This window comes from Conger conger, chromosome 4 (assembly GCF_963514075.1).
Source record: "Conger conger chromosome 4, fConCon1.1, whole genome shotgun sequence".
Lineage (NCBI taxonomy): Eukaryota > Metazoa > Chordata > Actinopteri > Anguilliformes > Congridae > Conger > Conger conger.
Window position 1 is genome coordinate 75,943,775 of NC_083763.1, and position 72,089 is coordinate 76,015,863.

At 44.8% G+C, this 72,089-nt stretch overlaps 2 long non-coding RNA genes across 3 annotated transcripts; both read left to right on the plus strand.

Moving 5' to 3' along the window:
- Nucleotides 1-24,030: 24,030 nt before the first annotated feature.
- On the plus strand, nucleotides 24,031-25,205 carry LOC133127457 (uncharacterized). 2 transcript variants are annotated; one of them, XR_009708627.1, is made up of 4 exons: nucleotides 24,031-24,286; nucleotides 24,531-24,709; nucleotides 24,933-24,974; nucleotides 25,177-25,205. It is a non-coding gene; the product is annotated as an uncharacterized LOC133127457 (long non-coding RNA). The 2 variants fall into 2 exon arrangements; XR_009708628.1 differs by having other exon boundaries at nucleotides 24,558-24,709.
- Nucleotides 25,206-29,546: 4,341 nt separating this feature from the next.
- LOC133125774 (uncharacterized) lies at nucleotides 29,547-30,685 on the plus strand. Its single transcript, XR_009708453.1, has 3 exons — nucleotides 29,547-29,672; nucleotides 29,816-29,890; nucleotides 30,384-30,685. It is a non-coding gene; the product is annotated as an uncharacterized LOC133125774 (long non-coding RNA).
- The last annotated feature ends 41,404 nt before the right edge of the window (nucleotides 30,686-72,089 follow it).

Genomic DNA, 72,089 nt, shown 5'->3' on the forward strand with positions numbered 1-72,089 from the left:
TCAAGTCCGACATCTTTGCTTTGATATTTTTGCATTGAAGCAGTGTGAGTTTGAACATTCAAGGAAATTTCATATCTGTGATGTACTATAAAACAGAATGACACATACCGGAACATTCCTAATGCAATTACATATTGAATAATGGTAGGTAGAAGCTGTTGATTCTGAGCTTTGGGTTTTGCTTTTAAAGGAGAGGGCTCTCCGTGTATTAATTATGTAAATTAATGAGAGACAGTTTGGTATGAACTCAGGCCCTCTAAAAGCCATGACCCCTTTTCATCATGAGTGAACTCAAGAGGTACTACACCCGGGCGAATGGACCAACTGTGACAGGAGCAAGTCAGTATAGTTATGAGTATGTACAGTATACAGTCCCCTCCAAAGGTATTGAAACTGAAAGGTCAATTCCTTTGTTTTTGCTATACACTGAAGACAATTCAGTTTGAGGTCAACTGATGAGAGATCTGAATTTCAGCTTTTATTTCCTGGTATTTGTTTGTAGATTTCTTAAAGAACTTTTGTTAGAAAAGATAAACCAGTTTGCAAAAGCAAGTCATTTTGAAGCTTAGAAAAGAGGGGAAATCATTGGGGATAGCTTGTACAACAACTTGGAATGTCCTGAAAGAGAAAGAAACCGCTGGCAAACTGAGCAACTGACATCAAGCAGGTCAAGCAAGCAAAGCAACAGCGGCTGATGACAGAAACATTGCGAGAGCTGTGAATAAAAACCCCAAAACATCAATCAGTGACATCACAAGGGTGAAAGTATCTCAATCAACTGTTAAAAGACCTCGACAGCAGCAATATAGAAGCTATACCACAAGATTGGAAGGCGAGATCACAATTTGCAAAGAACAGTACAGAGATGAGCCACAAAAGTTCTGAAACAAAGTTCCCCCAGGACACCATCCGCGAACTCATCAGGAGCATGCCCAGATATTGTCAGGAGTGCGTACAGACACACGGGGGCCTGTACGCACTACTGAGTCACATTATGAGCTCCACGTCCATGGGTGGCCTGTAGCGTAGTGGTTAAGGTAAATGACTGGGACATGCAAGGTCGGAGGTTCTAATCCCAGTGTAGCCACAATAAAATCTGCACAGCCGTTGGGCCCTTGAGCAAGGCCCTTAACCCTGCATTGTTCCAGTGGGGGATTGTCTCCTGCTTAGTCTAATTAACTGTTTGTCACTCTGGATAAGAGCGTCTGCCAAATGCCAATAATGTAATGTAAAAGTCCAGGATTTTTAAGAAAGATGTGATCAAATGTAACTAATGTAGACTAGGAGTAAGTTCTTGATTGCAGGACTGTGAATGAAAAGTAGAGCAGGTTCAAATGGGTTATACTTGACGCACAGTATAAATTAGGTCCAGAAATGTGAGTTCAGAAAACACAGTGGATGTGTACGGCTATACATAATAGTTTTTTGAAAAAATAATGAACTGTATCAGATACACTGTTCAAAAAAATGAAGGGAACACTTAAGGGACACATCAGATCTTGATGAACGATTTATTTAAGTTGAAAATCTTTACTGATGTACATTGTATAATTTTTTTTAGATCAAAATGACATAACGGTCAAAGGAAACCAAAATCATCAACCCATTGAGGGCTGGATTCAAAATCACACTGAAAATCTAAGTAAAAAATTTAAATCACAGGCTGATCAAAGTTTTTTATCACAGCAACTCATAATGTGACTCAGTAGTGTGTATGGCCCCCGTGTGCCTGTACGCACTCCTGACAGCGTCTGGGTATGCTCCTGATGAGTCGGCAGATGGTGTCCTGGGGGATCTCCTCCCAGACCTGGATCAGAGCATCATTGAGCTCCTGGACAGGTCTGAGCGACCCTCCAAGGATATGCCTCCCCAGACCATCACTGACCCACCGCCAAACCGGTCATGCTGGATGATGTTACAGGCAGCATACCGTTCACCACGGTGTCTCCAGACTCAGTGTGTGACACGTGCTCAGTGTGAACCTGCTCTCATCTGTGAAGAGGACAGGGCGCCAATGGTGGACCTGCCAATTCTGGTGGTCTCTCGCGAATGCCATTCGAGCTGCACGGTGTTGGGCTGTGAACACAGGTCCCACTCGAGGACGTCGGGCCCTCATGCCACCCTCATGGAGTCTGTTTCTGGCAGTTTGAGCAGAAACATGCACACCAGTAGCCTGCTGGAGGTCATTTTGTAGGGCTCTGGCAGCGCTCCTCCTGTTCCTTCTCGCACAAAGGAGCAGATACCGGTCCTGCTGCCCTTCTACGGCCCTGTCCAGCTCTCCTGTGTAAGGCCGGTCTCCTGGTATCTCCTCCATGCTCTTGAGACTGTTCTGGGAAACACAGCAAACCTTTTTGCGACCGCACGTATGGATGTGCCATCCTGGAGGCGCTGGACTACCTGTGCAACCTGATTGGTCTGCAGGTACCGCCTCATGCTTCCAGTAGTGACAAGGACACTAGCAGAACACAAAACTAGAGAAGAATCAGTCAGGAAGGATAAGCAGAGAACAATTGTTTGTGGCCACCACATGCAAAACCATTACCTTTTTGGGTGTTGGCCTGTTGTCACTTACATTTGCACCAAAGCAGGTGAAATTGATTCACAATCACTTGCTTCCTAAATGGACAGATTGATATCCCTGAAGTTTAACTGACTTGGTGTCACACTGTGATGATTAAGTGTTGCCTTAATTTTTTGAGCAGTGTATCTAAAAAGTACAGCACTGAAAATAATAAAGCTGAATATTGTAATATGTGTACTAAGGTTAAAAAAGAACTAAGGTTAGCCAAAAGGCAATTTACTTCTAGATAGAATATACTTCTATCTAATTTCTAAAGCGAATGCTTTTCAAGACTAAAAGCAATTCAGTCCTCCACAACTCTCTGTCTCTATACCTCTATACCTCTATACCGGCTTAGTGCATGTATCAAACTGAAACACCAAAGCTCAATATTAACAATGTCCTGAATAAATATTTGATAAATGACATAAACGAAAGACAAATAAGGCAGCAGGCCCAGATGGCATATTCCCAATGTACTCAAAGAGTTACGTGAGGGAATTATTAAACCACTGGCAAGTATTCCTCCACAGTCTTTAGAAACTGGAGAAATACCGGATGACTGGAAACAAGGTAATATAATACCAATATGTAAGAAAGGGGACTGTACTGTTCTAGGAAACTACAGGCCTGTCAGTCTAACTTGTATCATATTTAACATACTTGAATCTATCAAAAGGGTAGGTCATGCCAGGCAGACATTTTGGAATTATTTGATGCCCCCGGGAGGAAGCAGGATACGGGGCGATGTGGTCATTCCGGTTTTCACTGGTAATTATTTGAATACATAAAGAGAGCTCAAACTAAACAGTCTCACCTAATGCAACTGGCCATTCAGCCCATCTAGAACATAAGAACACAAGAACACATAATGATGAGAACAGGCCATTCAGCCCATCTAGAACATACAAACACAAGAACACATAATAATGAGAACAGGCTATTCAGCCCATCTAGAACACAAGAACACAAGAACACATAATGATGAGAACAGGCCATTCAGCCCATCTAGAACATAAGAACACAAGAACACTCCTTTGACCTCTCTCTGCAGCACTCTCCCCCAACTCACAAGGCTGGAAACCTTCTTGACCTGATCTTTCTGAGGAACTGCTCCTCTTCTAACCCCACTGTTACCCCTTTACACAAGTCCGATCACCACTTCATTTCCTTCTCCATCCCCTTAGCTGCTCTACCTCCCTCCCCTTCTCTCACCCCCACTGCTTCTGTCCGATGTAACCTCTGCTCTCTATCACCCTCCTCCCTTGCCCCCAGAGTCATCGCTTCCCTCCCTCCTCTTGAATCCTTCTCCAAACTACCCACTGATTCCGCATCTTCCGTGCTGCTTTCCTCTCTCCTCAGCCCTTGACTCTCTCTGTCCTCTTGTCTCCCGGCCTGCTCGATCCTCTCCACCCAGCCCATGGGTTTCTGACCTTCTACGTTCCTCCAGGCCAAGCCTATGTACAGCTGAGAGGAAGTTGAGGAAATCAAAAGACCCGTCGGACCTGTCTTCCTACCAGTCTCTCCTGGCGGAATTCTCCTCCGCTATCACCACTGCCATAAGAAATTACTACCAAACAAAAATCCAGAACTCCACTTCTAACCCTCGTCAACTATTCTCCATTTTCTCCTCTCTCCTCAGCACACCTCCCCCACCATCTCAGTCCTTGCTCACTGCTGATGACTTTGCGGTATTTTTTGACGAGAAGGTTGCAGATATCCGCAGCACCTTCGCGACCACCACCACTTCTATGCCTGCCTCCATTTCTGTGTCTGCCCCCTGTTTCTCCTCTTTCTGTCCCCTTACAGATGCTGATGTGTCTCACCTCCTGCTCTCCCACCGCCCTACTACTTGTGCCCTGGACCCCATCCCCTCAAACCTCTTTCAGGCAATCACGCCTGACATCCTCCCGTTTGTCACCTCTCTTGTTAACTCCTCTCTGTCCTCTGGCTGCTTTCTCTCATCATTCATTCACCTCGCTCCTAAAGAAACCCACTCTTGACCCCTCCTGCATTCAAAACTACCGTCCGGTATCTCTCCTTCCTTTTCTATCCAAATCCATTGAACGAGCTGCCTCCAACCAACTCTCTTCCTTCCTCTCTCAGAATAACCTGCTGGACCCCCACCAGTCCGGCTTCAGACCTGGCCACTCGACGGAGACTGCACTCCTCTCTGTCAACGAGTCCCTTCAGGCTGCACGAGCAACCTCTCTCTCATCTGTCTTGATCCTTCTTGACCTCTCTGCGGCGTTTGACACAGTCAACCACTCCATCCTCTTAGTCTCCCTGGCATCTACAGGGATCTGTGGCACAGCCTTAGAGTGGATCCAATCTTATCTCTCTGGCCGGTCCTCCCAGGTGTCCTGGGCTGGAGGAGTGTCAACCCCTCGCCCCCTTGTTACAGGAGTCCCCCAGGGCTCAGTCCTCGGACCCCTCCTCTTCTCCATCTACACGAGATCCCTTGGCCCCGTTATCTATGCTCATGGCATCTCCTATCATTGTTATGCCGATGACACCCAACTCTTTCTCTCCTTCCCCCCATCAGACACACAGGTCTCTACCCGTATCTCCGCCTGCCTGAGAGACATCCAGAGCTGGATGGGCAACCACCATCTAAACAGAACAGAAGCGGACCTAAGCAACAAAAATAGGGAAGGTCTACGGGAACCAACCAACTCAAAGGAAACAATATTGGTCCCTATACTTCTATCTAATTTCTAAAGTGAATGCTTTTCAAGACTAAAAGCAATTCAGTCCTCCAACAACTCTCTGTCTGTTTGTCTGTCTGTCTGTCTGTCTGTCTACCTCTATACCTCTATACCGGCTTAGTGCATGTATCAAACTGAAACACCAAAGCTCAGAGCAGTGCCAGGAAGAGCTCTCCATGCAGCTGACTGCAATCGGCCATGATTACATCCGCATTCCACATCCGGGAGGTAATTTCTTCTGCTGAACGTGGCCGGCAGGCCCTCTCGAGGTCTAGAGAGGAAAATACTGGAATTTCCAGGAGTAGACAGTGAAAACCATGACAGAAGTGCTGAATAAAAATAAAGATATTGCTGAGGCCTTAAATGGCTACTTTGTGCAGAGTTTTACCTGGGAGGAGGTTACTAGTAGGCCAGAAGGCATATTCAATATTAACAATGTCCTGAAAAAATATTTGATAAATGACATAAACGAAAGACAAATAAGGCAGCAGGCCCAGATGGCATATTCCCAATGTACTCAAAGAGTTATGTGAGGGAATTATTAAAACACTGGCAAGTATTTTTCGGGGTAGGTCATGCCAGGCAGACATTTTGGAATTCTTTGATGCCCCGGGAGGAAGCAGAATACGGGGCGATGTGGTCATTCCGGTTTTCACTGGTAATTATTTGAATACATAAAGAGAGATCAAACTAAACAGTCTCACCTAATGCAACAGGCCATTCAGCCCATCTAGAACATTTTTATATGCATGTTTTACTAGTTATGGATTTGATGCTTTTAACCTGTGGAAAAAGATATGCACTTATGGGTCGCTTTGGATTAAAAGTGTCTGCCAAATGACTAAAATGCAAAAATGTAACATAAGAATACATAATGAGAAGAACAGGCTACAGGCAATTCAGCCCATCTGGAACGTAAGAACATGGCAATCCTGTGGCACGTTTAGCAATGCAATGCATGGTGGAGGTGTCACAGCAATCCGAGGACCACGCCTACCGTTTAAGATGACACAAACCTTCGAAACGTAGTCCGGTTATATGCCTACTTAACCAGTGGTTATGGCCCTCAGATTAGCCTGCTTCCTGCCTGCAAACCAAGCTAAGATGACATAAATACATAATTAGAATTGGCCATTCAGGTGATCACCTCCTGGTAGAGCCCCACAATTCTTCGCAGCTACACAAATATCTATCCTCAGTTCAAATTCAGCTGAACTCTCATTCTAGCTGTCTTCCCCTTCAGTTTGAATTCAGCTGAGCGCACAGTTCATACTCTGAAGTGCTGGTGCTGATATCCTTATTTTTTTCAATCGTATTTTAATATTTTTCCATCTCATCAGATTTTTCTCCTCGCTGTAACGTGAGGTTGGTGGTTCAATGCCCCAAATAGCCACAGTGCGATCTGTGCAGCTGTTTCGCCCTTAACCTATTTTAGTGACACATTTCTGCCTCTAGGCCAGCTGTGTCCCCAACGTTTGAATACATTTGGGGCTGAGTCAAAGTCACATTACTGTAATGTTTATCAGTCTGCAGCCTCGTAATACCATTAAGGACACTGAAGTCATGAGTTCAGCCTCAACACCACTCCAGCTGCAGCTGTGGGCAGAGCCAGGGAGTCCCTCCCACTCTCTGTCACGCAGTTTTCCGTCTATTTCAGGGAAACTAGTCTGTCTGTGTCAGTCTGAGCAGTGAAATTGCTGAAGGTAGAGGTTTACTGGATCAGGACCAGTTGAGCTGTTCGATCTGTCTGGATCTACTGAAGGATCCAGTGGCTATTCCCCGTGGACACAGTTACTGTAGTCTCAGCAGTGGCAGAGTGGACTGAGAAACAGGTAAGAACTGGACTTCCGCTTTACCTAACCTCCAGAACAAAATGGCCAGAGAGTTGAAATCACCTGTTCTGACAGATTTACTGTCTTCAGGAGGTTTTTTTGTTCAAACTCGTCCTACCTTATTGAAATGTCCTATCGCAAAGTTATAGAAATTAGAAGTTTTCACTTTTTAGCCTACTTAATTATTCGAATGTAATGCGTTCAGAACATTGAACTGTAATATAACACTGTGACTTCTCTCTGCAAAGAGTGTATACGTCTGCTACAGTAAGTCACATAACTTTAGGTGATCACAAACGGTTAGTGTACAATTAAAACGTTGGCTAAATGTTTTCAGATGTTATGAAGAATGTGTGGGACATTTGTAACTTCATAAATCATTAAAATCTCAAATCTAAATTCCTGACTGAATGCAGGCCTTTAAAGAGGAGAGAGAGAGAGAGAGAAAACCTCTAAATGGACCGGCTTCAGCAGCAGAATAAGTGTAATAATAATAAAATAAGTGTAATAATTACCAAATAAAGTGCTCACTGTCTATATTCTCCTATATTATTTCTATATTATCTAATATACACTCTGGGTGTTAGGTACTTATTAAGCCTTTTTGTCCTTTTAGGATGGATGTCCTGTTTTTGTCCTGATTTGGATCAGTTTCGAGGTAAGGTTATCAACTTTGTCTTAGAGATTGTTAACCTGTTGCTTGTTAGCCCTCACTGTGGTCTGTACACTGTCAAATCTATCTTTTTCTTGTGTGTTGTAATTGGTGTTTAATGGCAGCCATAATGGTGGTGTCCAGATCCTCTTTTGACAGTCTAATCATGCTATCACATTCTCTTTTGTGTCACCTAATGCAACAGGCTTGTCAGCCCATCTACAACATTTTTATATGCGTGTTTTACTAGTTAAGGATTTGATGCTTTTAACCTGTGGAAAAACATATACACTTATGAGTCGCTTTGGATTAACATCCTTTGGGGTGACATGGCTCAGGCAGTAAGAGCAGTCGTCTGGCAGTCGGAGGGTTTGCCGGTTCGATTGCCCGCCCGGGCTGTGTCGAAGTGTCCCTAACCAAGACACCTAACCCCCAAATGCTCCTGACGAGCTGGTCGGGGCCTTGCATGGCAGCCAATCGCAGTTGGTGTGTGAGTGTGTGTATGAATGGGTGAATGAGAAGCATCAATTGTACAGTGCTTTGGATAAAGGTGCTATATAAATTCCAACCATTTACCATTCATTTACCATTCACAAAGTTTGGTTCCTGGGGCACGTGTGAGGTTCCAGTGACCTTCCCTATGTAAGCCATCAGTTGAGAGAGACTTGTCTTCGCTCATCCCTGGGACTCAAGTTTGTGTAATCACCTGTGTCTTGTTAAACCCCACCCTACGTCTTGCCGGTGTTTGTATTTTAGTTATGCCTTCTGTGTTGTCCAGTGCTCAGTCTTAAGTTTGCTTTCGCTTTGTGTGTGTTTTGTGAGTATCATGCTTGGATTTTTTAAAGTACCTTTTTGACCTTGGTGCCTGGTGTTTTAGATTCCCTTTTCCTGCCTGTACCTTTGCTGAAGTTTATAGACTGATCCTGGTTACAACCTTTAGCCTGTTTGCTTGACTACCCCTTAAGTAAAGTATTGCTTTCGCCTACATCCTTTGTGTCTCTGCACCTGTTTTTTTAAATCTCCCCGTGGCCCAGGGGTAATAATTACCACCTACACAGCACCAGTACAGCCTGTGTTTGAATCCCGGCCTTGGATTCTTAACACGCGGAGGGAGACGATGATGTCGAAGAGGAATGGAGAACGTGGTTTTTTGGGACGCTCTCTCCTTTCCTCCACTTGCCCCCTCCCTTCCTTTCCTCTCATACTTCTGGGTAGGAGATGAGTGGGAGTGGGGGAGCGGATGAGAGAAGGTGGGAGTAAAAAGTAACGGGCCGCACCATCCTATTTCTTTTTCCCTGACGATCCTCCCTTTCCTCTCTGCAGGCTTGCTAATACAGACACCTGCCACGCTCGCCTATCCTGATTAAAGAGGGAGAAATACATTTTATCAGGAAACAGACACACAATGGGAGGCAGGTAGGCTAAATGACAGATACTTCATATTTCATAAATCTTTAAATGTTGTTGAACATAGGTGCCATTCTGAACATCATAACTGAACAGGGCTAAATCATAGTCGTAAAAAGGGTTTATTTAGCTGCTTTCAGACAATACCATGCAGCTCAAACTGCTTTTCAAGTGAAAACAAGCTACAATCGTGAAGTGTGTCTCAGCCTTTAACACTGGTATCTTTCAATGCAGGTTTTCTTGGATTAAATCTGTGGAGGAAGACAGAACTTATGTGGCCAATGCCTCCGGCAGCACTCTGGATGTGTATTACTGCCCAGACCGGATGACTGTGGAGGGGATGGAGATTTGCGCTGGGGCGAAACTTAGCAGCTCCTATTTGCAGCCCCCGGCACTTTCAGTGTCCGTGGGAACCAAGACGGTCATGAAACGCGATAAAAGCGTCCGTTACCTACGCATCCCACCCGACAAGCACGGCCAGATCCTGGCTGAAGGAGATATCTATGTCACCGTGTACGTGGAGCAAAATGGCAGCAGTGATGAGCGCCTTAACATCTCCCAGAATTTTTACATCCCCAGTGACCGGTCCTTCATCGTCACAGCAGACCATAACATCATGTTACAGAAGTATGGAGCCAACATTTGGGAGGATGAGGGTGGCGTTAACCACAGAAAATAAGAGACTATCGACAGCCCTTCAAACAATTGAATAATTTAGAGAAATTGAAAAGAATGCACATAACACATTAGGCCTACTTAACGGGATACAGTCTTGGTTTAATTTAAGAATGGTTTAAATCAGTGGCGGCAGCCATTTAGGATGGGACCTGGTGCAAGATTTTTTTATGGGCCCTTCCTCTGACGAAAAATGCCAACCAAGATGCAGGCACGCGCACACACAAACACATATAACCTATGCACGCACGCATACACACACACACATACACACACAGCACCATTAGACGGATATCATTCATTAATTCATTATCCTAACCCGCTTATCCTGAACAGGGTCGCAGGAGGGCTGGAGCCTATCCCAGCATGCATTGGGCGAAAGGCAGGAATACACCCTGGACAGGTCGCCAGTCCATCACAGGGCACACACACCATTCACTCACACACTCACACCTACGGGCAATTTAGACTCTCCAATCAGGGGCCAGTCGCGTGTAGGTGTAGAGCCCTACAATGGTCACTACAGCTCGAATCCACCCTTTGGCAAACCATGACATAAATAATGGCAACTATTTCCTTGTAGAATTGTCCCATAATCATGTTTGTTGTGTCATTAGATTTGATCTCCAGCTCCATTTCACTATGGATAGGAAATTCTTTCTGCCATCATTCTACTTAATAGTTATCTCACATTACAATTAAGGTATTTGGCTTTGTCCCCAACTGTTCACAATATGGTATATGCAATTTGTTTTAAATACATTGTTTTTAATGGCTGTTATTGTAAATGTTTTTTTACTTTTTTATTGTATTGTTTACTGCTGCTTGACAGTATCAGACAACACTGCATCAGACAAAACGTATATAATTTAATCTCTTCTAATCCTGACAAACTTTACATTCAAATGAATAATAACAAGCTGGAAATAAAATGCAAGGCAGGCAGCGGGTTGGATGTTGGGTAAAAGTTTTGGCAACTGTCTGAAGGAGAACAATATTTACAACTTGCCTACTATCCATGCACACAGATACAGACAACCATTGCCAAAATATCCACTCACTGAGAACTTTATTAGGAACACCTGTACACCAACGTCGTCATGCGATTACCTAATCAGCCACTGGTGGCAGCAGTGCAATGCATAAAATCATGCAGATATGGGTCAGGAGCTTCAGTTAATGTTCATATCAATTATCAAAATAAAAAATGATCTTAGTGATTTTGACTGTGGCATGATTGTTGGTGCCAGACGGGCAGGTATGAATATTTCTGTAACTGCTGATCTCCTAGGATTTTCATCCACAACAGTCTCTTGAGTTTACTCAGAATGGTGTGAAAGACAAAAAACAGGGGGGAGTTAGAGGGGGGGCGCTGGGAGGCCGGGGCACACCGCTGCCCCAGCTGCTCCTGGTACTCCCACCGTCCTGCAGGAGAGCTCAACAGCGCCGCCCTGCAGCTCCTGCACAAAACTGCGTCCTGCTCCTCTCCGTTTACTGTGAGTGTGTAATACACACATTCAAACACACACACGCGCAAACACACACACACACACACATACACACTCACTACACACACACACACATGCACACATAGACACACACATACACACTCACTACACACACACATACACACACACACATACACATGCACACATAGACACACATATACACACTCACACACACGAACACATGATCACATAAACACACACACTCTCACACACACACACACACACTCACACACACACATACACACACTCTCACACACTCACACAGACACATACACACACATATACACACACTCTCACACACACACATACACACACACACAAACACAAACACCAACACTCTCACTCATACGCACGCTAACACACACAGGCACACACACAAGCACACATGCACTAGCATACACACACACGCCAACACTCTCACACACTCACATACACAAACTCTCACACACACACACACACACACACATACACACACTCTCACACACTCACATACACACTCACATACACACACTCTCACACACACACACATACACACACTCTCACACGCACACACTCTCTCTCTCACATACACACACACACACACACACACTCATACTCCACTTATCGGATCCTGTTCTTCACCCTGCCATGCCCCGCCCCTCGGCAGTTCTCATTGGACGAGCTGGAGGGGATGATGCGATGCGTGCGCAGGTTCCGCTGCGTCCTGGAGGAGACGGGGCGTCAGCTGCAGGGGGAGGAGTCTCAGGTGTACAGCCACCTCTCCGACCTGGACAGGTACAGGGCACGTCTCAACCCTGTGTCCCCCATACACACCCCACACACGCCCACCCACCCCACACACCCCACACACCCCACACAGAACCACACACCCCACACAGACCCACATGACCCCACACAGCCCCATACACCCCACACAGGCTTTTAACCTGTAGAAAAACCAATCCACTTATGAGTCCCTTTGGATTAAAAGTGTCTGCCAAATTACTAAAATGCAAAAATGTAACATAAGAATACATAATGAGAAGAACAGGCTACAGGAATTCAGCCCATCTAGAAAGTAAGAACATGGCATACTGTGGCACGTTTAGCAATGCACGCTGGCTGCTTTCTGATGGTGGAGGTTTCACAGCAATCCGAGGACCACGCCTACCGTTTAAGAAGGCACAAACCTGGACTACTTCGAAACGTAGTCCAGTTATGTGCCTACTTAACCAGTGGTTATGGCCCTCAGATTAGCCTGCTTCCTGCCTGCAAACCAAGCTAAGATGCCACGAATACATAATTAGAACTGGCCATTCAGAACTGGTCACCTTCCGGAGAGGTGGTCACCTCCTGGTAGAGCCCCACAATTCTTCGCAGCTACACAAATATCTATCCTCATTTCAAATTCAGCTGAACTTCCATTCTAGCTGTCTCCCCCTTCAGTTTGAATTCAGCTGAACACACAGTTCATACTCTGAAGTGCTGGTGCTGATATCCTTATTTTTTTCAATCGTATTTTAATATTTTTCCCCGATTTTTTCCATCTCATCAGATTTTTCTCCTCGCTGTAACGTGAGGTTGGTGGTTCAATGCCCCAAATAGCCACAGTGCGATCTGTGCAGCTGTTTCGCCCTTAACCTATTTTAGTGACACATTTCTGCCTCTAGGCCAGCTGTGTCGCCAACGTTTGAATACATTTGGGGCTGAGTCAAAGTCACATTACTGTAATGTTTATCAGTCTGCAGTTTCGTAATACCATTAAGGACACTGAAGTCATGAGTTCAGCCTCAACACCACTCCAGCTGCAACTGTGGGCAGAGCCAGGGAGTCCCTCCCACTCTCTGTCACGCAGTTTCAGAGAAAACGCCGTCTATTTCAGGGAAACTAGCCTGTCTGTGTCAGTGTGAGCAGTGAAATGGCTGAAGGCAGAGGTTTACTGGATCAGGACTAGTTGAGCTGTTCGATCTGTCTGGATCTACTGAAGACACAGTTAATGCAGTCTCAGCAACAGCAGAGTGGACTGAGAAACAGGTAAGAATTGAACTTCTGCTTTCCCTAACTTCCAGAACAAAATTGCCAGAGAGTTGAAATCACCTGTTCTGACAGATTTACTGGCTTCAGGAGGTTTTCTTTTGTTCAAATTTGTCCTACCTTATTGAAATGTCCTATCACAAAGTTACAGAAGTTAGAAGTTTTCACTTCTTAGCCTACTTAATTATTCAAATGTAATGCGTTCAGAACATTGAACTGTATTATAACACTGTGACATCTCTCTGCAAAGAGTGTATACGTCTGCTACAGTAAGTCACATAACTTTAGGTGATCACAAACGGTTAGTGTACAATTAAAACGTTGGCTAAATGTTTTCAGATGTTATGAAGAATGTGTGGGACATTTGTAACTTCAAAAATCATTAAAATCTCAAATCTAAATTCATGACTGAATGCAGGCCATTAAAAAAAACCTCTAAATGGACCGGCTTCAGCAGCAGAAAAATAAGTGTAATAATTACCTAATAAAGTGCTCACTGTGTATATTCTCCTATATTATCTAATATACACTCACTGGGCGTAAGGTACTTAAGACTTTTTTTCCTTTTAAGTTGGATTTCTTGTTTCTGTCCTGATTTGGATCAGTTTCGAGGTAAGGTTATCAACTTTGTCTTAGAGATTGTGTTTTGGATTCCATTTTCTGTCTGTCGACTCTGTGCCTTTGCTGACGTTTATGGACCGATCCTGGTTATGACCTTTTGTCTGTTTGCCTGACTACCCCATAAGTAAAGTATTGCTTTTGCCTACATCCTTTGTGTCTCTGTGTAGCATGGTTAGCTCAGCTAGTTCACCAGTAAGCACGGATGGTGCAGTGAAAAGCAAAGGCTGGTAGCAGGTTATTGCGACAATACTCCCCGATGACGTAACCCTCAAATTCAAAAGAACGTTGTTGCCCTTGGCTAGAGGCGAGCTCGTCTTTAGCTGACTGGTAACGCGTTCGTTCAACAAATAATTTGGACAAGTGAGAAGGCCGGGGTTCAAATCCCACCTCGGACTCAGGCAATTTCTCACCTGTTACATCTGCATTGGATCCACTCCTGTTTTTAAAAATCTCCCCGTGGCCCAGGGGTAATAATTACCACCTACACAGTACAGCCAGTGTTTTAATCCTGGCCTTGGATTCTTAACACGCGGAGGGAGACGATGATGTCGAAGAGGAATGGAGGATGTGGTTTTTGGGACGCTCTCTCCTTTCCTCCACTTGCCCCCTCCCTTCCTTTCCTCTCTTCTGGGTAGGAGATGAGTGGGAGTGGGGGAGCGGATGGAAGAAGGAGGGAGTAAAAAATAACGGGGCGCACCCATCCTATTTCTTTTTCCCTTACGATCCTCCCTTTCCTCTCTGCAGGCTTGCTAATACAGACACCTGCCACGCTCGCCTATCCTGATTAAAGAGGGAAGAATACATTTCATCAGGAAACAGACACACAATGGGAACCAGGTAGGCTAAATGACAGGTATACTTCATAAGCCTTTAAATGTTGTTGAACATAGGTGCCATTCTGAACATTGCAGCTATGAAAATTATTATAGAAAATAACTGATTAGTTATTTGGTCATATCATAACTGAACAGGGCTAAATCATAGTATTAAATCATAGCTGTTTTCAGACAATACCATGCAGCTCAAACTGCTTTACAAGTGAAAACAAGCTACAATCGTGAAGTGTGTCTCAGGCTTTAACACTGGTATCTTTCAATGCAGGTTTTCTTGCATTAAATCTGTGGATCAAGACAGAACTTATGTGGCCAATGCCACTGGCAGCATTGTGGGTGTGTACTACTGCCCAGACCGGCTGACTCTGGAGGAGATGGAGATCGCCGTTGGGACGACACTTGGCAGCTCCAATTTGCAGCCCCCGGCACTTTCAGTGTCCCTGCAAACCAAGACGGTCATGAAACGCGATAAATGCGTCCGTTACCTACGCATCCCACCCAACAAGCACGGCCAGATCCTGTCTGAAGGAGCCATCTTCGTCACCGTGTACGTGGAGCAAAATGGCAGCGGTGATGAGCGCCTTAACATCTCCCAGAACTTTTTAATCCCTGGTAACAGGTCCTTCATCGTCACCAAAGACCAGCACATCATGTTACAGTTGTTTGGAGGCAACATTTGGGTGGATGAGGGTGGCAATGACCACGGCACATAAGAGACTATTGACAGCCCATCAAACAATTGAATAATTTAGAGAAATTGAAAAGAATGCACATAACACATTAGGCCTACTTATCGGGGTTGGTTTAATTTATGGTTTAATTCAGTGGCGGCAGCCATTTAGGATGGGACCTGGTGCAAGATTTTTTTATGGGCCCTTCCTCTGACAAAAAGTGCCAACCAAGATGCAGGCACGCGCACGCATACACACATACACACACAGCACCATTAGACAGATATCATTCATTCATTCATTATCCTAACCCGCTTATCCTGAACAGGGTCGCAGGGGGGCTGGAGCCTATCCCAGCATACATTGGGCGAAAGGCAAGAATACACCCTGGACAGGTCACCAGTCCATCGCAGGGCACACCATTCACTCACACACTCATACCTATGGGCAATTTAGACTCTCCAATTTCCTTGTAGAATTGTCCCATAATCATGTTTGTTGTGTCATTAGATTTGATCTCCAGCTCCATTTCACTATGGATAGGAAATCCTTTCTGCTATCATTCTACTTAATAGTTATCTCACATTACAGTTAAGGTATTTGGCTTTGTCCCCAACTGTTCACAATATGGTATATGCAATTTGTTTTAAGTTTTTTTAATGGCTGTTATTGTAACTTTTTTTATTGTATTGTTTACTGCTGCTTGTGTCGTGAGCCACGGACCCCTTGCCGAGCTCAGACCTCACGTTCCCACGAGCAGTACCTCACCATGAGGTGTCTCGGGGACGAACTCAAGTACTCCGAACGTCCTGGAGCCCTGGTAAGTTCTACTGAACTTCCAGCCCAGTCTCAAAGTGAAGGGTGTGATGCAAATCTGGTATACGATGTCCTGTATTCAATGTATTCCTCTAAAAGAATCTTTATCACATATGATTATAGTAAGATATACTTTATTATAATCAATCAAAATAATAGAGTTATACAGATTACAGGATATATATCATCTTTCAGTTTGCTGATCACATGCAAGTTACATATACCCCTTTAGCTCTTTCTAATTTACCTTTCCACCATGATGTTAAAATTCAAGATACACCCCTCAAATACCCATCCTCTTTGGCCTTAGCCTTATCCTATAGCTCCCCCTTCTGGACGTTTAAAAGAAACTATTCCTAGAATATTATATTTATCTAAACTATAAAAAAATTTCTACCTTATATAGTACCTTAATGAGAAATAAGACATAAAAATAAAAGGAAACTTATAAAGTTGAACTTCTATGTACTACTTTTCTTACTTATACAAGTAATATAGATTATAATTACCACTCAAGCTTGATTATAGTTGTTCTGCGTTGCTCTTTCTTCAACAGCTCGTAGATATCTTGTGAAGCAAAATTCTAAGATGCTATCCTAAGGTCTAAAAGCTTATTCCTTATATATCCTTTTTCCGTATAAGAGTGTACCTTTTTTGATAAGAAATGTCCCAATATATCGAGTGGGAAGACATTTATCTCTTATGCAACTTTTTAATGACCATATTAATCACTTCTGTTTGTCCCACTGTCATTTTCTCATACCTCAAAATAAATTTCCCCAATACTTTATCTCATGTGCCCCTCCGGTTGGGAATTTCCACCATCTCAATATACGAGTGGAAAAACACTAGCTTTTTAAATATTTTTTTAATGAACCTATTCATCACTGGTGTCTGTTTCAATTTCATAGTCTCTCCTTGACTTCCTCCACACCTTGACCTCATGCAAGCCAGAAGTTAGTGCCTGCCACCATCTCAATACACTCTTCAGGTGCCCCTTTTTGTGGCGCCTTAAGGGATCTACAAAAGAAATCCAGCTAATAGCTGAGTGTAATTCATCATTGAACTCCTCCACTGTTAGTCCTTTGAATCTATCCGATAAATTATTTGTGCTATAATCAGGAAGGCCCTTGAAGCCTCTTAAACTTCTTTCGGTATTGACATCCCTTCCATTTTCCTTATCTCTCCTACATTTTTCCATCTCTTCATACTCTTTGATCTCCCAATTATCTTTATTGTTTTCCTCATCCTGTTGCTTTAACCAGGCCTTGTGCTCCTCCCCTGTAGGAGCAAGCCCACACGTGTCAACTAAGTATGTTATCACATCTACCGTTTCTTTGAACGCCAAACTCCCTGGGTCACCAATTACCCGTTCAGCATGTTGAGCATCTTCCACGGTCATGCTAGAACACATTCTACGCACGGCCTCAGTCAGACCTTTAGCCTTGCTCTCTAAAACCCTAAATCTAAGTCCTCTGACTTCAGACTCCTCAGTGTCCATAAACGGTTGTACATTTATCTTGAACCACATATTTTTCCTCTTACGGGCGTTCTTGCTACCACCTCGATGGCGTGTGCGAGGGGTTAACAATGCATTCCTTCCTAACCCATCTCCTGTCAATCTCTCATCAGGCGGGCCTAGGGCCGGGTCCTCGACACTTGACAGTATCAGACAGCACTGCTTCAGCACACTTTTCACACATCCACTCAGTCACACAACTGACTTTCATACTACACATTTTTGTTACTTGGTTATTTCAAATAAATTTGAGCCAGGTCGTGACAGATAATAAAGTATATAATTTAATCTCTTCTAAGGCATGCAGCGGGTTGGATGTTAGGTAAAAGTTATGGCAACTGTCTGAAGGAGAACAATATTTACAACGTGTCTACTATCCATGCACACAGATACAGACAGCAATTCCCAAAATATCCACTCACTGAGAACTTTATTAGGAACACCTGTACACCAACGTCGTCATGCGATTACCTAATCAGCCACTGGTGGCAGCAGTGCAATGCATAAAATCATGCAGATATGGGTCAGGAGCTTCAGTTAATGTTCATATCAATTATCAAAAGTGATTTGTGATTTCGACCATGGCATGATTGTTGGTGCCAGACGGGCAGGTACGAGTATTTCTGTAACTGCTGATCTCCTGGGATTTTCACGCACAACAAACAGTCTCTTGAGTTTACTCAGAATGGTGCGAAAAACAAAAAACATTCACTGATGGGCAGTTCTGCGGACGGAAATGGCTTGAGGATGAGCAAGGTAATGGAGAAGGGCCAGACTGGTCTAAGCTGACAGGAAGGTGACAGTAATTCAAATAACTATACATTACATCAGTGAATAGATCTCTGAACACACAATGCATCAAACCTCTAAGTGGATAGGCTACAGCAGCAGAAGACCTAATACGTCTAATAAATACCTAATAAAGTGCTCACTGAGTGTATATTGTCAAATAGAACATGCAAAATATGTACCTGAGGTGAAGGGTATAGCTTATTAAAGTACAGAACAGTATAAATGTTGTTGAAATTATACATTTATGTGTTTCTTTTATTATTAATTGCTTATCCTGGAGTGATCCAGATCATATATAATCATTAAAGTATCATAACTTGCTTTGTGCTAATTAATATTATTTTCTGTAACTGTGTGAGTTGAGATACCAATATCTCACCTGCACTCCCTGGAGAATCAGCGCTGACTGCAAACCCTGCACGGGTCGTCTGCGAGACGATATAGAGAAAGACCTCAGCCGGAGCGAGTCAAGGCTCTTTGGGCTAGCAGGAGGCCAGCGGCGAGTTTCTCCAAAAGCCGGAGCGAGTCAAGGCTCTTTGGGCTAGGAGAGGAGCGGGCGGGTGAGTGACGGTATCCCTGAATTCGGCTTGTGTTTATGTGAGACAGAGAGACAAAAAAAAAAAAAAAAACTAACAGTAACACTAATACACTAAGTAATAGTGTGTTACACATTTAAGTAATCCGATGTGAGAAAAAATATGCCTCACTCAAGAGGAACTGCTGAGTGACAACCAGTAAGAATGACATTGGACTAATACATGATGCAGCAATGGTAAAAATAGTTCCAAAGGGAACTTTCTGTCCGTATCGACGTCAATATCCTTTAAAGCCTGAAGCAGAAAAAGGCATAGAACCCGTTATACGGGAATTATTTGATAAAGGTGTAATTGTGTCTTGCCCAGATTCTCCATGTAACACGCCTCTTTTTCCAGTCCGTAAAGCGAACGGAGAATGGAGAGTAGTGCAGGATTTACAAGCAGTAAATGCAGCGGTAATTCCAAGGGCTCCTGTCACACCGGACCCAAATACTATTTTAAATGATATGTGACCGCAATCTGCTCATTTTCCTGTGATTGATTTAGCAAATGCTTTCTTTTCTGTGCCCATTCACCCAGATTCTCAATTTTGGTTTGCGTTTACATTTCAGCGAAAGAGATATACATATACGCGTTGCCCGCAGGGATATGTGGAATCACCAGCGATATTTACACAAGCAATGGAGGCAAACATAGCGAAATTTACTCCCCCTCAAGGGAGCCAAATTATAATATACAGTGCATCCGGAAAGTATTCACAGCGCTTCACTTTTCCCACATTTTGTTATGTTACAGCCTGTTACAGCCAAAATGGAATACATTTATTTTTTTCCTCAAAATTCTACACACAACACCCCATAATGACAACACGAAATACGTTTTTTTTTTTTTTTTGCAAATTTATAAAAAATAAAAAACTAAGAAATCACATTATTAAAATTAATAAAATGATTATTTTATTATTAATTGCCTATCCTTTAGTGATCCAGATCATATATAATCATTAAAGTATCATAACTTGCTTTGTGCTAATGAATATTATTTTCTGTAACTGTGTGACAACACGAAATACGTTTTTTTTTTTTTTTTTGCAAATTTATAAAAAATAAAAAACTAAGAAATCACATGTACATAAGTATTCGCAGCCTTTGCTCAATACTTTGTTGATGCACCTTTGGCAGCAATTACAGCCTCAAGTCTTTTTGAATATGATGCCACAAGCTTGGCACACCTATCTTTGGGCAGTTTCGCCCATTCCTCTTTGCAGCACCTCTCAAGCTCCATCAGGTTGGATGGGGAGCGTCGGTGCACAGCCATTTTCAGATCTCTCCAGAGATGTTCAATCGGATTCAAGTCTGGGCTCTGGCTGGGCCACTCAAGGACATTCACAGAGTTGTCCTGAAGCCACTCCTTTGATATCTTGGCTGTGTGCTTAGGGTCGTTGTCCTGCTGAAAGATGAACCGTCGCCCCAGTCTGAGGTCAAGAGCGCTCTGGAGCAGGTTTTCATCCAGGATGTCTCTGTACATTGCTGCATTCATCTTTCCCTCAATCCTGACTAGTCTCCCAGTTCCTGCTGCTGAAAAACATCCCCACAGCATGATGCTGCCACCACCATGCTGGTATTGGCCAGGTGATGAGCGGTGCCTGGTTTCCTCCAAACATGACGCCAGGCCTGAACTTCCATAGAGCTATTAATCAAAAGTGCTTGCAACTGCACAAATGCTGCATGCAGGAAGTTTCAACCAGATGGTGTTAACCGCAACCTTTAAAAATTGAGAACTGTTAGGAAGAACAGGAACTTCTAGGCGGGTGACCTAGGTCACTCAGATCACTCTTAACAGTCGAAAATAACTGTCTTGAAGTCACAAGAAAACACTGTGGCTTCTTGGAATTAAGGATAAGGATGCCTTCTGATTGGAGGAGAAGCAGATGTTGTCAGTCCATCACAGACGCCGACCAATCAGCACAGGCTCATGAGGGAATAAAGAGTGGTTTGAAGTTGGAAGAAGTGTGCGTGCTCCTGGATGTCAGCCGAGCAAATTGGTTGAGAGTCTGCTCAGTTGTTATCTGTATTCCTTGCTTACTAAGTTGTCTCATTAAATAGTTTATCATTGAATTTGGTCTCAAGTGTCCTGTCTTCATCCCCACCTAAACGAACACGCGGAAGAGGAAAAGAAATTCCCTAACAATTGTTAAATCTTTGTCTCATCAGACCAGATAATTTTGTTTCTCATGGTCTGAGAGTCCTTCAGGTGCCTTTTGACAAACTCCAGGCAGGCTGCCATGTGCCTTTTACTAAGAAGTGGCTTCCGTCTGGCCACTCTACCATACAGGCCTGATTGGTGGATTGCTGCAGAGATGGTTGTCCTTCTGGAAGGTTCTCCTCTCTCCACAGAGGAACGCTGGAGTTCTGACAGAGTGACCATCGGGTTCTTGGTCACCTCCCTGACTAAGGGCCTTCTCCCCCGATTGCTCAGTTTAGACGGGCGACCAGCTCTAGGAAGAGTCCTGGTGGTTCCGAACTTCTTCCATTTACGGATGATGGAGGCCACTGTGCTCATTGGGACCTTCAAAGCAGCAGAAATTTTTCTGTACCCTTCCCCAGATTTGTGCCTCGAGACAATCCTGTCTTGGAGGTCTACAGACAATTCCTTTGACTTCATGCTTGGTTTGTGCTCCGACATGCACTGTCAACTGTGGGACCTGATATAGACAGGTGTGTGCCTTTCCAAATCATGTCGAATCAACTGAATTTACCACAGGTGGACTCCAATTAAGCTGTAGAAACATCTCAAGGTTGATCAGTGGAAACAGGATGCACCGGAGCCCTTGACCCTATCCCCTCTTCTCTTCTCCAAACTATCACACCTGACATTCTCCCATTTGTCACCTCCCTTGTCAACTCCTCCCTGTCTTCCGGCTGTTTTCCGGCATCCTCCAAGAGGGCCCACATCACTCCGCTGCTAAAAAAGCCTACTCTGGATCCCTCCATCATCGAGAACGACCGCCCGGTATCTCTTCTTCCTTTCCTTTCTAAAACTATAGAAAGAGCCGCTTCTACTCAACTTTCCTCTTTCTTTTCTAACAACAACCTGCTAGACCCCCATCAGTTTCAGATCGGGCCACTCGACAGAGACTGCACTCCTCTCCGTCAGTGAGTCACTCCATGCCGCACGAGCAGCCTCCCTCTCCTCTGTCCTCATTCTTCTAGATCTCTCTGCTGCCTTCGACACTGTGGATCACTCCATCCTCCTGTCTGCCCTGTCAGCAACGGGCATCTGTGGCACAGCCCTGGACTGGATTGAGTCCTATCACTCTGATCGCTCCTTCCAGGTTGCCTGGGCTGGTTCGGTATCGACACCTCGGCCCCTCGCCACAGGAGTTCCCCAGGGCTCAGTCCTAGGCCCGCTTCTTTTTTCTCTTTACACTCGCTCCCTTTGCCCTGTGATCACTGCACATGGGCTATCCTACCACTGCTATGCGGACGATACCCAACTCTTCATCTCGTTCCCGCCGTCTGATACGCAGGTTTCAGCCCGTATCTCTGCTTGCCTGAGGGACATCCAGAGCTGGATGGACAACCACCATCTAAAGCTCAACCCAGGCAAGACTGAAATGATATTCATCCCTGCTAATACCTCTCCCCATCTGGATCTCTCCATTTCCCTCGGGGATACCACACTCACGCCGTCACCCTCAGACGGCACCTCGGTGTGGTGATGGACAGCAGACTGTCCCTTTCCGAGAACATTGCGGCGGTGCAGGTTCTTCCTATACAACATACGGAGAATCCGCCCCTTTCTCACCCCCTACTCGACCCAGCGATGGTCCAAGCGATGGTTCTGTCCCGCCTGGACTACTGCAATTCCCTCTTGGCTGGCCTCCCAGCGTCCGCCATCAGACCCCTCCAACTTATCCAGAATGCAGCAGCTCATCTGGTCTTCAACCTTCCCAAATACTCACACGTCACCCCCCTGCTTACTTCCCTCCACTGGCTGCCTGTCATGGCTCACATCAAATTCAAAACATTGGTGCTAGCCTTCCAAGCAGTTAAGGGGTCTTCCCCAGCTTATCTACAAAAAAATCATCAGACCCTACACCCCTGCCAGACCTCTTCGTTCAGCCTCCACAGGCCGCTTGGCACCTCCCCCTCTCCGAACCTCCACCTCACGCTCACGACTACTGTCTGTTCTGGCTCCACAGTGGTGGAACGAACTCCCCGTTGAGGTCAGAACTGTAGAATCTCTCCCCACCTTCAAGCGCAAGCTGAAGACACACCTCTTCAAGCAGCACCTCTCCCCATCCCTCCCTACCTCCCTGTGAACCTTAATTGTTGTCTCTGTGACTTGCTTTGTGTATCGGTATTTTTAGTTGGCTAGGTAAGCAGTGTTTGGATAGTTAACTTTGGTCACTTTTGCTCCGTTTGTTTGTTTCTTTGTTCCAAAAAAAAAAAAAAAAAAAATTTGCCCTCGTCCTTAACTTTGTTGTACAGGTAGCAGTTGAAATTGTACTTCCCTCTAGGGTCTTTCAGCGAACTTATCCCTCGTTATGGGTATGCACTTTGTTGTACGTCGCTCTGGATAAGAGCGTCTGCCAAATGCCAATAATGTAATGTAATGTAATGCACAGCAAATTGCAGCGATAATTATGGCAATGGTTAAGGTGGCTGTTTAACTACTACTGTAACCTTCAGCGGGGTACTTTTTTCGCAATTGTACAAATCCAGTTTTTATAAATCATACGATAAAATGGTAAATGCTGTAAAATATGGAACAGGGCTACGTGACGTAGCGCTGGGGGAGGTCAGCGCGAAGAGCATCCCACGCGCTCCCCGGAATGAGAGGCTTCAGGCTACAAACTTTCGACCAATCAGAGCGCTGCGCTACTCGCACTGAAGGGAGAACAATATGGAAGTGCGACCTGGAGTGAGAGATTGAGAGAAAAACGCGGAGATTTTCAGCCACAGTGAACCCCAAAGCCACACACTGACTCGTTCTCCGTAAAATGATTAGCTGCTGTCACACTAGGAACGCTTTCTGACTAATGACAATGTTGGGTATGTACGTGCCGGACAGGTTCGTACTGAAGTCCTCCGAGGTCCAAGATGGAATCGGGCTGTACACCGCCAGACGGGTGAAAAAGGTTTGTCTTTATTTGAGAGGAATACTTTTCTTTAAAGCATGAATTACGAGCGATGAGTATCCTGAAAAATGTTAATGTAATGGAGCGCAAGAGTTGCTAACTTGTTTTAGCGATTCGTGCAGTTCATAGAGGACTAGGACTACCTTCTGTTTGCTGACGTGACGTGCCACGTAGCTGTTGTGGCTAACAGTGGGTTTGATAGTCTCTTATTTTGGGTTTGTCCCTCCCACTCTCTGTCACGCAGTTTCAGAGAAAACGCCGTCTATTTCAGGGAAACTAGCCTGTCTGTGTCAGTCTGAGCAGTGAAATGGCTGAAGGCAGAGGTTTACTGGATCAAGACTAGTTGAGCTGTTCGATCTGTCTGGATCTACTGAAGACACAGTTACTGCAGTCTCAGCAACAGCAGAGTGGACTGAGAAACAGGTAAGAACTGAACTTCTGCTTTACCTAACCTCATTAAAATCTCAAATCTAAATTCATGACTGAATGCAGGCCATTAAAAAAAAAACCTCTAAATGGACAGGCTTCAGCAGCAGAAAAATAAGTGTAATAATTACCTAATAAAGTGGTCACTGTGTATATTCTCCTATGTTATGTAATATACACTCACTGGGCGTAAGGTACTTAAGACTTTTTTTCCTTTTAGGTTGGATTTCTTGTTTCTGTCCTGATTTGGATCAGTTTCGAGGTAAGGTTATCAACTTTGTCTTAGAGATTGTGTTTTGGATTCCATTTTCTGTCTGTCGACTCTGTGCCTTTGCTGAGGACGTGGCTCTCTCCTTTCCCCCACTTGCCCCCTCCCTTCTTTTCCTCTCGTAGGGAGTAAAAAATAACGGGGCGCACCCATCCTATTTCTTTTTCCCTGACGATCCTCCCTTTCCTCTCTGCAGGCTTGCTAATACAGACACCTGCCACGCTCACCTATCCTGATTAAAGAGGGAGAAATACATTTTATCAGGAGACAGACACACAATGGCAGGCAGGTAGGCTAAATGACAGATACTTTATACTTCATAAACCTTTAAATGTTGTTGAACATATGTGCTATTCTGAACATCATAACCTCATTGCTGTGAGGCGGCAGTGCTACCCACTGCACCATCCGTGCCGCCCGCATCACATCCATAACTAGGAAAAGACATAGGAAGTGCTGTTTAAAACATATAGTCATCATAAGTGCTAATTTATTTATTTATTATTATTATTTTTATTTATTTTTTTGGGGGGGGGGGTTAGACAAGAGGGATAGGGATATCAGAAAGGGGGGCAGGGGAAATCAGGAGGGAGGACTAAGATACAGTTTGAAAAGGTGTGTTTTTAGTCTGCGTCAAAATAGGGGGAGGGATTCTGCTGTCCTGACAGTGGTAGGCAAGTCATTCCACCACTGAAGAAACAGAACAGAAAACGGGCGTGAATGTGCAGCTCGACCGCCAGGTGCTCGTAGTGAGGGAACCACAAGGCGACCAGAGCTGGCAGACTGGAGTGGTCTAGCTGGGGAGTAGGGAGTGATCAAGGATTGTATGTAAGTCATAGTAGTAAAAAAGGTTTATTTAGCTGCTTTCAGACAATACCATGCAGCTCAAACTGCTTTACAAGTCAAAACAAGCTAAAATTGTGAAGTGTGTCTCAGGCTTTAACACTGGTATCTTTCCAGAAGCAGAACTTATGTGGCCAATGCCTCCGGCAGCACTCTGCGTGTGTATTACTGCACAGACAATCTGATTCTTGAGGAGACCGATATCGACACTGGGGCGACACTTGGCGGCTCCGTGTCGCAGGGCCCGACACTTTCAATGTCCATGAAAATGGAGATGATCATGAAACGCGATAAACGCGTCCGCTACCTACGCATCCCACACGACAACCACGGCCAGATCCTGGGTGAAGGAGCCATCTATGTCACCGTGTTCGTGGAGCAAAAGGGCAGCAGTGACGAGTGCCTGAACATCTCCCAGAACTTTTTCATCCCCTGTGACAGGTCCTTCATCGTCACAGCAGACCATAACATCGTGTTACAGTCGTATGGAGCCAACATTTGGGTGGATGAGGGTGGCGTTGACCACAGAAAATAAGAGACTATTGACAGCCCATCAAACAATTGAATCGTTTAGAGAGATTGAAAAGAATGCACATAACACATTAGGCCTACTTATAGGGTTACAGTCTTGGTTTAATTTAAGAATGGTTTAAATCAGTGGCGGCAGCCATTTAGGATGGGACCCGGTGCAAGATTTGCCAACCAAGATGCAGGCACGCGCACACAAACACATATAACCTACGCACGCACGCATACACACACATGCACACACACACACATACACACACATTAGACAGATATCATTCATTCATTCATTATCCTAACCCGCTTATCCTGAACAGGGTCGCTGGGGGGCTGGAGCCTATCCCAGCGTACATTGGGTGAAAGGCAGGAATACACCCTGGACAGGTCGCCAGTCCATCACAGGGCACACACACCATTCACTCACACACTCATACCTATGGGCAATTTAGACTCTCCAATCAGGGGCCAGTCGCACGTAGGTGTAGAGCCCTACAATGGTCACTACGGCTCAAATCCACCCTTTGGCAAACCATGACATAAATAATGGAAACTATTTCCTTGTAGAATTGTCCCATAATCATGTTTGTTGTGTCATTAGATTTGATCTCCAGCTCTATTTCACTATGGATTGGAAATTCTTTCTGCCATCATTCTACTTAATCGTTATCTCACATTACAATTAAGGTATTTGGCTTTAAGTTTTTTTAATGGCTGTTATTGTAAATGTTTTTTAAACTTTTTTTATTGTATTGTTTACTGCTGCTTGACAGTATCAGACAACACTGCTTCAGCATACTTTTCACACATCCAGTCACTCACACTAGTGATGCAACTGACTTTCACACTACACATTTTTGTTACCTGGTTATTTCAAATAAATTTGACCTTGTTTTTTAAATGCGTCAGTGTACGTCTCCCTCTTTGTTACGGCCAGTGAGCCAGGTCGTGACAGATAATAAAGTATATAATTTAATAATAATAATAATTTATTAATAATAATAATAATAAGATAACATTACTTAACGTGATGATGAAAATAATAATCCTAGGATCCTAACAATAACTCCTACTTAATGTTCCTAAAAACTAAACAGTATCTAGTACTGTATGAAGTCTGGTCTGGCAAGCTATTCCACGCAGTGACCACGCTCTGTGTGAAAAATACTTCCTATTGTCTCTGTGGGAATAAGCGTTTGTCAATTTCCATTTATGTCCCCCAATTCTGCTAACCGAACTCACCCTGAAGAATCGACTGTAGTTCACTTTGTTTATCCCTCAATAAAATACCCCCTTAGTCTCCTTTTACTCAAATGAAAGAGCATCTGTGAGGCATCTGTCTTTTCTCACAACACAATCTTTTATACATGGAATCAATCTGGTTGCCCTTCTCTGACCCTTTTCCAGTGCCTCGATATTTTTCTTATAGTGCGGTCCCCAGAACTGCACACAGTAATCTATATTGCATATATATATATAGGACCTACAGACCACACTTACCACCCTGGGGACCTACAGACCACATGTACCACCCTGGGGACCTACAGACCACACTTACCACCCTGAGGACCTACAGACCACACTTACCACCCTGGGGACAGAGAGACCACACTTACCACCCTGGGGACCTACAGACCACACTTACCACCCTGAGGACCTACCGACCACAATTACCACCCTGGGGACCTACATACCACACTTACCACCCTGAGGACCTACAGACCACACTTTCCACCCTGAGGACCTACGGACCACACTTACCACCCTGGGGACCTACAGACCACACTTACCACCCTGGGGACCTACAGACCACATTTACCACCCTGAGGACCTACAGACCACACTTACCACCCTGGGGACCGAGAGACCACACTTACCACCCTGGGGACCTACAGACCACACTTACCACCCTGAGGACCTACAGACCACACTTACCACCCTGGGGACCTACATACCACACTTACCACCCTGAGGACCTACAGACCACACTTTCCACCCTGAGGACCTACAGACCACACTTACCACCCTGGGGACCTACAGACCACACTTACCACCCTGGGGACCTACAGACCACATTTACCACCCTGGGGACCTACAGACCACACTTACCACCCTGAGGACCTACAGACCACACTTACCACCCTGGGGACCTAGAGACCACACTTACCACCCTGGGGACCTACAGACCACACTTACCACCCTGAGGACCTACCGACCACAATTTCCACCCTGGGGACCTACATACCACACTTACCACCCTGAGGACCTACAGACCACACTTTCCACCCTGAGGACCTATGGACCACACTTACCACCCTGGGGACCTACAGACCACACTTACCACCCTGGGGACCAACAGACCACACTTACGACCCTGGGGACCTAGAGACCACACTTACCACCCTGGGGACCTACAGACCACACTTACCACCCTGAGGACCTACCGACCACAATTTCCACCCTGGGGACCTACAGACCACACTTACCACCCTGAGGACCTACAGACCACACTTTCCACCCTGAGGACCTATGGACCACACTTACCACCCTGGGGACCTACAGACCACACTTACCACCCTGGGGACCTACAGACCACACTGACCCATTTGTCTGCTGTCTGCTGCGAAAAGCGCTGTACAAAATAAAACTGAATTAAAAATTGAATTGAATTTCTCCCATAACTTTCTCTCACCCTCCGTCTTTTATTTGTTCATGGGGGTTGTAAGGGGCGGCCTGTCGCGTAGTGGTTAAGGTAGATGACTGGGACACGCAAGGTCGGTGGTTCTAATCCCGGTGTAGCCACAATAAGATCTGCCCACCCCTGGAGCAAGGCCCCTAACCCTGCGTTGCTGCAGGGGAGGATTGTCTCCTGCTTAGTCTAATGAACTGTACGTCGCTCTGGATAAGAGCATCTGGCAAATGCCATTGATGTAATAATGGTGTGTCTTTTAAAGGGGTTGTTTTTTTTTTTTGAGCTGTTTTTAGACTCTTGGTTTTTTGTTTTTTTGGTTCTTGCAGAAGATGCAAAGGCTCCTGGATGAACAGTCTGAGCTCTGTTTGCAGCTGAGGATCCCCTCTGAGCCCCTCCACCGGGGCCCCGACCACAGCCACCGGGCCCCGCCCTGGGGCCCCGTCTCCCCCAGGCCCAGCGTGGGCACTCAGTGCTGCCTGCTCCCGGAGCTGCTGGTGAGCGGCCCATCCGCTCTCCCGGAGACGCAGTGCACCTCCCCGCCACCAGGGGGCACTGTCACCCTGGAGCACGACGGCGCCCAGCAGACTCCGCCAGACAAACAGGACTTGCTGGCGTTTCTGGGTTTCTTTCAGAGCGTGAGTTACACTCGGGCCACACCCAAGCACTTGTTTAAAAAAAAAAAAAAAAAAAACATTAAAAAAACGTAAGAAGAAAACACAACAGAACACCAAAAAACCCTGTTAAAAGTGTTAAAAATGGCGCATGGTTTGTCTTTCAGCTGAAGGATTCCTTACGGCACTCGGTCAACAGTGACGGCGTGGAGTGACGGCGTGGAGTGACGGGACCGATCCAGGTGAGAGCGATTGTGCGATTGTGGCGAGTTTGACGTTTCAACACTCGGGGAGAAAATGCGCGTACGGTGCGTCTCTTCGGCTCCGCGGAGCTGAGACAAGTAGCCCGTTAGAAGTGTGAGATGAGGTCTGGAGATCGTCTCATTCTCCTTTCACTGGGAGTTTCCGTTCGGTGCGATGCATGGGAACACCTGAAACAGACCCGGGTCAAATGCATAATAGCTTTGGATTGAAGTACTTTCATCGCTTTGCTGAGCCTGTCTGGCGCATTAGCCGTCTGCTCCTCTCGGTTGGCCCGATGACGCAAGATCAGTCGAGCACAGAGGAGTGTTAGAATCCGAAGCGGTTATTACCCGGGTCTGATGGGAAGTAAATCGGAAAAAACGGCATTTCAAAGATCTTTAAATATGATTCCCCCTGCTGAAATGTCGCTTATAAAAGGTGCAATATGAAATTGAATGTTTTTTTTTCTTTCTTTTTTTCTGTTTGTTCCAGGGCAACGAAGAGGTGGTTTGTCAAGGAAGATTGTTTATTCTACTCTATTTAAACTGTTTTTTGGAATGTATTATATTTATGTTTTTTTTTTTTTTTCACCTGTTTTGAAAAAATAATTATGCAGATAATTTTTGTAATGATTGTTATTGACACCGAGTAGCCTTTTTGGCTTTTGATACTAAATGGATTTGTTTCATATGTGGTAGAGAAGCGTTTCTGAAGCAGTTTGTTCACAGAGATTTGCACTGTTCGAGTTTTGAGTCTGTGAACACTAGTGTAAATAAAGAATTATATATCCATTACACTGCCCAGTCTACATATGCTTATTTAAATGATTTGTTATGGTTTTCTTTTTCACTAAATTCTCTGGCATTACACATCATTTCTTAATGTCTAGTCCCATTTCAGTTTATCGGATGTAGAATGACATTTTAGTAACTTCTGATCAAAGGGTTTTATTTGCAGTTCTTGCTTAAACTTATAACCATCAAGTCCGATATGTTTGCTTTGATATTTTTGCATTGAAGCAGTGTGAGTTTGAACATTCAAGGAAATTTCATATCTGTGATGTACTATAAAACAGAATGACACATACCGGAACATTCCTAATGCAATTACATATTGAATAATGGTAGGTAGAAGCTGTTGATTCTGAGCTTTGGGTTTTGCTTTTAAAGGAGAGGGCTCTCCGTGTATTAATTATGTAAATTAATGAGAGACAGTTTGGTATGAACTCAGGCCCTCTAAAAGCCATGACCCCTTTTCATCATGAGTGAACTCAAGAGGTACTACACCCGGGCGAATGGACCAACTGTGACAGGAGCAAGTCAGTATAGTTATGAGTATGTACAGTATACAGTCCCCTCCAAAGGTATTGAAACTGAAAGGTCAATTCCTTTGTTTTTGCTATACACTGAAGACAATTCAGTTTGAGGTCAACTGATGAGAGATCTGAATTTCAGCTTTTATTTCCTGGTATTTTTTTGTAGATTTCTTAAAGAACTTTTGTTAGAAAAGATAAACGAGTTTGCAAAAGCAAGTAATTTTGAAGCTTAGAAAAGAGGGGAAATCATTGGGGATAGCTTGTTCAACAACTTGGAATGTCCTGAAAGAGAAAGAAACCGCTGGCAAACTGAGCAACTGACATCAAGCAGGTCAACCAAGAAAAGCAACAGCGGCTGATGACAGAAACATTGCGAGAGCTGTGAATAAAAACCCCAAAACATCAATCAGTGACATCACAAGGGTGAAAGTATCTCAATCAACTGTTAAAAGACCTCGACAGCAGCAATACAGAAGCTATACCACAAGATTGGAAGGCAAGATCACAATTTGCAAAGAAGTACAGAGATGAGCCACAAAAGTTCTGAAACAAAGTTCCCCCAGGACACCATCCGCGAACTCATCAGGAGCATGCCCAGATATTGTCAGGAGTGCGTACAGACACACGGGGGCCATACACACTACTGAGTCACATTATGAGCTCCAAGTCCAAGGGCGGCCTGTAGCGTAGTGGTTAAGGTAAATGACTGGGACATGCAAGGTCGGAGGTTCTCATCCCAGTGTAGCCACAATAAAATCTGCACCGCCGTTGGGCCCTTGAGCAAGGCCCTTAACCCTGCATTGTTCCAGTGGGGGATTGTCTCCTGCTTAGTCTAATCAACTGTATGTCACTCTGGATAAGAGCGTCTGCCAAATGCCAATAATGTAATGTAATGTAATGTAAAAGTCCAGGATTTTTAAGAAAGATGTGATCAAATGTAACTAATGTGGACTAGGAGTAAGTTCTTGATTGCAGGACTGTGAATGAAAAGTAGAGCAGGTTCAAATGGGTTATACTTGACGCACAGTATAAATTAGGTCCAGAAATGTGAGTTCAGAAAACACAGTGGATGTGTACGGCTATACATAATAGTTTAAAAAAAAAATAATGAACTTGCTCTTGAGACTGTTCTGGGAAACACAGCAAACCTTTTTGCGACCGCACGTATGGATGTGCCATCCTGGAGGAGCTGGACTACCTGTGCAACCTGATTGGTCTGCAGGTACCGCCTCATGTTTCCAGTAGTGACAAGGACACTAGCAGAACACAAAACTAGAGAAGAATCAGTCAGGAAGGATAAGCAGAGAACAATTGTTTGTGGCCACCACATGCAAAACCATTACCTTTTTTGGGTGTGGTCTTGCGTTTGTATCTCCATCGCACCTGTTGTCACTTTCATTTGCACCAAAGCAGGTGAAATTGATTCACAATCACTTGCATCCTAAATGGACAGATTGATATCCCTGAAGTTTAACTGACTTGGTGTCACACTGTGATGATTAAGTGTTGCCTTAATTTTTTGAGCAGTGTATCTAAAAAGTACAGCACTGAAAGTAATAAAGTTTGTAATATGTGTACTAAGGTTAAAAAAGAACTAAGGTTAGCCAAAAGGCAATTTACTTCTAGATAGAATATACTTCTATCTAATTTCTAAAGCGAATGCTTTTCAAGACTAAAAGCAATTCAGTCCTCCAACAACTCTCTGTCTCTATACCTCTATACCTCTATACCTCTATGCCTCTATACCTCTTTACCGGCTTAGTGCATGTATCAAACTGAAACACCAAAGCTCAATATTAACAATGTCCTGAATAAATATTTGATAAATGACATAAACGAAAGACAAATAAGGCAGCAGGCCCAGATGGCATATTCCCAATGTACTCAAAGAGTTACGTGAGGGAATTATTAAACCACTGGCAAGTATTCCTCCACAGTCTTTAGAAACTGGAGAAATACCGGATGACTGGAAACAAGGTAATATAATACCAATATGTAAGAAAGGGGACTGTACTGTTCTAGGAAACTACAGGCCTGTCAGTCTAACTTGTATCATATTTAACATACTTGAATCTATCAAAAGGGTAGGTCACGCCAGGCAGACATTTTGAAATTCTTTGATGCCCCCGGGAGGAAGCAGGATACTGGGCGATGTGGTCATTCCGGTTTTCACTGGTAATTATTTGAATACATAAAGAGAGCTCAAACTAAACAGTCTCACCTAATGCAACTGGCCATTCAGCCCATCTAGAACATAAGAACACAAGAACACATAATGATGAGAACAGGCCATTCAGCCCATCTAGAACATACAAACACAAGAACACATAATAATGAGAACAGGCTATTCAGCCCATCTAGAACACAAGAACACAAGAACACATAATGATGAGAACAGGCCATTCAGCCCATCTAGAACATAAGAACACAAGAACACTCCTTTGACCTCTCTCTGCAGCACTCTCCCCCAACTCACAAGGCTGGAAACCTTCTTGACCTGATCTTTCTGAGGAACTGCTCCTCTTCTAACCCCACTGTTACCCCTTTACACAAGTCCGATCACCACTTCATTTCCTTCTCCATCCCCTTAGCTGCTCTACCTCCCTCCCCTTCTCTCACCCCCACTGCTTCTGTCCGATGTAACCTCCGCTCTCTATCACCCTCCTCCCTTGCCCCCAGAGTCATCGCTTGCCTCCCTCCTCTTGAATCCTTCTCCAAACTACCCACTGATTCCGCATCTTCCGTGCTGCTTTCCTCTCTCCTCAGCCCTTGACTCTCTCTGTCCTCTTGTCTCCCGGCCTGCTCGATCCTCTCCTCCCAGCCCATGGGTTTCTGACCTTCTACGTTCCTCCAGGCCAAGCCTATGTACAGCTGAGAGGAAGTTGAGGAAATCAAAAGACCCGTCGGACCTGTCTTCCTACCAGTCTCTCCTGGCGGAATTCTCCTCCGCTATCACCACTGCCAAAAGAAATGACTACCAAACATAAATCCAGAACTCCACTTCTAACCCTCGTCAACTATTCTCCATTTTCTCCTCTCTCCTCAGCACACCTCCCCCTCCATCTCAGTCCTTGCTCACTGCTGATGACTTTGCGGTATTTTTTGACGAGAAGGTTGCAGATATCCGCAGCACCTTCGCGACCACCACCACTTCTATGCCTGCCTCCATTTCTGTGTCTGCCCCGTTTCTCCTCTTTCTGTCCCCTTACAGATGCTGATGTGTCTCACCTCCTGCTCTCCCACCGCCGTACTACTTGTGCCCTGGACCCCATCCCCTCAAACCTCTTTCAGGCAATCACGCCTGACATCCTCCCGTTTGTCACCTCTCTTGTTAACTCCTCTCTGTCCTCTGGCTGCTTTCTCTCATCATTCAAGAGGGCCTACATCACCTCGCTCCTAAAGAAACCCACTCTTGACCCCTCCTGCATTCAAAACTACCGTCCGGTATCTCTCCTTCCTTTTCTATCCAAATCCATTGAACGAGCTGCCTCCAACCAACTCTCTTCCTTCCTCTCTCAGAATAACCTGCTGGACCCCCACCAGTCCGGCTTCAGACCTGGCCACTCGACGGAGACTGCACTCCTCTCTGTCAACGAGTCCCTTCAGGCTGCACGAGCAACCTCTCTCTCATCTGTCCTGATCCTTCTTGACCTCTCTGCGGCGTTCGACACAGTCAGCCACTCCATCCTCTTAGCCTCCCTGGCATCTACAGGGATCTGTGGCACAGCCTTAGAGTGGATCCAATCTTATCTCTCTGGCCGGTCCTCCCAGGTGTCCTGGGCTGGAGGAGTGTCAACCCCTCGCCCCCTTGTTACAGGAGTCCCCCAGGGCTCAGTCCTCGGACCCCTCCTCTTCTCCATCTACACGAGATCCCTTGGCCCCGTTATCTCTGCTCATGGCATCTCCTATCATTGTTATGCCGATGACACCCAACTCTTTCTCTCCTTCCCCCCATCAGACACACATTTTAGTCATTTGGCAGACGCTTTTAATCCAAAGCGACTTACAAGTGCATAGGTTCTACCAGAAGTCAAAGCATCACAACCAGAACTAGGAAAATACACCTGGACTGCTGTTCTAAACATATAGTCGTCATCATAAGTGCAATTTTTTTTTTTTTTTTTTTTTGGGGGGGGGTTAGACAGGGACAGGGGTATCAGAAGGGGGGGGGCGGGGTAAGTCAGGAGGGAGGACTAAGGTAGAGTTTGAAGAGGTGTGTTTTGAGTCTGCGTCGAAATAGGGGGAGGGATTCTGCTGTCCTGACAGTGGTAGGCAAGTCATTCCACCACTGAGGAACCAGAACGGAAAACAGGCGTGAACGTGCAGCTCGACCGCCAGGTGCCCGTAGAGAGGGAACCGTAAGGCGACCAGAGCTGGCAGACCGGAGTGGTCTAGCTGGGGAGTAGGGAGTGATCAGGGATTGTATGTAATGTGGGGCAGTCCCCTTAGCAGCCTGAAATGCCAACACTAGGGCCTTGAATCGGATGCGTGTGGCAATAGGAAGCCAGTGGAGGCCACACAGGTCTCTACCCGTATCTCCGCCTGCCTGAGAGACATCCAGAGCTGGATGGGCAACCACCATCTAAACAGAACAGAAGCGGACCTAAGCAACAAAAATAGGGAAGGTCCACGGGAACCAACCAACCCAAAGGAAACAATATTGGTCCCTATACTTCTATCTAATTTCTAAAGTGAATGCTTTTCAAGACTAAAAGCAATTCAGTCCTCCAACAACTCTCTGTCTGTTTGTCTGTCTGTCTGTCTGTCTGTCTACCTCTATACCTCTATACCTCTATACCGGCTTAGTGCATGTATCAAACTGAAACACCAAAGCTCAGAGCAGTGCCAGGAAGAGACTTAAATAGCTCTCCATGCAGCACTGCAATCGGCCATGATTACATCCGCATTCCATATCCGGGAGGTAATTTCTCCTGCTGAACGTGGCCGGCAGGCCCTCTCGAGGTCTAGAGAGGAAAATACTGGAATTTCCAGGAGTAGACAGTGAAAACCATGACAGAAGTGCTGAATAAAAATAAAGATATTGCTGAGGCCTTAAATGGCTACTTTGTGCAGAGTTTTACCTGGGAGGAGGTTACTAGTAGGCCAGAAGGCATATTCAATATTAACAATGTCCTGAAAAAATATTTGATAAATGACATAAATGAAAGACAAATAAGGCAGCAGGCCCAGATGGCATATTCCCAATGTACTCAAAGAGTTACGTGAGGGAATTATTAAACCACTGGCAAGTATTTTTCGGGGTAGGTCATGCCAGGCAGACATTTTGGAATTCTTTGATGCCCCGGGAGGAAGCAGAATACGGGGCGATGTGGTCATTCCGGTTTTCACTGGTAATTATTTGAATAAATAAAGAGAGATCAAACTAAACAGTCTCACCTAATGCAACAGGCCATTCAGCCCATCTAGAACATTTTTATAGGCATGTTTTACTAGTTATGGATTTGATGCTTTTAACCTGTGGAAAAACATATGCACTTATGGGTCGCTTTGGATTAAAAGTGTCTGCCAAATGACTAAAATGCAAAAATGTAACATAAGAATACATAATGAGAAGAACAGGCTACAGGCAATTCAGCCCATCTGGAACGTAAGAACATGGCAATCCTGTGGCACGTTTAGCAATGCAATGCATGGTGGAGGTTTCACAGCAATCCGAGGACCACGCCTACCGTTTAAGATGGCACAAACCTTCGAAACGTAGTCCGGTTATATGCCTACTTAACCAGTGGTTATGGCCCTCAGATTAGCCTGCTTCCTGCCTGCAAACCAAGCTAAGATGACATAAATACATAATTAGAATTGGCCATTCAGGTGATCACCTCCTGGTAGAGCCCCACAATTCTTCGCAGCTACACAAATATCTATCCTCAGTTCGAATTCAGCTGAACTCTCATTCTAGCTGTCTTCCCCTTCAGTTTGAATTCAGCTGAGCGCACAGTTCATACTCTGAAGTGCTGGTGCTGATATCCTTATTTTTTTCAATCGTATTTTAATATTTTTCCATCTCATCAGATTTTTCTCCTCGCTGTAACGTGAGGTTGGTGGTTCAATGCCCCAAATAGCCACAGTGCGATCTGTGCAGCTGTTTCGCCCTTAACCTATTTTAGTGACACATTTCTGCCTCTAGGCCAGCTGTGTCCCCAACGTTTGAATACATTTGGGGCTGAGTCAAAGTCACATTACTGTAATGTTTATCAGTCTGCAGCCTCGTAATACCATTAAGGACACTGAAGTCATGACTCAGTTCAGCCTCAACACCACTCCAGCTGCAGCTGTGGGCAGAGCCAGGGAGTCCCTCCCACTCTCTGTCACGCAGTTTTCCGTCTATTTCAGGGAAACTAGTCTGTCTGTGTCAGTCTGAGCAGTGAAATTGCTGAAGGTAGAGGTTTACTGGATCAGGACCAGTTGAGCTGTTTGATCTGTCTGGATCTACTGAAGGATCCAGTGGCTATTCCCCGTGGACACAGTTACTGTAGTCTCAGCAGTGGCAGAGTGGACTGAGAAACAGGTAAGAACTGGACTTCCGCTTTACCTAACCTCCAGAACAAAATGGCCAGAGAGTTAAAATCACCTGTTCTGACAGATTTACTGTCTTCAGGAGGTTTTTTTGTTCAAACTCGTCCTACCTTATTGAAATGTCCTATCGCAAAGTTATAGAAATTAGAAGTTTTCACTTTTTAGCCTACTTAATTATTCAAATGTAATGCATTCAGAACATTGAACTGTAATATAACACTGTGACTTCTCTCTGCAAAGAGTGTATACGTCTGCTACAGTAAGTCACATAACTTTAGGTGATCACAAACGGTTAGTGTACAATTAAAACCTTGGCTAAATGTTTTCAGATGTTATGAAGAATGTGTGGGACATTTGTAACTTCATAAATCATTAAAATCTCAAATCTAAATTCCTGACTGAATGCAGGCCTTTAAAGAGGAGAGAGAGAGAGAGAGAAAACCTCTAAATGGACCGGCTTCAGCAGCAGAATAAGTGTAATAATAATAAAATAAGTGTAATAATTACCAAATAAAGTGCTCACTGTCTATATTCTCCTATATCATTTCTATATTATCTAATATACACTCTGGGTGTTAGGTACTTATTAAGCCTTTTTGTCCTTTTAGGATGGATGTCCTGTTTTTGCCCTGATTTGGATCAGTTTCGAGGTAAGGTTATCAACTTTGTCTTAGAGATTGTTAACCTGTTGCTTGTTAGCCCTCACTGTGGTCTGTACACTGTCAAATCTATCTTTTTCTTGTGTGTTGTAATTGGTGTTTAATGGCAGCCATAATGGTGGTGTCCAGATCCTCTTTTGACAGTCTAATCATGCTATCACATTCTCTTTTGTGTCACCTAATGCAACAGGCTTGTCAGCCCATCTACAACATTTTTATATGCGTGTTTTACTAGTTAAGGATTTGATGCTTTTAACCTGTGGAAAAACATATACACTTATGAGTCGCTTTGGATTAACATCCTTTAGGGTGACATGGCTCAGGCAGTAAGAGCAGTCGTCTGGCAGTCGGAGGGTTTGCCGGTTCGATTGCCCGCCCGGGCTGTGTCGAAGTGTCCCTAACCAAGACACCTAACCCCCAAATGCTCCTGACGAGCTGGTCGGGGCCTTGCATGGCAGCCAATCGCAGTTGGTGTGTGAGTGTGTGTATGAATGGGTGAATGAGAAGCATCAATTGTACAGTGCTTTGGATAAAGGTGCTATATCAATTCCAACCATTTACCATTCATTTACCATTTACAAAGTTTGGTTCCTGGGGCACGTGTGAAGTTCCAGTGACCTTCCCTATGTAAGCCATCAGTTGAGAGAGACTTGTCTTCGCTCATCCCTGGGACTCAAGTTTGTGTAATCACCTGTGTCTTGTTAAATCCCACCCTACGTCTTGTCAGTGTTTGTATTTAAGTTATGCCTTTTGTGTTGTCCAGTGCTCAGTCTTAAGGTTGCTTTCGCTTTGTGTGTGTTTTGTGAGTATCATGCTTGGATTTTTTAAAGTACCTTTTTGACCTTGGTGCCTGGTGTTTTAGATTCCCTTTTCCTGCCTGTACCTTTCGCCTACATCCTTTGTGTCTCTGCACCTGTTTTTTTAAATCTCCCCATGGCCCAGGGGTAATAATTACCACCTACACAGCACCAGTACAGCCTGTGTTTGAATCCTGGCCTTGGATTCTTAACACGCGGAGGGAGACGATGATGTCGAAGAGGAATGGAGAACGTGGTTTTTGGGACACTCTCTCCTTTCCTCCACTTGCTCCCTCCCTTCCTTTCCTCTCATACTTCTGGGTAGGAGATGAGTGGGAGTGGGGGAGCGGATGGGAGAAGGTGGGAGTAAAAAGTAACGGGGCGCACCCATCCTATTTCTTTTTCCCTGACGATCCTCCCTTTCCTCTCTGCAGGCTTGCTAATACAGACACCTGCCACGCTTGCCTATCCTGATTAAAGAGGGAGAAATACATTTTATCAGGAGACAATGGGAGGCGGGTAGGCTAAATGACAGATACTTCATGCTTCATAAACCTTTAAATGTTGTTGAACATAGGTGCCATTCTGAACATCATAACTGAACAGGGCAAAATCATAGTCGTAAAAAAGGTTTATTTAGCTGCTTTCAGACAATACCATGCAGCTCAAACTGCTTTACAAGTGAAAACAAGCTACAATCGTGAAGTGTGTCTCAGGCTTTAACACTGGTATCTTTCAAAGCAGGTTTTCTTGTTCTAAATCTGTGGATGAAGACAGAACTTATGTGGCCAATGCCACCGGCAGCATTGTGGGTGTGTACTACTGCCCAGACCGGCTGACTCTGGAGGAGATGGAGATCGCTGCTGGGGCGAAACTTAGCAGCTCCAATTTGCAGCCCCCGGCACTTTCAGTGTCCGTGGGAACCAAGACGGTCATGAAACGCGATAAATGCGTCCGTTACCTACGCATCCCACCCGACAAGCACGCCCAGATCCTGGCTGAAGGAGCCATCTTCGTCACCGTGTACGTGGAGCAAAATGGCAGTAGTGATGAGCGCCTTAACATCTCCCAGAATTTTTACATCCCCAGTGACCGGTCCTTCATCGTCACAGCAGACCATGACATCGTGTTACAGTTGTATGGAGCCAACATTTGGGTGGATGAGGGTGGCAATGACCACAGAAAATAAGAGACTATTGACAGCCCATCAAACAATTGAATAATTTAGAGAAATTGAAAAGAATGCACATAACATATTAGGCCTACTTAACGGGATACAGTCTTGGTTTAATTTAAGAATGGTTTAAATCGGTGGCGGCAGCCATTTAGGATGGGACCTGGTGCAAGATTTTTTTATGGGCCCTTCCTCTGACAGAAAATGCCAACCAAGATGCAGGCACGCGCACACACAAACACATATAACCTATGCACGCACGCATACACACACACACATACACACACAGCACCATTAGACGGATATCATTCATTAATTAATTATCCTAACCCGCTTATCCTGAACAGGGTCGCAGGAGGGCTGGAGCCTATCCCAGCATGCATTGGGCGAAAGGCAGGAATACACCCTGGACAGGTCGCCAGTCCATCACAGGGCACACACACCATTCAATCACACACTCACACCTACGGGCAATTTAGACTCTCCAATCAGGGGCCAGTCGCGTGTAGGTGTAGAGCCCTACAATGGTCACTACGGCTCGAATCCACCCTTTGGCAAACCATGACATAAATAATGGCAACTATTTCCTTGTAGAATTGTCCCATAATCATGTTTGTTGTGTCATTAGATTCGATCTCCAGCTCCATTTCACTATGGATAGGAAATTCTTTCTGCCACCATTCTACTTAATAGTTATCTCACATTACAATTAAGGTATTTGGCTTTGTCCCCAACTGTTCACAATATGGTATATGCAATTTGTTTTAAATACATTGTTTTTAATGGCTGTTATTGTAAATGTTTTTTTACTTTTTTATTGTATTGTTTACTGCTGCTTGACAGTATCAGACAACACTGCATCAGACAAAACGTAAATAATTTAATCTCTTCTAATCCTGACAAACTTTACATTCAAATGAATAATAACAAGCTGGAAATAAAGGCATGCAGCGGGTTGGATGTCAGGTAAAAGTTTTGGCAACTGTCTGAAGGAGAACAATATTTACAACTTGCCTACTATCCATGCACACAGATACAGACAACCATTGCCAAAATATCCACTCACTGAAAACTTTATTAGGAACACCTGTACACCAACGTCGTCATGCGATTACCTAATCATCCACTGGTGGCAGCAGTGCAATGCATAAAATCATGCAGATATGGGTCAGGAGCTTCAGTTAATGTTCATATCAATTATCAAAATAAAAAATGATCTTAGTGATTTTGACTGTGGCATGATTGTTGGTGCCAGATGGGCAGGTACGAATATTTCTGTAACTGCTGATCTCCTAGGATTTTCATCCACAACAGTCTCTTGAGTTTACTCAGAATGGTGTGAAAGACAAAAAACAGGGGGGAGTTAGAGGTGGGGCGCTGGGAGGCCGGGGCACACTGCTGCTGTGCCTGCGAGCACCGCTGCCCCAGCTGCTCCTGGTACTCCCACCGTCCTGCAGGAGAGCTCAACAGCGCCGCCCTGCAGCTCCTGCACAAAACTGCGTCCTGCTCCTCTCCGTTTACTGTGAGTGTGTAATACACACATTCAAACACACACACGCGCAAACACACACACACACACATATACACACTCACTACACACACACACACACATGCACACATAGACACACACATACACACTCACTACACACACACATGCACACACACACATACACATGCACACATAGACACACATATACACACTCACACACACGAACACACATGATCACATAAACACACACACTCTCACACACACACACACACACACACACACACATACACACACTCTCACACACTCACACAGACACATACACACACATATACACACACTCTCACACACACACATACACACACAAACACAAACACCAACACTCTCACTCATACGCACGCTAACACACACAGGCAGACACACAAGCACACATGCACTAGCATACACACACACGCCAACACTCTCACACACTCACATACACAAACTCTCACACACACACACACACACATACACACACTCTCACACACTCACATACACACACATATACACACACACATACACACACTCTCACACACACACACTCTCTCACATACACACACACACACACACACACATACACACACTCTCACACACTCTCTCTCTCACATACACACACACACTCATACTCCACTTATCGGATCCTGTTCTTCGCCCTGCCATGCCCCGCCCCTCGGCAGTTCTCATTGGACGAGCTGGAGGGGATGATGCGATGTGTGCGCAGGTTCCGCTGCGTCCTGGAGGAGACGGGGCGTCAGCTGCAGGGGGAGGAGTCTCAGGTGTACAGCCACCTCTCCGACCTGGACAGGTACAGGGCCCGTCTCAACCCCGTGTCCCCATACACACCCCACACAGCCCCACACGACCCCACACACCCCATACACCCCACACAGCCCCATACACACCTCAGGTGTACAGCCACCTCTCCGACCTGGACAGGTACAGGGCACATCTCAACCCCGTGTCCCCCATACACACCCCACACACACCCACCCACCCCACACACTCCACACACCCCACACAGAACCACACACCCCACGCAGACTTACACGACCCCACACAGACCCACACGACCCCACATAGCCCCATATACACCCCACACAGCCCCACATGACCCCACACAGATCCACCCACCCCACACAGCCCACACACCCCACACAGAACCACACAGCCCCACACAACCCCACACAGCCCCACACAACCCACACAGCCCCACACACCCCACACAACCCCACACAGATCCATACGCACCCACCCACCCCACACACTCCACACACCCCACACAGCCCCACACAGCCCCACGGTCCTCTGATTCCTCTGGATGCGCTCATTCCGGATCTTTCTGCAGGGAGGACGTGGCGTCCGTCCGGCAGCTACGCGCGGCAGTGAGGAAGGAGGCGGAGCTCCTGGAGACTCAGCTCGCCGAATTGGCCAATCACTGCGACACGGGGATCACAACGGTGCGTGCTAAACCTAACCACTTACAGACCACATTTACCACCCTGGGGACCAACAGACCACACTTACGACCCTGGGGACCTACAGACCACACTTACCACCTACAGTAAATGACTGGTTAAGGGGTTTTTTTTGTGGCTGTTTTTAGACTCTTGGTTTTTTGTTTTTTTGGTTCTTGTAGAAGATGCAAAGGCTCCTGGACGAACAGTCTGAGCTCTGTCTGCAGCTGAGGATCCCCTCTGAGCCCCTCCACTGGGGCCCCGTCCACAGCCACCGGGCCCCGCCCTGGGGCCCAGTCTCCCCCAGGCCCAGCGTGGGCACTCAGTGCTGCCTGCTCCCGGACCTGCTAGTGAGCAGCCCATCCGCTGCTGCAGCTCTGCCGGAGACGCAGTGCACCTCCCCACCACCAGGGGGCGCTGTCACCCTGGAGCACGACGGCGCCCAGCAGACTCCGCCAGACAAACAGGACTTGCTGGCGTTTCTGGGTTTCTTTCAGAGTGTGAGTTACACTCGGGCCACACTCAAAACGTGACGTGAAGCACTTGTTTTAAAAAATAAATAAAAACATTTAAAAAACATAAGAAGAAAACACAACAGAACACCAAAAAACCCTGTTAAAAGTGTTAAAAATGGCGCATGGTCTGTCTTTCAGCTGAAGGATTCCTTACGGCACTCGGTCAACAGTGACGGCGTGGAGTGACGGGACCGATCCAGGTGAGAGCGATTGTGCCATTGTGGCGAGTTTGACGTTTCAACACTTGGGGAGAAAATGCGCGTACGGTGCGTCTCTTCGGCTCCGCGGAGCTGAGACAAGTAGCCCGTTAGCAGTGTGAGATGACGTCTGGAGATCATCTCATTCTCGTTCGTTGGGAGTTTCCGTTCGGTGCGATGCATGGGAACACCTGAAACAGACCCGGGTCAAATGCGTAATAGCTTTGGTTTAAAGTACTTTCATCGCTTTGCTGAGCCTGTCTGGCGCATTAGCCTTCTGCTCCTCTCGGTTGGCCCGATGACGCAAGATCAGTCGAGCACAGAGGAGTATTAGAATCCAAAGCGGTTATTACCCGGGTCTGATGGGAAGTAAATCGGAAAAAAGGCATTTCAAAGATCTTTAAATATGATTCCCCCTGCAGGAATGTCGCTTATAAAAGGTGCAATATGAAATTGAATGTTTTTTTTCTTTCTTTTTTTCTGTTTGTTCCAGGGCAACGAAGAGGTGGTTTGTCAAGGAAGATTGTTTATTCTACTCTATTTAAACTGTTTTTTGGAATGTATTATATTTATGTTTTTTTTTATTTTCACCTGTTTTGAAAAAATAATTATGCAGATCATTTTTGTAATGATTGTTATTGACACCGAGTAGCCTTTTTGGCTTTTGATACTAAATGGATTTGTTTCATATGTGGTAGAGAAGCGTTTCTGAAGCAGTTTGTTCACAGAGATTTGCACTGTTCGAGTTTTGAGTCTGTGAACACTAGTGTAAATAAAGAATTATATATCCATTACACTGCCCAGTCTACATATGCTTATTTAAATGATATGTTATGGTTTTCTTTTTCACTAAATTCTCTGGCATTACACATCATTTCTTAATGTCTAGTCCCATTTCAGTTTATCGGATGTAGAATGACATTTTAGTAACTTCTGATCAAAGGGTTTTATTTGCAGTTCTTGCTTAAACTTATAACCATCAAGTCCGATATGTTTGCTTTGACATTTTTGCATTGAAGCAGTGTGAGTTTGAACATTCAAGGAAATTTCATATCTGTGATGTACTATAAAACAGAATGACACATACCGGAACATTCCTAATGCAATTACATATTGAATAATGGTAGGTAGAAGCTGTTGATTCTGAGCTTTGGGTTTTGCTTTTAAAGGAGAGGGCTCTCAGTGTATTAATTATGTAAATTAATGAGAGACAGTTTGGTATGAACTCAGGCCCTCTAAAAGCCATGACCCCTTTTCATCATGAGTGAACTCAAGAGCTCCTACACCCGGGCGAATGGACCAACTGTGACAGGAGCAAGTCAGTATAGTTATGAGTATGTACAGTATACAGTCCCCTCCAAAGGTATTGAAACTGAAAGGTCAATTCCTTTGTTTTTGCTATACACTGAAGACAATTCAGTTTGAGGTCAACTGATGAGAGATCTGAATTTCAGCTTTTATTTCCTGGTATTTGTTTGTAGATTTCTTAAAGAACTTTTGTTAGAAAAGATAAACCAGTTTGCAAAAGCAAGTCATTTTGAAGCTTAGAAAAGAGGGGAAATCATTGGGGATAGCTTGTACAACAACTTGGAATGTCCTGAAAGAGAAAGAAACCGCTGGCAAACTGAGCAACTGACATCAAGCAGGTCAACCAAGCAAAGCAACAGCGGCTGATGACAGAAACATTGTGAGAGCTGTGAATAAAAACCCCAAAACATCAATCAGTGACATCACAAGGGTGAAAGTATCTCAATCAACTGTTAAAAGACCTCGACAGCAGCAAAATAGAAGCTATACCACAAGATTGGAAGGCAAGATCACAATTTGCAAAGAAGTACAGAGATGAGCCACAAAAGTCCTGAAACAAAGTTCCCCCAGGACACCATCCGCGAACTCATCAGGAGCATGCCCAGATATTGTCAGGAGTGCGTACTGGCACACGGGGGCCTGTACGCACTACTGAGTCACATTATGAGCTCCAAGTCCAAGGGCGGCCTGTAGCGTAGTGGTTAAGGTAAATGACTGGGACATGCAAGGTTGGAGGTTCTCATCGCAGTGTAGCCACAATAAAATCTGCACAGCCGTTGGGCCCTTGAGCAAGGCCCTTAACCCTGCATTGTTCCAGTGGGGGATTGTCTCCTGCTTAGTCTAATCAACTGTATGTCACTCTGGATAAGAGCGTCTGCCAAATGCCAATAATGTAATGTAATGTAATGTAATGTAAAAGTCCAGGATTTTTAAGAAAGATGTGATCAAATGTAACTAATGTGGACTAGGAGTAAGTTCTTGATTGCAGGACTGTGAATGAAAAGTAGAGCAGGTTCAAATGGGTTATACTTGACGCACAGTATAAATTAGGTCCAGAAATGTGAGTTCAGAAAACACAGTGGATGTGTACGGCTATACATAATAGTTTTTTGAAAAAATAATGAACTGTATCAGATACACTGTTCAAAAAAATGAAGGGAACACTTAAGGGACACATCAGATCTTGATGAACGATTTATTTAAGTTGAAAATCTTTACTGATGTACATTGTATAATTTTTTTTAGATCAAAATGACATAACGGTCAAAGGAAACCAAAATCATCAACCCATTGAGGGCTGGATTCAAAATCACACTGAAAATCTAAGTAAAAAATTTTAATCACAGGCTGATCAAACTTTTTTTTTTATCACAGCAACTCATAATGTGACTCAGTAGTGTGTATGGCCCCCGTGTGCCTGTACGCACTCCTGACAGCGTCTGGGTATGCTCCTGATGAGTCGGCAGATGGTGTCCTGGGGGATCTCCTCCCAGACCTGGATCAGAGCATCATTGAGCTCCCGGACAGGTCTGAGCGACCCTCCAAGGATATGCCTCCCCAGACCATCACTGACCCACCGCCAAACCGGTCATGCTGGATGATGTTACAGGCAGCATAACGTTCACCACGGCGTCTCCAGACTCAGTGTGTGACACGTGCTCAGTGTGAACCTGCTCTCATCTGTGAAGAGGACAGGGCGCCAATGGTGGACCTGCCAATTCTGGTGGTCTCTCGCGAATGCCATTCGAGCTGCACGGTGTTGGGCTGTGAACACAGGTCCCACTCGAGGACGTCGGGCCCTCATGCCACCCTCATGGAGTCTGTTTCTGGCAGTTTGAGCAGAAACATGCACACCAGTAGCCTGCTGGAGGTCATTTTGTAGGGCTCTGGCAGCGCTCCTCCTGTTCCTTCTCGCACAAAGGAGCAGATACCGGTCCTGCTGCCCTTCTACGGCCCTGTCCAGCTCTCCTGTGTAAGGCCGGTCTCCTGGTATCTCCTCCATGCTCTTGAGACTGTTCTGGGAAACACAGCAAACCTTTTTGCGACCGCACGTATGGATGTGCCATCCTGGAGGAGCTGGACTACCTGTGCAACCTGATTGGTCTGCAGGTACCGCCTCATGCTTCCAGTAGTGACAAGGACACTAGCAGAACACAAAACTAGAGAAGAATCAGTCAGGAAGGATAAGCAGAGAACAATTGTTTGTGGCCACCACATGCAAAACCATTACCTTTTTTGGGTGTGGTCTTGCGTTTGCATCTCCATCGCACCTGTTGTCACTTTCATTTGCACCAAAGCAGGTGAAATTGATTCACAATCACTTGCATCCTAAATGGACAGATTGATATCCCTGAAGTTTAACTGACTTGGTGTCACACTGTGATGATTAAGTGTTGCCTTAATTTTTTGAGCAGTGTATCTAAAAAGTACAGCACTGAAAGTAATAAAGTTTGTAATATGTGTACTAAGGTTAAAAAAGAACTAAGGTTAGCCAAAAGGCAATTTACTTCTAGATAGAATATACTTCTATCTAATTTCTAAAGCGAATGCTTTTCAAGACTAAAAGCAATTCAGTCCTCCACAACTCTCTGTCTCTATACCTCTATACCTCTATACCGGCTTAGTGCATGTATCAAACTGAAACACCAAAGCTCAATATTAACAATGTCCTGAATAAATATTTGATAAATGACATAAACGAAAGACAAATAAGGCAGCAGGCCCAGATGGCATATTCCCAATGTACTCAAAGAGTTACGTGAGGGAATTATTAAACCACTGGCAAGTATTCCTCCACAGTCTTTAGAAACTGGAGAAATACCGGATGACTGGAAACAAGGTAATATAATACCAATATGTAAGAAAGGGGACTGGAAACTACAGGCCTGTCAGTCTAACTTGTATCATATTTAACATACTTGAATCTATCAAAAGGGTAGGTCATGCCAGGCAGACATTTTGGAATTATTTGATGCCCCCGGGAGGAAGCAGGATACGGGGCGATGTGGTCATTCCGGTTTTCACTGGTAATTATTTGAATACATAAAGAGAGCTCAAACTAAACAGTCTCACCTAATGCAACTGGCCATTCAGCCCATCTAGAACATAAGAACACAAGAACACATAATGATGAGAACAGGCCATTCAGCCCATCTAGAACATACAAACACAAGAACACATAATAATGAGAACAGGCTATTCAGCCCATCTAGAACACAAGAACACAAGAACACATAATGATGAGAACAGGCCATTCAGCCCATCTAGAACATAAGAACACAAGAACACTCCTTTGACCTCTCTCTGCAGCACTCTCCCCCAACTCACAAGGCTGGAAACCTTCTTGACCTGATCTTTCTGAGGAACTGCTCCTCTTCTAACCCCACTGTTACCCCTTTACACAAGTCCGATCACCACTTCATTTCCTTCTCCATCCCCTTAGCTGCTCTACCTCCCTCCCCTTCTCTCACCCCCACTGCTTCTGTCCGATGTAACCTCCGCACTCTATCACCCTCCTCCCTTGCCCCCAGAGTCATCGCTTCCCTCCCTCCTCTTGAATCCTTCTCCAAACTACCCACTGATTCCGCATCTTCCGTGCTGCTTTCCTCTCTCCTCAGCCCTTGACTCTCTCTGTCCTCTTGTCTCCCGGCCTGCTCGATCCTCTCCACCCAGCCCATGGGTTTCTGACCTTCTACGTTCCTCCAGGCCAAGCCTATGTACAGCTGAGAGGAAGTTGAGGAAATCAAAAGACCCGTCGGACCTGTCTTCCTACCAGTCTCTCCTGGCGGAATTCTCCTCCGCTATCATCACTGCCATAAGAAATTACTACCAAACAAAAATCCAGAACTCCACTTCTAACCCTCGTCAACTATTCTCCATTTTCTCCTCTCTCCTCAGCACACCTCCCCCACCATCTCAGTCCTTGCTCACTGCTGATGACTTTGCGGTATTTTTTGACGAGAAGGTTGCAGATATCCGCAGCACCTTCGCGACCACCACCACTTCTATGCCTGCCTCCATTTCTGTGTCTGCCCCCTGTTTCTCCTCTTTCTGTCCCCTTACAGATGCTGATGTGTCTCACCTCCTGCTCTCCCACCGCCCTACTACTTGTGCCCTGGACCCCATCCCCTCAAACCTCTTTCAGGCAATCACGCCTGACATCCTCCCGTTTGTCACCTCTCTTGTTAACTCCTCTCTGTCCTCTGGCTGCTTTCTCTCATCATTCAAGAGGGCCTACATCACCTCGCTCCTAAAGAAACCCACTCTTGACCCCTCCTGCATTCAAAACTACCGTCCGGTATCTCTCCTTCCTTTTCTATCCAAATCCATTGAACGAGCTGCCTCCAACCAACTCTCTTCCTTCCTCTCTCAGAATAACCTGCTGGACCCCCACCAGTCCGGCTTCAGACCTGGCCACTCGACGGAGACTGCACTCCTCTCTGTCAACGAGTCCCTTCAGGCTGCACGAGCAACCTCTCTCTCATCTGTCTTGATCCTTCTTGACCTCTCTGCGGCGTTCGACACAGTCAACCACTCCATCCTCTTAGTCTCCCTGGCATCTACAGGGATCTGTGGCACAGCCTTAGAGTGGATCCAATCTTATCTCTCTGGCCGGTCCTCCCAGGTGTCCTGGGCTGGAGGAGTGTCAACCCCTCGCCCCCTTGTTACAGGAGTCCCCCAGGGCTCAGTCCTCGGACCCCTCCTCTTCTCCATCTACACGAGATCCCTTGGCCCCGTTATCTATGCTCATGGCATCTCCTATCATTGTTATGCCGATGACACCCAACTCTTTCTCTCCTTCCCCCCATCAGACACACAGGTCTCTACCCGTATCTCCGCCTGCCTGAGAGACATCCAGAGCTGGATGGGCAACCACCATCTAAACAGAACAGAAGCGGACCTAAGCAACAAAAATAGGGAAGGTCTACGGGAACCAACCAACTCAAAGGAAACAATATTGGTCCCTATACTTCTATCTAATTTCTAAAGTGAATGCTTTTCAAGACTAAAAGCAATTCAGTCCTCCAACAACTCTCTGTCTGTTTGTCTGTCTGTCTGTCTGTCTGTCTGTCTACCTCTATACCTCTATACCTCTATACCGGCTTAGTGCATGTATCAAACTGAAACACCAAAGCTCAGTGCAGTGCCAGGAAGAGCTCTCCATGCAGCTGACTGCAATCGGCCATGATTACATCCGCATTCCACATCCGGGAGGTAATTTCTTCTTCTGAACGTGGCCGGCAGGCCCTCTCGAGGTCTAGAGAGGAAAATACTGCAATTTCCAGGAGTAGACAGTGAAAACCATGACAGAAGTGCTGAATAAAAATAAAGATATTGCTGAGGCCTTAAATGGCTACTTTGTGCAGAGTTTTACCTGGGAGGAGGTTACTAGTAGGCCAGAAGGCATATTCAATATTAACAATGTCCTGAAAAAATATTTGATAAATGACATAAATGAAAGACAAATAAGGCAGCAGGCCCAGATGGCATATTCCCAATGTACTCAAAGAGTTACGTGAGGGAATTATTAAACCACTGGCAAGTATTTTTCGGGGTAGGTCATGCCAGGCAGACATTTTGGAATTCTTTGATGCCCCGGGAGGAAGCAGAATACGGGGCGATGTGTTCATTCCGGTTTTCACTGGTAATTATTTGAATAAATAAAGAGAGATCAAACTAAACAGTCTCACCTAATGCAACAGGCCATTCAGCCCATCTAGAACATTTTTATATGCATGTTTTACTAGTTATGGATTTGATGCTTTTAACCTGTGGAAAAACATATGCACTTATGGGTCGCTTTGGATTAAAAGTGTCTGCCAAATGACTAAAATGCAAAAATGTAACATAAGAATACATAATGAGAAGAACAGGCTACAGGCAATTCAGCCCATCTGGAACGTAAGAACATGGCAATCCTGTGGCACGTTTAGCAATGCAATGCATGGTGGAGGTTTCACAGCAATCCGAGGACCACGCCTACCGTTTAAGATGGCACAAACCTTCGAAACGTAGTCCGGTTATATGCCTACTTAACCAGTGGTTATGGCCCTCAGATTAGCCTGCTTCCTGCCTGCAAACCAAGCTAAGATGACATAAATACATAATTAGAATTGGCCATTTAGGTGATCACCTCCTGGTAGAGCCCCACAATTCTTCGCAGCTACACAAATATCTATCCTCAGTTCAAATTCAGCTGAACTCTCATTCTAGCTGTCTTCCCCTTCAGTTTGAATTCAGCTGAGCGCACAGTTCATACTCTGAAGTGCTGGTGCTGATATCCTTATTTTTTTCAATCGTATTTTAATATTTTTCCATCTCATCAGATTTTTCTCCTCGCTGTAACGTGAGGTTGGTGGTTCAATGCCCCAAATAGCCACAGTGCGATCTGTGCAGCTGTTTCGCCCTTAACCTATTTTAGTGACACATTTCTGCCTCTAGGCCAGCTGTGTCCCCAACGTTTGAATACATTTGGGGCTGAGTCAAAGTCACATTACTGTAATGTTTATCAGTCTGCAGCCTCGTAATACCATTAAGGACACTGAAGTCATGACTCAGTTCAGCCTCAACACCACTCCAGCTGCAGCTGTGGGCAGAGCCAGGGAGTCCCTCCCACTCTCTGTCACGCAGTTTTCCGTCTATTTCAGGGAAACTAGTCTGTCTGTGTCAGTCTGAGCAGTGAAATTGCTGAAGGTAGAGGTTTACTGGATCAGGACCAGTTGAGCTGTTCGATCTGTCTGGATCTACTGAAGGATCCAGTGGCTATTCCCCGTGGACACAGTTACTGTAGTCTCAGCAGTGGCAGAGTGGACTGAGAAACAGGTAAGAACTGGACTTCCGCTTTACCTAACCTCCAGAACAAAATGGCCAGAGAGTTGAAATCACCTGTTCTGACAGATTTACTGTCTTCAGGAGGTTTTTTTGTTCAAACTCGTCCTACCTTATTGAAATGTCCTATCGCAAAGTTATAGAAATTAGAAGTTTTCACTTTTTAGCCTACTTAATTATTCGAATGTAATGCGTTCAGAACATTGAACTGTAATATAACACTGTGACTTCTCTCTGCAAAGAGTGTATACGTCTGCTACAGTAAGTCACATAACTTTAGGTGATCACAAACGGTTAGTGTACAATTAAAACGTTGGCTAAATGTTTTCAGATGTTATGAAGAATGTGTGGGACATTTGTAACTTCATAAATCTTTAAAATCTCAAATCTAAATTCCTGACTGAAATTCCTGGGGCACGTGTGAGGTTCCAGTGACCTTCCCTATGTAAGCCATCAGTTGAGAGAGACTTGTCTTCGCTCATCCCTGGGACTCAAGTTTGTGTAATCACCTGTGTCTTGTTAAATCCCACCCTACGTCTTGTCAGTGTTTGTATTTAAGTTATGCCTTTTGTGTTGTCCAGTGCTCAGTCTTAAGGTTGCTTTCGCTTTGTGTGTGTTTTGTGAGTATCATGCTTGGATTTTTTAAAGTACCTTTTTGACCTTGGTGCCTGGTGTTTTAGATTCCCTTTTCCTGCCTGTACCTTTGCTGAAGTTTATAGACTGATCCTGGTTACAACCTTTAGCCTGTTTGCTTGACTACCCCTTAAGTAAAGTATTGCTTTCGCCTACATCCTTTGTGTCTCTGCACCTGTTTTTTAAAATCTCCCCATGGCCCAGGGGTAATAATTACCACCTACACAGCACCAGTACAGCCTGTGTTTGAATCCCGGCCTTGGATTCTTAACACGCGGAGGGAGACGATGATGTCGAAGAGGAATGGAGAACGTGGTTTTTGGGACGCTCTCTCCTTTCCTCCACTTGCCCCCTCCCTTCCTTTCCTCTCATACTTCTGGGTAAGAGATGAGTGGGAGTGGGGGAGCGGATGGGAGAAGGTGGGAGTAAAAAGTAACGGGGCGCACCCATCCTATTTCTTTTTCCCTGACGATCCTCCCTTTCCTCTCTGCAGGCTTGCTAATACAGACACCTGCCACGCTTGCCTATCCTGATTAAAGAGGGAGAAATACATTTTATCAGGAAACAGACACACAATGGGAGGCAGGTAGGCTAAATGACAGATACTTCATATTTCATAAATCTTTAAATGTTGTTGAACATAGGTGCCATTCTGAACATCATAACTGAACAGGGCTAAATCATAGTCGTAAAAAGGGTTTATTTAGCTGCTTTCAGACAATACCATGCAGCTCAAACTGCTTTACAAGTGAAAACAAGCTACAATCGTGAAGTGTGTCTCAGGCTTTAACACTGGTATCTTTCAATGCAGGTTTTCTTGGATTAAATCTGTGGATGAAGACAGAACTTATGTGGCCAATGCCTCCGGCAGCACTCTGGATGTGTATTACTGCCCAGACCGGATGACTGTGGAGGAGATGGAGATCGGCGCTGGGGCGAAACTTAGCAGCTCCTATTTGCAGCCCCCGACACTTTCAGTGTCCGTGGGAACCAAGACGGTCATGAAACGCGATGAATCCATCCGTTACCGACGCATCCCACCCGACAAGCACGCCCAGATCCTGGCTGAAGGAGCCATCTTCGTCACCGTGTTCGTGGAGCAAAATGGCAGCAGTGATGAGCGCCTTAACATCTCCCAGAATTTTTACATCCCCAGTGACCGGTCCTTCATCGTCACAGCAGACCATAACATCGTGTTACAGTCGTATGGAGCCAACATTTGGGTGGATGAGGGTGGCAATGACCACAGAAAATAAGAGACTATTGACAGCCCATCAAACAATTGAATAATTTAGAGAAATTGAAAAGAATGCACATAACACATTAGGCCTACTTAACGGGATACAGTCTTGGTTTAATTTAAGAATGGTTTAAATCAGTGGCGGCAGCCATTTAGGATGGGACCTGGTGCAAGATTTTTTTATGGGCCCTTCCTCTGACAAAAAATGCCAACCAAGATGCAGGCACGCGCACACACAAACACATATAACCTATGCATGCACGCATACACACACACACACATACACACACAGCACCATTAGACGGATATCATTCATTAATTAATTATCCTAACCCGCTTATCCTGAACAGGGTCGCAGGAGGGCTGGAGCCTATCCCAGCATGCATTGGGCGAAAGGCAGGAATACACCCTGGACAGGTCGCCAGTCCATCACTGGGCACACACACCATTCACTCACACACTCACACCTACGGGCAATTTAGACTCTCCAATCAGGGGCCAGTCGCGTGTAGGTGTAGAGCCCTACAATGGTCACTACAGCTCGAATCCACCCTTTGGCAAACCATGACATAAATAATGGCAACTATTTCCTTGTAGAATTGTCCCATAATCATGTTTGTTGTGTCATTAGATTTGATCTTCAGCTCCATTTCACTATGGATAGGAAATTCTTTCTGCCATCATTCTACTTAATAGTTATCTCACATTACAATTAAGGTATTTGGCTTTGTCCCCAACTGTTCACAATATGGTATATGCAATTTGTTTTAAATACATTGTTTTTAATGGCTGTTATTGTAAATGTTTTTTTACTTTTTTATTGTATTGTTTACTGCTGCTTGACAGTATCAGACAACACTGCATCAGACAAAACGTATATAATTTAATCTCTTCTAATCCTGACAAACTTTACATTCAAATGAATAATAACAAGCTGGAAATAAAGGCATGCAGCGGGTTGGATGTCAGGTAAAAGTTTTGGCAACTGTCTGAAGGAGAACAATATTTACAACTTGCCTACTATCCATGCACACAGATACAGACAACCATTGCCAAAATATCCACTCACTGAAAACTTTATTAGGAACACCTGTACACCAACGTCGTCATGCGATTACCTAATCATCCACTGGTGGCAGCAGTGCAATGCATAAAATCATGCAGATATGGGCCAGGAGCTTCAGTTAATGTTCATATCAATTATCAAAATAAAAAAATAAAAAATGATCTTAGTGATTTTGACTGTGGCATGATTGTTGGAGCCAGACGGGCAGGTACGAATATTTCTGTAACTGCTGATCTCCTAGGATTTTCATCCACAACAGTCTCTTGAGTTTACTCAGAATGGTGTGAAAGACAAAAAACAGGGGGGAGTTAGAGGGGGGGCGCTGGGAGGCCGAGGCACACTGCTGCTGCGCCTGCGAGCACCGCTGCCCCAGCTGCTCCTGGTACTCCCACCGTCCTGCAGGAGAGCTCAACAGCGCCGCCCTGCAGCTCCTGCACAAAACTGCGTCCTGCTCCGTTTACTGTGAGTGTGTAATACACACATTCAAACACACACACGCGCAAACACACACACACATACACACTCACTACACACACACATACACATGCACACATAGACACACACATACACACTCACTACACACACACATACACATGCACACATAGACACACATATACACACACACACACACTCACACACACACATACACACACTCACACACACTCACACAGACACATACACACACATATACACCCACACACACACACAAAAACACAAACACCAACACTCTCACTCATACGCACGCTAACACACACAGGCACACACACAAGCACACATGCACTAGCATACACACACGCCAACACTCTCACACACTCACATACACAAACTCTCACACACACACTCACACACACACATACACTCACTCTCACACACTCACATACACACACATATACACACACTCTCACACACACACATACACACACTCTCACACACACACTCTCTCTCTCACATACACACACAAACACACACACTCATACTCCACTTATCGGATCCTGTTCTTCGCCCTGCCATGCCCCGCCCCTCGGCAGTTCTCATTGGACGAGCTGGAGGGGATGATGCGATGCGTGCGCAGGTTCCGCTGCGTCCTGGAGGAGACGGGGCGTCAGCTGCAGGGGGAGGAGTCTCAGGTGTACAGCCACCTCTCCGACCTGGACAGGTACAGGGCACGTCTCAACCCTGTGTCCCCCATACACACCCCACACACGCCCACCCACCCCACACACCCCACACACCCCACACAGAACCACACACCCCACACAGACCCACACGACCCCACACAGCCCCATACACCCCACACAGGCTTTTAACCTGTAGAAAAACCAATCCACTTATGAGTCCCTTTGGATTAAAAGTGTCTGCCAAATTACTTAAATGCAAAAATGTAACATAAGAATACATAATGAGAAGAACAGGCTACAGGAATTCAGCCCATCTAAAAAGTAAGAACATGGCAATACTGTGGCACGTTTAGCAATGCACGCTGGCTGCTTTCTGATGGTGGAGGTTTCACAGCAATCCGAGGACCACGCCTACCGTTTAAGAAGGCACAAACCTGGACTACTTCGAAACGTAGTCCAGTTATGTGCCTACTTAACCAGTGGTTATGGCCCTCAGATTAGCCTGCTTCCTGCCTGCAAACCAAGCTAAGATGCCACGAATACATAATTAGAACTGGCCATTCAGAACTGGTCACCTTCCGGAGAGGTGGTCACCTCCTGGTAGAGCCCCACAATTCTTCGCAGCTACACAAATATCTATCCTCATTTCAAATTCAGCTGAACTTTCATTCTAGCTGTCTCCCCCTTCAGTTTGAATTCAGCTGAACACACAGTTTATACTCTGAAGTGCTGGTGCTGATATCCTTATTTTTTTCAATCGTATTTTTTTTTTTTTTCAGATTTTTTCCATCTCATCAGATTTTTCTCCTCGCTGTAACGTGAGGTTGGTGGTTCAATGCCCCAAATAGCCACAGTGCGATCTGTGCAGCTGTTTTGCCCTTAACCTATTTTAGTGACACATTTCTGCCTCTAGGCCAGCTGTGTCCCCAACGTTTGAATACATTTGGGGCTGAGTCAAAGTCACATTACTGTAATGTTTATCAGTCTGCAGCCTCGTAATACCATTAAGGACACTGAAGTCATGACTCAGTTCAGCCTCAACACCACTCCAGCTGCAGCTGTGGGCGGAGCCAGGGAGTCCCTCCCACTCTCTGTCACGCAGTTTTCTGTCTATTTCAGGGAAACTAGTCTGTCTGTGTCAGTGTGAGCAGTGAAATGGCTGAAGGTGGAGGTTTACTGGATAAGGACCAGTTGAGCTGTTCGATCTGTCTGGATCTACTGAAGACACAGTTAATGCAGTCTCAGCAACAGCAGAGTGGACTGAGAAACAGGTAAGAATTGAACTTCTGCTTTCCCTAACTTCCAGAACAAAATTGCCAGAGAGTTGAAATCACCTGTTCTGACAGATTTACTGGCTTCAGGAGGTTTTTTTTGTTCAAATTTGTCCTACCTTATTGAAATGTCCTATCACAAAGTTACAGAAGTTAGAAGTTTTCACTTCTTAGCCTACTTAATTATTCAAATGTAATGCGTTCAGAACATTGAACTGTATTATAACACTGTGACATCTCTCTGCAAAGAGTGTATACGTCTGCTACAGTAAGTCACATAACTTTAGGTGATCACAAACGGTTAGTGTACAATTAAAACGTTGGCTAAATGTTTTCAGATGTTATGAAGAATGTGTGGGACATTTGTAACTTCAAAAGTCATTAAAATCTCAAATCTAAATTCATGACTGAATGCAGGCCTTTAAAAAAAACCTCTAAATGGACCGGCTTCAGCAGCAGAAAAATAAGTGTAATAATTACCTAATAAAGTGGTCACTGTGTATATTCTCCTATATTATCTAATATACACTCACTGGGCGTAAGGTACTTAAGACTTTTTTTCCTTTTAAGTTGGATTTCTTGTTTCTGTCCTGATTTGGATCAGTTTCGAGGTAAGGTTATCAACTTTGTCTTAGAGATTGTGTTTTGGATTCCATTTTCTCTGTCGACTCTGTGCCTTTGCTGACGTTTATGGACCGATCCTGGTTATGACCTTTTGTCTGTTTGCCTGACTACCCCATAAGTAAAGTATTGCTTTTGCCTACATCCTTTGTGTCTCTGTGTAGCATGGTTAGCTCAGCTAGTTCACTAGTAAGCACGGATGGTGCAGTGAAAAGCAAAGGCTGGTAGCAGGTTATTGCGACAACACTCCCCGATGACGTAACCCTCAAATTCAAAAGAACGTTGTTGCCCATGGCTAGAGGCGAGCTCATCTTCAGCTGACTGGTAACGCGTTCGTTCAACAAATAATTTGGACAAGTGAGAAGGCCGGGGTTCAAATCCCACCTCGGACTCAGGCAATTTCTCACCTGTTACATCTGCATTGGATCCACTCCTGTTTTTAAAAATCTCCCCGTGGCCCAGGGGTAATAATTACCACCTACACAGTACAGCCTGTGTTTTAATCCTGGCCTTGGATTCTTAACACGCGGAGGGAGACGATGATGTCGAAGAGGAATGGAGGATGTGGTTTTTGGGACGCTCTCTCCTTTCCTCCACTTGCCCCCTCCCTTCCTTTCCTCTCTTCTGGGTAGGAGATGAGTGGGAGTGGGGGAGCGGATGGAAGAAGGAGGGAGTAAAAAATAACGGGGCGCACCCATCCTATTTCTTTTTCCCTTACGATCCTCCCTTCCCTCTCTGCAGGCTTGCTAATACAGACACCTGCCACGCTCACCTATCCTGATTAAAGAGGGAAGAATACATTTTATCAGGAAACAGACACACAATGGGAACCAGGTAGGCTAAATGACAGGTATACTTCATAAGCCTTTAAATGTTGTTGAACATAGGTGCCATTCTGAACATTGCAGCTTTGAAAATTATTATAGAAAATAACTGATTAGTTATTTGGTCATATCATAACTGAACAGGGCTAAATCATAGTATTAAAAAAAGGTTTATTTAGCTGTTTTCAGAAAATACCATGCAGCTCAAACTGCTTTACAAGTGAAAACAAGCTACAATCGTGAAGTGTATCTCAGGCTTTAACACTGGTATCTTTCAATGCAGGTTTTCTTGCATTAAATCTGTGGATCAAGACAGAACTTATGTGGCCAATGCCACCGGCAGCATTGTGGGTGTGTACTACTGCCCAGACCGGCTGACTCTGGAGGAGATGGAGATCGCCGTTGGGACGACACTTGGCAGCTCCAATTTGCAGCCCCCGGCACTTTCAGTGTCCCTGCAAACCAAGACGGTCATGAAACGCGATAAATGCGTCCGTTACCTACGCATCCCACCCAACAAGCACGGCCAGATCCTGTCTGAAGGAGCCATCTTCGTCACCGTGTTCGTGGAGCAAAATGGCAGCGGTGATGAGCGCCTTAACATCTCCCAGAACTTTTTAATCCCTGGTAACAGGTCCTTCATCGTCACCAAAGACCAGCACATCATGTTACAGTTGTTTGGAGGCAACATTTGGGTGGATGAGGGTGGCAATGACCACAGAAAATAAGAGACTATTGACAGCCCATCAAACAATTGAATAATTTAGAGAAATTGAAAAGAATGCACATAACACATTAGGCCTACTTATCGGGGTTGGTTTAATTTATGGTTTAATTCAGTGGCGGCAGCCATTTAGGATGGGACCTGGTGCAAGATTTTTTTATGGGCCCTTCCTCTGACAAAAAATGCCAACCAAGATGCAGGCACGCGCACGCATACACACACACACACACACACACACATACACACACAGCACCATTAGACAGATATCATTCATTCATTCATTATCCTAACCCGCTTATCCTGAACAGGGTCGCAGGGGGGCTGGAGCCTATCCCAGCATACATTGGGCGAAAGGCAAGAATACACCCTGGACAGGTCACCAGTCCATCGCAGGGCACACCATTCACTCACACACTCATACCTATGGGCAATTTAGACTCTCCAATTTCCTTGTAGAATTGTCCCATAATCATGTTTGTTGTGTCATTAGATTTGATCTCCAGCTCCATTTCACTATGGATAGGAAATCCTTTCTGCTATCATTCTACTTAATAGTTATCTCACATTACAGTTAAGGTATTTGGCTTTGTCCCCAACTGTTCACAATATGGTATATGCAATTTGTTTTAAGTTTTTTTAATGGCTGTTATTGTAACTTTTTTTATTGTATTGTTTACTGCTGCTTGTGTCGTGAGCCACGGACCCCTTGCCGAGCTCAGACCTCACGTTCCCACGAGCAGTACCTCACCATGAGGTGTCTCGGGGACGAACTCAAGTACTCCGAACGTCCTGGAGCCCTGGTAAGTTCTACTGAACTTCCAGCCCAGTCTCAAAGTGAAGGGTGTGATGCAAATCTGGTATACGATGTCCTGTATTCAATGTATTCCTCTAAAAGAATCTTTATCACATATGATTATAGTAAGATATACTTTATTATAATCAATCAAAATAATAGAGTTATACAGATTACAGGATATATATCATCTTTCAGTTTGCTGATCACATGCAAGTTACATATACCCCTTTAGCTCTTTCTAATTTACCTTTCCACCATGATGTTAAAATTCAAGATACACCCCTCAAATACCCATCCTCTTTGGCCTTAGCCTTATCCTATAGCTCCCCCTTCTGGACGTTTAAAAGAAACTATTCCTAGAATATTATATTTATCTAAACTATAAAAAATTTTCTACCTTATATAGTACCTTAATGAGAAATAAGACATAAAAATAAAAGGAAACTTATAAAGTTGAACTTCTATGTACTACTTTTCTTACTTATACAAGTAATATAGATTATAATTACCACTCAAGCTTGATTATAGTTGTTCTGCGTTGCTCTTTCTTCAACAGCTCGTAGATATCTTGTGAAGCAAAATTCTAAGATGCTATCCTAAGGTCTAAAAGCTTATTCCTTATATATCCTTTTTCCGTATAAGAGTGTACCTTTTTTGATAAGAAATGTCCCCAATATATCGAGTGGGAAGACATTTATCTCTTATGCAACTTTTTAATGACCATATTCATCACTTCTGTTTGTCCCACTGTCATTTTCTCATACCTCAAAATAAATTTCCCCAATACTTTATCTCATGTGCCCCTCCGGTTGGGAATTTCCACCATCTCAATATACGAGTGGAAAAACACTAGCTTTTTAAATATTTTTTTAATGAACCTATTCATCACTGGTGTCTGTTTCAATTTCATAGTCTCTCCTTGACTTCCTCCACACCTTGACCTCATGCAAGCCAGAAGTTAGTGCCTGCCACCATCTCAATACACTCTTCAGGTGCCCCTTTTTGTGGCGCCTTAAGGGATCTACAAAAGAAATCCAGCTAATAGCTGAGTGTAATTCATCATTGAACTCCTCCACTGTTAGTCCTTTGAATCTATCCGATAAATTATTTGTGCTATAATCAGGAAGGCCCTTGAAGCCTCTTAAACTTCTTTCGGTATTGACATCCCTTCCATTTTCCTTATCTCTCCTACATTTTTCCATCTCTTCATACTCTTTGATCTCCCAATTATCTTTATTGTTTTCCTCATCCTGTTGCTTTAACCAGGCCTTGTGCTCCTCCCCTGTAGGAGCAAGCCCACACGTGTCAACTAAGTATGTTATCACATCTACCGTTTCTTTGAACGCCAAACTCCCTGGGTCACCAATTACCCGTTCAGCATGTTGAGCATCTTCCACGGTCATGCTAGAACACATTCTACGCACGGCCTCAGTCAGACCTTTAGCCTTGCTCTCTAAAACCCTAAATCTAAGTCCTCTGACTTCAGACTCCTCAGTGTCCATAAACGGTTGTACATTTATCTTGAACCACATATTTTTCCTCTTACGGGCGTTCTTGCTACCACCTCGATGGCGTGTGCGAGGGGTTAACAATGCATTCCTTCCTAACCCATCTCCTGTCAATCTCTCATCAGGCGGGCCTAGGGCCGGGTCCTCGACACTTGACAGTATCAGACAGCACTGCTTCAGCACACTTTTCACACATCCACTCAGTCACACAACTGACTTTCATACTACACATTTCTGTTACTTGGTTATTTCAAATAAATTTGAGCCAGGTCGTGACAGATAATAAAGTATATAATTTAATCTCTTCTAAGGCATGCAGCGGGTTGGATGTTAGGTAAAAGTTATGGCAACTGTCTGAAGGAGAACAATATTTACAACGTGTCTACTATCCATGCACACAGATACAGACAGCAATTCCCAAAATATCCACTCACTGAGAACTTTATTAGGAACACCTGTACACCAACGTCGTCATGCGATTACCTAATCAGCCACTGGTGGCAGCAGTGCAATGCATAAAATCATGCAGATATGGGTCAGGAGCTTCAGTTAATGTTCATATCAATTATCAAAAGTGATTAGTGATTTCGACTGTGGCATGATTGTTGGTGCCAGACGGGCAGGTACGAGTATTTCTGTAACTGCTGACCTCCTGGGATTTTCAAAAAATGGTGCAAAAAACCAAAAACATTCACTGATGGGCAGTTCTGCGGACGGAAATGGCTTGAGGATGAGCGAGGTAATGGAGAAGGGCCAGACTGGTCTAAGCTGACAGGAAGGTGACAGTAATGCAAATAACTATACATCACATCAGTGAACAGATCTCTGAACACAATGCATCAAACCTCTATGTGGATAGACTACAGCAGCAGAAGACCTAATATGTCTAATAAATATCTAATAAAGTGCTCACTGAGTGTATATTGTCAAATAGAACATGCAAAATATGTAACTGAGGTGAAGGGTATAGCTTATTAAAGTACAGAACTGTATAAACATATTTACACTAACACAATGAGGCAACATAAAAGTAGTACAGAAGTATGTTTGTGCAAATAGCAGTGTATATCAATATATGGAAAGTTCTACAAGTACTGACATTACATCAATTATTGCAATTTATTAAATACACAAAAAAAGATTACAATGTTATATACAGTGCCATCTGTAATGTTTAGGACAAAGACATTTGGCTCTGTACTCCACAATTTTCGATTTGCAATCAAACAATTCACATGCGGTAAAAATGTATATTCTCAGCAAATATTGAAGGGCATGTTTACAGACTTTGGTTTCACCATATTTAAATTACAGTGTGTTTTATATATAGTAACAATAAACATCATATTTTTCTAGGCTTTTTCTTGCCTTTGGTTTGTACTATTGTCATTAAACATAAGGGCCAGAGTTGCTCCAATGAATGTCAAGGAAGCCATTATGAGACTGAAAGATTTAAATAAAAAGTCTGTAATGTCTGTTTTGTTATGCCAAACCTTAGGTGTAACAAAATCAACTGTTTGGAACGGCATTAAGGAGAGAGAACATGTATTGGGGCAAAGGGCATGGCAAGCCAAGTAAGACCTCTACAGCTGATAGCTGAAGAATTCTCATCATAATGAAGAAAAATCCCCAAACATGTGTCCAACCTATCAGAAACACCCTTCAGGAGGCAGGTGTGGATGTGTCAGAGACTACTGTCCACAGAAGACCACAGTCATGTCTCAGTGGGTCACAGACTTCAACCAGTCATGCATACAGAAAATATGCAGTAAACATGACTGTAATTTACATCACATAAATATGTCCCAAACATTATGGTGCCCTGAAATGGGGGATTATGTATAAAAAGTGCTGTCATGTCTACATGGTGAAACCAGAATGCATAAAAATACCCTTTAATAAAATATGAGAACTTGCACTTTGAATAGTTTGTTTATGAATATAAAATTGTGGTGTACTGAGCTAAATTAATGTTTTTGTCCCAAGCATTACGGAGGGCATTGCATATTACAATTCTTATAAACATATAAACCCAAAAACAGCAACAAAAATATCAATGAATAACTATATATTGTTGTTTGTAACAATATTAGCATGGTGGATATGCATAGGTATTAAAGGAGACTGGGCTTGGGACTGGCAGTTGGAATAGCCAGGGCAGGAGGGAAGGTGAAGGCTGGGTCTCCTGAAGTACTGGTATTGTTCCGATTTTGCCAAGGACTTCACAGACCTCTTCGGAAGTACATCTGCAGCCTACCTGGGAGAAAATATACACGCCTCCACATGCTGATCACCTGGAGATATCAAAGTAACATTAGTTATGAAATGTATGAAAGTAACCAAGAGACCTGTACTAATTATACTGTGTGCCTAATTATACTGTAATGCCTGGCATTACAGTCATTATTGTACTAAACAAAGAAAAAAGTATATGTATTTACTGTACATTCATATAATTGAAGGTAACATGGGTGTAAATATTGTATAATATAATAATTGTGGAAACTGCTCTATTATTTAAGTACTTAGCTGGGCAACTACATAATATGGGCAAGTTAACAACAACAACAACGACAACAACAACAACAACAATAATAATATATTAACATATACCAAGATGTCTGAATGACAGTAAGTTAGGCAGTGAAATAAGAGCAACAATAATACATTTTATGTCTAAACCTTCACGAATCAAACGTGTATACAAATTGTCAATACTATTAATGACGGTGATATTTTAAAACCGTAATGTGATAGCATGTTAATGTAGCTGGCTACGACGTTGAGAAACAGACAGGCAGAGACATTATCCCGTTTACCTGTAATTTTCCCACATAAAAAAACGAACAATTGGAACATTTAAAATAACAATAATACATCGGGAATACCTCAACAACATAAATATCATTCGCGGACCCGTTAATTGCAAAATAATTATCTAGATAAGACTTACCAAAAGGAGCCCATGGAAATGATTCGCGCCAGGCGATTTCGAATAGTTAAGGAATCCGCGCTGTAAGGACTTCGTTCGTTTTTCTCGGAACAGCACCGCGATATCAACGTGCGGCCAAGAATATATCGCATCCGAAGTGATAAGAACTTCCGTTGAAAATGAATGGAAAAAGTTAAGGAATCCGCGCTGTAAGGACGTCGTTGGTTTTTCTCGGAACAGCGCCGCGATATCAACGTGCGGCCAAGAATATATCGCACCCGAAGTGATAAGAACTTCCGTTGAGAATGAATGGGAAAAGTTAAGGAAAGTTAAGCTTAACTATCCGCGGCTTCCGCGCGGGGGCGCAGTTTCACTGCACTTCACCATGCTTACTAGCGAACTAGCTGAGCTAACCATGCTACACAAGCATTATGGAGGGCATTGGATATTACAATTCTTATGAACATATAAACCCAACAACAGCAACAAAAATATAAATGAACAATATTAGCAGGGTTGATATGCACAGGTATTAAAGGAGACTGGGCTTGGGACTGGGGCAGTTGGAATAGCCAGGGCAGGAGGGAAGGTGACAACTGGCACGCACACAGCCTATCTCCCGACAGTCAGATGCTGCCACAACAGCTGGGTCTCCTGAAGCTTCTCAGGACTGGTGTTAAGTACTGGTGTTGTTCTGATTTTGCCAAGGACTTCACAGACCTCTTCGGAAGCACATCTGTAGCCTACGTGGGAGAAAATATACACGCCTCCACATGCTGATCACTTGGAGATATCAAAGTAACATTAGTTAGGATGAAAGTAACCAAGAGACCTGTACTAATTATACTGTGTGCCTAATTATACTGTAATGTCTGTCATTACAGTCATTATTGTACTCAACAAAGAAAAAACAAAACAATAAGTCTACGTATTTACTGTACATTCATATAATTTAAGGTAACATGGGTGTAAATATTGTATAATATAATTATTGTGGAAACTGCTCTATTTTTTAAGTACTTAGCTGGGCAACTACATAATATGGGCAAGTTAACAACAACAATAATATATTAATGGTAAATAAAGGAACATATACCAAAATAAGATGTCTGAATTACATTACATTACATTATTGGCATTTGGCAGACGCTCTTATCCAGAGCGACGTACAACAAAGTGCATACCCATAACCAGGGATAAGTTTGCTTAAAGATCCTAGAGGGAAGTACAATTTCAACTGCTACCTGTACAACAAAGATAAGGACGAGGGCAAACATTTTTTTATTATTTAAAAAAAAAAAATTTTGAACAAAGAAGCAAACAAACAGAGCAAAAGTGACCAAAGTTAACTATCCAAACACTGCTTACCTAGCCAACTAAAAATACCGATACACAAAGCAAGTCACAGAGACAACAATTAAGGTTCACAGGGAGGTAGGGAGGGATGGGGAGAGGTGCTGCTTGAAGAGGTGTGTCTTCAGCTTGCGCTTGAAGGTGGGGAGAGATTCTACAGTTCTGACCTCAACGGGGAGATCGTTCCACCACCGTGGAGCCAGAACAGACAGTAGTCGTGATCGTGATGTGGAGGTTCGGAGAGGGGGAGGTGCCAAGTGGCCTGTGGAGGCTGAACGAAGAGGTCTGGCAGGGGTGTAGGGTCTGATGATTTTTTGTAGATAAGCTGGGGAAGACCCTTTAACTGCTTGGAAGGCTAGCACCAATGTTTTGAATTTGATGCGAGCCATGACAGGCAGCCAGTGGAGGGAAGTAAGCAGGGGGGTGACGTGTGAGTATTTGGAAAGGTTGAAGACCAGACGAGCTGCTGCATTCTGGATGAGTTGGAGGGGTCTGATGGCAGACGCTGGGAGGCCAGCCAAGAGGGAATTGCAGTAGTCCAGGCGGGACAGAACCATCGCTTGGACCAGGAGCTGGGTCGAGTAGGGGGTGAGAAAGGGGCGGATTCTCCGTATGTTGTATAGGAAGAACCTGCATGACCGGGTCACCGCCGCAATGTTCTCGGAGAGGGACAGTCTGCTATCCATCACCACACCGCGGTTCCTTGCACTGGGTGACGGCGTGAGTGTGGTATCCCCGAAAGGGAAATGGAGAGATCCAGATGGGGAGAGGTTTTCGCAGGGATGAATATCATTTCAGTCTTGCCTGGGTTGAGCTTTAGATGGTGGTTGTCCATCCAGCTCTGGATGTCCCTCAGGCAAGCAGAGATACGGGCTGAAACCTGCGTATCAGACGGCGGGAACGAGACGAAGAGTTGGGTATCGTCCGCGTAGCAGTGGTAGGATAGCCCATGTGCAGTGATCACAGGGCCAAGGGAGCGAGTGTAAAGAGAAAAAAGAAGCGGGCCTAGGACTGAGCCCTGGGGAACTCCTGTGGCGAGGGGCCGAGGTGTCGATACCAAATGATAGTAAGTTAGGCCTATGACAATAAACAATTGGCATTGGCGCTACTTATTGCTTTTACAATAGCAGTGAAATAAGAGCAACAATAAGACATTATCCCGTTTACCTGTAATTTTCCCACATTCAAAAACGAACAATTGGGACATTCAAAATAGTAATACATTGCAGTAACTGATTAAAATTCTGGCAATTTTATTGAAAATATTGTGGGAATACCACAACAACATCAATATCATTCAAGTTAGTAGTAAAATAATTATTTAGGCAGACTTACCGAAACGTGCGTCGGCGCCCATGGAAATGAATTGCACCAGGCGATTTCGTATAGTTAAGGAATCCGCACTGTAAAGACGTCGTTCGTTTACCTCGGAACAGCGCCGCGATATCAACGTGTGGCCAATGATATATTGCATCCGTAGTGTTAAGAACTACCGTTGAGAATAAATGGGAAAAGTTAAGGGAAGTTAAGCTTTACTATCGCGCGGCTGCCGGCGCAAGATGTGACTTTATAAAGCCTACTCTGTAAAAAGCTTAAAGAACTGGTCAAAAAGTGTGTTCTGAATTCATATACGAATCGTGATGTCAGCTGTTATGGATCAAAACAAAACAGAACACTGCCGGCACCTGATTGGCTAGAGAAGGTCTAATGCAAATGAGATGGACCACGTACTCTACCCTCCCCAGAATGCGTTTTGTTCAAAATTGTGTATAAGGCGGAGCCAGGCTGTACAGTACAGTACAGAGTACAGTTACTCTTTTGCACTAATCTCTTCATGCTCAACCGCCGAGGGAGAAGGATTGGCTGACTTTCCATAGCAAATGAACGAAGTGGTTGGTTACAAGTCTTTAAATTGGCATAAAATGTCTATACTATACTGATATCATTTCGATTTTCGAAATATCGGAAATATTCGAATATTCGAAATGCCATGCGGCTTACCGTACAGAGACCAGGTGTAAACCCTGGATTTGCACTTTTATTTCACTGCCAAAAAGCCTGTGGCTAACACCATTACTAGGGCTGTGAATCTTTGACTTCACAGCGATTCGGTTAACAATCTTTTTCAATGATTTGATTCGATTATGTAAACCACGATTTGATTCAGTGAAAAAAAGAACCAACAAAAACAACATAATTACTTATTTATAGAATAAATATGTTCAATAAGGGGGCCTGCCTAATATTTTATACTGAATCAAACGAGGGTCAGGTGAGTAGGATGACAGGAGGGAAGTATAAATACGGAGCGGGAGACACTAATAGCACACAGACACAGACACACAGCCAAAACGAATAAATGAAGGTGAATGGACACGGAAGACAGACTACGGTGGCCACAGAGGGAAATAAAGAACGGAAATCCTAATGAGGCGGCACGGATGGTGCAGTGGGTAGCACTGCCGCCTCACAGCAAGGAGGTCCTGGGTTCGAATCCCCTTTGGCCGGGGCCTCTCTGTGCGGAGTTTGCATGTTCTCCCCGTGTCTGTGTGGGTTTCCTCCGGGTACTCCGGTTTCCTCCCACAGTCCAAAGACATGCAGGTTAGGCTGATTGAAGAGTCTAAATTGCCCGTGGGTATGAGTGTGTGTGTGAGTGAATGGTGTGTGTTCCCTGCGATGGACTGGCGACCTGTCCAGGGTGTATTCCTGCCTTTCACCAAATGTATGCTGGGATAGGCTCCAGCCTCCCTGCGACCCTGTTCAGGATAAGCGGGTTCGGATAATGAATGAATGAATCAATGAATGTAATCCTAATGACTTAGATATAGAGCAGAGAATAAAAAACAAAAAAAAAACACAGATCATGACAGGGACAATGCCGGTAAAATAAAACTAAAATAAATTCCTTGACGAACCTGAATGGCTATTCTTGAGGACTTAAAAATATGAATACAGTAGCTCTGATTACCATTTTACATTAGCTAACGTGAGTATCCAATAAGAGTTTTCAATAATGTTTAGCTATTGCTTTATTGCATTATTGTTCTGCAGTGGGTTGGTTGCATTTTCTCCTGGATTAGTTAAGTATTATTTGTTTGCTTGCTGATTCTAAATTCAGTTTAGTTGTCATTATAGTGTTCTGTTGTGTACTTGTTTGTTTGTTAGCTATTACAAGTGGTGTTTATTTAGATTCAGTGAAACTGGGTTAGGTGTTTGTTTCTCTCAGGTAAGCTAGGCTATTAAGTTAGGCTATTGTTTTACTGGCTGGCAGGCCACAGCTTTTGTTGTAGGAGGAGCCAATACTTTGCACCCTGCTCAGGCTATTAGTACTGGCACACCTGAACTCACTTCAGTGTGCATTATTGTTCTGCAGTGGGTTGGTTGCATTTTCTGTATTCGGCGTCAGTGTTATTTAAGCAGTTGTGTAGCCTCGGCTACTTGCCTCGGCGTACGAAGTCGCAGGTGTACAAAGTCGGGGGTGTCTATCTACGGGTGTCCATCGAGGCTGTATGAGAGCCTGATGATTGATTTTTTTTTTGCTGCCTGCCCTCATTCCACTGTATAGTATTCCCCTTGTCCTCCCTAGTTCCCTCCATGTGTTTCCTTCCCATCCCTGTCCTCTCTCCTCTCCCCAGGTCCCAGTCAGGTAGGAGGTTCGCCTCCCGCCAACATGGGCAGAATATCTCTAACCTCATCTTCCCTCCCAGATCCCCTGGTATTGATCTCTGTGTGGCTGGTGGCCTCTGGAACTGCCAGTCCGCCGTCCAGAAAGCAGACTTCATATCTGCCTATGCCTCCCACCTCAAACTTGACTTTCTTGCTTTAACTGAAACGTGGCTCTCACCAGAGAACACGGCCACCCCGGCTGCCCTTTCCTCTGCCTTCTCTTTTTCCAACACACCCAGATCCTCTGGCAGAGGAGGTGGCACAGGTCTCCTAATCTCATCCTCATGGAGATCTAGTGTCTTCTCCTCATCCCTCTCCTTCTCCTCTTTTGAATTTCATGCGGTTTCTGTTACTCTGCCGTGCAAACTGTTTGTTATTGTTGTTTATCGCCCCCCGGGTCCTCTGGGAAACTTTTTGGATGAGATGGACATCCTCCTCAACTCCTCACCTGTCAATGACACCCCCCTGATCCTCCTGGGTGACTTCAACCTCAACTCAGAGTCCACCCAGTCCACCTTTCTCTCCCTCCTCTCTTCTTTTGACCTTACCCTCACTCTTTCCCCTCCCACCCACAAAGCAGGCAACCTTCTTGACCTCATCTTCACAAGGAGCTGCACAACAACCAACCTCTCTGTAACACCACTCCATATATCTGACCACTCCTTCATCTCTTTCTCTCTTCCACTCTCCTCTAACACCCATCCATCTCTCCCACCATCCACTGTCACCTGTCGACGGAACCTACGCCACCTGTCTTCCTCCACCCTCTCATCTACAATCCTCTCCTCCCTACCATCTGCGGAGTCTTTCTCTCGACTGTCTCCCGATGATGCGGCTACAACTCTCATGTCCTCCCTCTCATCTTCCTTTGACTCTCTGTGTCCCCTCACCACCAAACTAGCTCGGGCCTCCCCCTCCAGTCCTTGGCTTTCTGATGCTCTACGAGCTGTCCGAACCGAACTGCGGGCAAATGGAAAATGGAAAAGGTCCTGTTTCCCCAGTGATACAGCTTCCTTCCATGCCCTCTTATCATCTTTCCATTCCTCTGTCTCTCTAGCTAAATCTTCCTTCTTTCACTCGAAAATTAACGCGGCCGCCTCTAATCCCCGCAAACTGTTTTCAACTTTCTCCTCTCTTCTGGCCCCCCCTCCCCCCCCCACCCCCCTCATCACTCACACCTGATGACTTTGTCTCCTTCTTTGAAAAGAAGGTCGATGCTATTCGCAATTCCTTCTCCCAACCCTCCACCCCTGCTGACCCTCCTACCCTCCCCAACTCCCTAACCTCCTTTTCTCCCCTCTCTGACGCCGACACATTGAAACTCCTTACTTCCCACCGCCCAACCACCTGTCCTATTGACCCCATCCCCTCTCCCCTCCTACAATCTATATCTGAGGACATTCTCCCTTTTCTCTCCTCTCTAATCAACACCTCCCTCTCTTCCGGCACCATGCCCTCTTCCCTGAAGAGGGCCAGAGTCACTCCCCTCCTCAAAAAACCTACTCTTGACCCCTCTGCCCTGAACAACTACCGGCCTGTCTCTCTTCTTCCCTTTCTCGCTAAAACCCTGGAATGGGCGGTCTGCTCCCAACTGTCCACTTATCTTTTCCACAACAATCTCCATGACCCCAACCAGTCTGGCTTCAAGAGTGGCCACTCCACTGAAACCGCCCTGCTCGCGGTCACTGAGGCACTCCACTCTGCTAAAGCAAAATCCCTCTCCTCTGTCTTCATCTTCCTCGACCTATCAGCCGCCTTCGATACAGTCAACCATGAGATTCTGCTCTCATCGCTGTCTGGGATGGGTGTCACAGGTTCTGCACTCGCTTGGTTTTCCTCCTACCTCTCTGGTCGCTCCTACCAGGTGACTTGGAGGGGCGCAGTCTCCGACCCTCAACCCCTACGAACTGGAGTCCCGCAGGGCTCGGTTCTTGGGCCTCTCCTCTTCTCGCTATACACCATGTCTCTTGGTTCTGTTATCTCTTCCCACGGCTTTTCTTATCACTCCTACGCTGATGACACCCAACTCTTCATTTCCTTCCCCCCCGACACCCAAATCACCACACGGATCTCTGCCTGCTTGGCTGATATCTCTGCGTGGATGACTTCCCATCACCTGAAGCTCAACCTTGCCAAA